This window comes from Nesoenas mayeri (genome assembly GCF_963082525.1).
Source record: "Nesoenas mayeri genome assembly, chromosome: 5".
Lineage (NCBI taxonomy): Eukaryota > Metazoa > Chordata > Aves > Columbiformes > Columbidae > Nesoenas > Nesoenas mayeri.
This window is the reverse complement of record NC_137548.1, coordinates 4,165,814-4,237,432: the sequence shown is the minus strand read 5'-3', so window position 1 is coordinate 4,237,432 and position 71,619 is coordinate 4,165,814. Positions and strand designations below refer to the sequence as shown.

General features: G+C 43.8%; 4 protein-coding genes across 6 annotated transcripts in view; 2 read left to right on the top strand and 2 right to left on the bottom strand.

Moving 5' to 3' along the window:
* The window catches only part of GCH1 (GTP cyclohydrolase 1), a gene marked incomplete at both ends in the record, with an annotated part of 19,068 nt that extends 12,840 nt beyond the window's left edge, over positions 1–6,228 (bottom strand). Inside the window, one exon of the mRNA XM_080344894.1 lies at positions 5,928–6,228. Within this exon, the coding sequence (XP_080201020.1) occupies positions 5,928–6,228 (301 nt within the window). The remainder of the gene's footprint in view (positions 1–5,927) is intronic.
* Positions 6,229–14,217: 7,989 nt separating this feature from the next.
* On the bottom strand, positions 14,218–43,770 carry WDHD1 (WD repeat and HMG-box DNA binding protein 1; the record flags this gene model as incomplete). Its single annotated transcript, XM_080346016.1, has 25 exons — positions 14,218–14,418; positions 14,981–15,116; positions 16,275–16,408; positions 16,790–16,948; positions 17,083–17,126; positions 17,988–18,044; positions 18,545–18,669; positions 20,796–21,013; positions 21,345–21,476; positions 22,800–22,914; positions 24,535–24,691; positions 25,356–25,493; positions 25,982–26,223; positions 28,368–28,552; positions 29,132–29,319; positions 29,505–29,700; positions 29,864–29,999; positions 31,118–31,224; positions 32,109–32,201; positions 33,461–33,556; positions 34,854–34,904; positions 35,428–35,539; positions 38,882–39,033; positions 41,746–41,857; positions 43,694–43,770. The coding sequence occupies 25 exons, from the start codon at positions 43,768–43,770 to the stop codon at positions 14,218–14,220; spliced, it is 3,363 nt and encodes a 1,120-aa protein (XP_080202142.1).
* An 829-nt stretch (positions 43,771–44,599) lies between these two features.
* Positions 44,600–52,383, top strand: SOCS4 (suppressor of cytokine signaling 4). The gene is made up of 2 exons (XM_080345930.1): positions 44,600–44,867; positions 50,700–52,383. The coding sequence occupies exon 2, from the start codon at positions 50,787–50,789 to the stop codon at positions 52,095–52,097; it is 1,311 nt and encodes a 436-aa protein (XP_080202056.1). The 5' UTR covers positions 44,600–44,867; positions 50,700–50,786; the 3' UTR covers positions 52,098–52,383.
* A 17,036-nt stretch (positions 52,384–69,419) lies between these two features.
* The window catches only part of MAPK1IP1L (mitogen-activated protein kinase 1 interacting protein 1 like), an 11,963-nt gene continuing 9,763 nt past the window's right edge, over positions 69,420–71,619 (top strand). For all 3 annotated transcript variants that reach the window (XR_013922188.1, XR_013922189.1, XM_080345484.1), the window contains exon 1: positions 69,420–69,500. The gene's annotated coding sequence lies outside the window, so the exon portion shown is untranslated. The remainder of the gene's footprint in view (positions 69,501–71,619) is intronic.

Sequence of the window (71,619 nt, the reverse complement as noted above, 5' to 3'; positions counted from 1 at the left end):
ATTTCATAGAAGCAAAGACTGAGAAAAGCATCATCGCTATTCAACTAATTCTGGCCATCATTTGTAGATATTTGTTTATTTTCCTATAATACACTTTAACTCTCGCTGCAACATGGAAAGTCTATTCATAAGGATCAGTTATTGCAGACTCTCAGACAAAACTAAGATTAGGTCCTAGAAGTTGTCCTCTGCCAGGAAATTTATTAACATGAGGGAAAGCGGAGTTAGAGATGCTCATTAAACTGTATTGGGATTTCAATAACCATTTCAATGTCTCATGTCACAGAAGGTGCTGAAAGTCTCCCCCCATCCACACCTCTTTCTGAAAGGGAAACAAAGGAAATATCAAAGACAAAACACTTTGGGAAAACAACTCAGAGAGATCAGAGGCCTTTACTAGTTAAGATGCAAGAGGACTCCATAAATTGCAACAAAACCCCAGACAAGCTTGGTGTTCCTTATGCATTAATGAGCAGGGGAGATCATCCTGCAAAACCCTGCAGTCCTGGTTCCCAGCAGAAGTCTCACTGTGCCGAGTACTTGTTTCAGCAGCACAGGTTTTACTCATGTGGCAACAGAGGTTAAGGAAAAAACACCAAGAACCTTACTCTGAACAATCCCACCTCTCCCAGCCTCTGGTTTATTATACAAGAAACTAGTCACATCCACACCACAATAATGCTGGTGTTTAAGTTATTAATAGGTTAGACTGTGGCACTCTCTACAACTACCTGAAAGGTTGAAGCATAGAAGGTGTTGGTCTCTTCTCACAAGTAAGAAGTGACAGGACAAGAGGAAACAGCCTCAAGTTGCACCAGGGGAGGTTTAGATTGGATATGAGGTAACATTTCTTCCCAGAAAGGGCTGTTGGGCATTGGAACAGGCTGCCCAGGGCAGTGCTGGAGTCACCATCCCTGGAGGGGTTGAACAGATACAAATGAGGTTCTCAGGGACACGGGGCAGTGCCAGGATTGGGTTAATGGTTGGACTCAATCTTGAGGGTCTTTTCCAACCAAAATGATGCTATGAGAAGCAAGAGAACTAGTGGTAACTTGTTTCCAGGAAAGAATGAAGCAACTCACCAGCTCTTAGCAAAGGGCAGCACTGCTGATCAAACAGCTTTGTTTGTTTAAGGCACTGACTGTCTATTTTTATGTAGCAACGCTTAACACCTCATCTGCAGCAAACCAAGTGGGCTTGGAAAAATTTATGAGCTTACACCACTGTCATCTGTCAAAATACAAAATCCACACAGACAAGAAGATGAAGGAAAGAGTATTAAGGTTGCATTTTTTCACCCTTCACCATAGGAAAAGCACGCAAACCAGTGAGAGAGCAAAAGCAACATTTATATAGTTCAACAGGCACATAAAGCTTGAAAGCAGCCTTTCAAACCACGGAGGTTCAGAACAAAGTTATCCTCTCCCAGTATTTCTGATCTTTATTTCCCAATTAAAACTCACTGAAGGGACAGCTGAACCTGCCAACAGGCTTGAAAGCTAACTTACCTACCAGCAAAGTCTTCCAGTTTTTATTTATGTAACAATTATCACCATTACCAGCAGCTATACTGTCTAATGAACATGGCATTTTGCTTAGAGGGCTCACAGATTATGAAAACAAGTTAAATTTTGTGCTGCAGATGTAGGCAGCTTGTTCAGCCCTGTGCCTGGTGTTTCCTACAGGATTACACAATCAGAACCAACCCCTTTACGATTTTGCTTTTGAAACTACCATCCACACTCACCTTTCCTGTAACTTACCGGTTAACTCTGCTTAGCAAGATTGATTCTGAAGTCCTCAGCTTTAATTACAAGTTGATACTGTCTGCAATCTTTTATTTCCATGTATTTACTCATTTGCACACACCTGTGTTTTGTAGCATTTATATAGTCTCACAGCCAGTATTAAGAGTGTGACATTAAACCCTTACTAAAGGAGGGAGAGCTCTCTCAAGGTTTAACATTTGGGTGGCAGGCGATCACCTGAACCAACCACAAGAAAGTTAGAGGCAACCAGGTATCAACAGCCCAGTTCACCTTTATTAACCAAGAACAGGTTACTATTTTGCAATATAATTTACACCCATAAATATGAAGCTGATAGACCTGACTCTGGAAAAGAAACCACGCTCTTGGATGCTCATGCAGAAGCACTGCATTAGATTGAAAATTAAAACTGTTGAAACCCTCTCTGCTCTGTCATCCTTCCCAACACAAAGTGGTTTCTGGTGTAGTGGCTGTTAGTCTACACGATGCCCAAGTGTAAACTGCTATGGATCTTATTTGAAATAGCCAGAGGTATTCTCGCTCCTCCAATGAAATCTTGTTGACTGGTACTACAGAAGTGAGATCAATGCATTTGAATACGTTGTCAAAGAAAAGAGGCTGAGGCCTTTAGTAAAACCAGGATTAATAAGAGAAAAGACACTCTAGAAATAATAGGAGACAGATTCAGACATTTAGCAAGTAAACTCTACTAATGGCTCTGAAATACAATACTGGCCAGCTGCAGAACACAGATAGCAAAGATGAATAAGGGGTAAAGCAGGAACACTCTCTGCACTAGCAAAACCAAGCTGGGAAATACACACATAGTGGAAGCTGGAAAGCAGAATCAGCTTCAGTGCTACTCACCAAAACCTAAATGGAGATAAGAGCCAGTATTTAGATAAAAATCGTCCATACAACACTACAAATTTAAGCTGTGAGGAGCGTGAAAATACAATCAGGTGTCATGGAAGCAAAGTGACAACACCAAGGAAGGGAGATTAAATGTCCAGCATGTTCAAACATGTCCCAATGTATTTGTGTTCTCAGACACATAAACCAAGAAGATTAAAAAAAATTTGTTCTTAAAGATTGAATTGTCAAGATTCAAAAACAATACTCATTTGCTGATCCTGTTGAAACCACACTATCAGCTCAGCAGCTTCCAAAAGCATTCCCTGAAATCAATGCCACCAGGGTTCCTGAAACCAAACTCCCCACTTGCACCACTTGGTCTTCTCCCCCAAGGCCACCAGAGGACCAGCTGCTGTGGGGCAGGCAGGGCCAGCATCCTTCTCCATACCCAAAAGCTTTCAGCAACCTGACTGCACTCCAAAAGTGTTCGGTGACAAAAGTCACTGACCTCAGAGCACAGGGCAGCAGTCAGGTAGCTCAGTTTTGTGAGCAACCATATAAGCCCCCTGTTCGCACAAGTGAGGCTTGAGTCAAGCACATCAAACACCGAGGACCTTCTGCAGTGTACTTGCAACTTTATACTCTCCAGCGTTCGCTGTATTTCATCATGTGCGAGTATATCTATTACATCACTCTTGTGTACCTGTATGGAAAATTAAAATGCCATCAGAAATGCATTTTCTCCTGCCCATCCAAGGCAGCTGCTCAAGCAGACAAGCTCAGAAAGTTGATTTTAAAGCCTGTAGCTGTACTGACATTCGCTATCTTGGTTTGTCTTCATCCCTCTTTCCTGGCTGCATGGTCCAGCAGTATATCCACACGCTGACAAGGGTTATGAGCTCAGCTGGGACCAGCCAAAGACAGGTACCTATTGCAATGCACCTTGCTTCTAGCTCTGTTTGTACAGTCACCACCTCTGATGAAAAGATGGTACTTACAGCTATTCCAACTGTTTTCTTCTGCCTGTTGCATGGTAAGCCTGAACACACTCCTCACCACACATCCCACAAATCACCACTTTAACCTCTGCCTATCCAGAGAGTTCCACACAAAAAGCTGAACAAGCTGCAAAGTAAACCTGAGAAAACAAGAGGTCAGGGCTGCTTTATGCTGGGGGTTGGTTTTTTGTTTGTTTTATTAACTCTTCCAAGCCAGTTCCTGGTCCAGTTCACAGCCTGGCTAGGCAGGCAGTTGTATCAGTATAACCAAGTGACCAGCACATCAGGATGCTGCAGCAGAGACAGCTGCAGACCCACAGCAAGCCCTGCTCCCAAAGGCTTTGTATTTGTTAGCTCCAAGGCTTCTCAACACGTTTAAAACCCTCCCAAGGGGAAGTTACTCCCAAATAAACTCTCCCAGGCAACTCATCCACCAGTCACTTTGCTAGCTGCTGTGGACTCATCCTTCAGCTACAGCTCTTTCTTCTGTTCCACTAGTAAGAGTGGGAAGACTGGAGCTGGGCATTGTGCAAGAGATGAGTAGCTGGGAAGCAAAGAAATTCCCTACCTGACAAGAAGGAATGTTAAGACCGCAGCTTCATTTTATTTCCTAGAAAGAAAAAAAAAAGCATTCCAGGAGTACAGCACTTAGCAGTGACACTTTCTACTCTCAGATGTAATACAGCTCTCCCAGGTATGAATTTTCAGGGAAGGAGACTATCCAGAACAACTCTGCTTAATGAAAAGTATGTGAGAGATTAGGACACAGTGAGTCGCAGAGAATCCATACCAGAGCAGAGAAAAGCTATTTAAAAAACCTTAGAAAAACATGTAGCTCTGCACACAAAACTGGCAGCAAGAGGATTTAAGATGAGTAGCAATCTCATCCAGGTTCAGTACAGAAATACATGCTCAGAAACTATCACAAAAAAAGAAAATCCTTCTGCTGGAGACTGGCAGGATGACAGAGACCTCCTGTGCTTTATAACAGTAGTAACATGCAGTACCCAAATGAGGAAAGTTACTCCTAGTAGATGAAGAATTATTCTGTGAGACCCTAAGAAATCTCATTTCACACTATGCAGCAGGACTAAAGGAAGATATGAACGAGGACGGCCACTGCAGCCCAGAGCCTATTTCCAGATGTGAACATGAAAACCTGGTTTGGGCAGAAAGGCAAAACAAAGATCAAAGTAGAAACGCTGTTCCTGGGGAAAGCCAGGGCATAACACTGGCGCATAAGCCAGCCATGAGTAAATTAGTGCTGGAAGTTACACGCCCTGTGATCTCAGAAGAGACAGTAGCTGAGAAGTGAAAAAGAAACTAAAGATGAAAGCCGAGCTTTATGCTGAAGCACAGTGTGCTTATAAAAAGGGCTCTGAGGTGTTCGCAGGAAGCTCCCTGTCACCAGACATCCGCTCGGTCCAGCCTTTTCATTCAGCTGCAACACCCCAGCGCTGTGCTCCAGAGAGCAGAACACGCTCAGCTCCTTTCCCATTCAAAGGTCCTCGCTGACAGCGTCTGCATCCCCTACGCACAACAGGAACTTGCCTTTTACTGTAAGAGGAATCAGGGGAAATCCCCAGCTTCCCAAGCCCTTTGTACTGCGTACAGTCCTCAATAAAAGGGCTAAGAGACAAAGTGATGTAATAAACCTAAATTTTCAAGCAGGATTTGCCCTGCACTGAACCCAAGAGGCAACTTTGGAGTTGCTGTTGATGAGGTCCACAAATCCCACCCAAGTTCCTCTCCTCCTGCCAGCAAGAGGCCAGGACCCAAGGGGCAGGGATGTGGGGCTGGGGTACACCTCCATACCTGCATCCACAGCTGGGACACTGAGATGGGGCTGGGATCTCCCCCACCTCATGTTTCATCCTCACCTGATAACAGAACCAGCAGAAAGGGACCTTTTCTAAGAAAATTCAAGCCACTTCCACCTGCTAACAGAAGTGAGTGTTCCTGCCCCTTCCAAACACAGCGCGGCTGGGATGGATGGTACAGTCAACAAGTTCCTATGCCAGAGCTCGACAAAGTTTATACCAGGAAAGCAAAAGCACTTGCTCAGTTCACCCAAACCAGAAGCACAGAAGTTTACGACAGAATGTGAACTTCACCAGAGTGGAGCTTAAAACAAATAAATAGAGGAAAGGGAGGGGACAGAGAGGGGTTTCTGTAATAACACGTACTGTTGGTGACTCAGAAGGGGCACCAGACAGACGGTACAGCAGCAAAGCCCATTTCAAGACATAAACCGGGAAAGCCAGCCCATGGCTGGTGTCAAAGCACCCACCCGTCCCGTCCCTACCCGAGATGGTCTCTTGGTAGCCCTTGGTGAAGAACTGCATGGCGGTGGCCGCTCTCCAGGGTGTCTTCAGCAGCCCCTGGCGCTCGGGGTCCTCGCCCAGCGAGCGCAGGATGGTGGTGTACGCCGCCGCCAGGCTGGGCAGGCTCAGCTCGTTGTCCTCCTCGCTGCGGGGCCGCTCGCCTCGCCACCCGTCCCCGCTGCCCCCGCCGTGGGGGACGCGCGGCTTCTCGGTTCCCGCCGACGCGGAGGGCGGCGGTTTCTCCTGCCGCGCGTACCCGTTGCAGCTCCGCGCCGCCTCCATGGGCCCGGGCAGGGGCGGCCGTCCCGCGGGCAGCGCGCTGTGGAGGAGCCCGGCGCCCTCAGCCGCCCTTCCCGCCCTCGCTTCACCCGCCGCTGCTGCCGCCTCAGTCGCTCCGCCGCCCGCTTTATACCGCCCGCGCCGCCGCCATTGGCCAACGCCCCGTGACGTCACCGTGTGTGTCGTGAGCCGGCCGGTCTCAGGCCGGCGGGAAGAGGGGGATCCCGGGTGAGGGGTTCGGGACCCGGTCCCTGTAGGGGAACTCCTTCCATCGCTCCCTGGGGAGCCCCGGGCGAGCGGCGAGGCTGCGCTGGCAAAGCATGGATGGGGAGGGTCCCTCTGGGCTATGGGTCCGTGCTCCGTGCAGCAGGTCCTGCCATCGTTCCACGTTTTCATCCTCTAAACTTCAGGGGCTGGTCATTCTCCCACCAGGGTGATGCTGGCACATCCTGCCCGGTGGGTCCCGGGTGCTGAGGGAATTCTGTCACAGAATCATAGAATGATTTTGACTGAGAGAGACCCTCAAGATGATCAAGTCAAACCGCTAACCCAACACTGGTACTAACCCCTGGCCCTGAGAACATCATCTCCATGTCTCCTCAACCCCTCCAGGGATGGTGACTCCAGCACTGCCCTGGGCAGCCTGTTCCAATGCCCCACAGCCCTTTGGGGAAGAAACCGTTCCCAAGATCCAACCTCAACCTCCCCTGGTGCAACTTGAGGCCATTTCCTCTGGTCCTGGGCTTGTTCCTGGGGAGCAGAGCCCGACCCCCCTGGCTCCAAGCTCCTTTCAGGCAGTTCAGAGATCAGAAGGTCTCCCCTCAGCTCCTGTTCTCCAGCTGAACCCCCCAGGTCCCTCAGCCGCTCCCATCACACTTGTGCTCCAGCCCCTCACCAGCTCCGTTCCCTCCTCTCAACTCTCACTGTTCTGGGAAGCTTTGAGTCACCAGCGGCAAGATGCATCCACCAGAGAGATCCCAGTGTGAATTTATCCTCCGTCATGACCGTCCCTTCATCAAGGCTGGCTTTCTGTCCCTGCAAACCCATGAGCTCTGCAGACACCTCCCTGCTGCTCAGGTGTCCTGACGTTTTCATATTCCCACCTGTGGCTCTGGAAATGTGCCACCTCTGATGACTGAGATCAAATACTTTAGGATCTCCCTGGAGATCTGGCTGGGATGTCACCCCTGCCAGTGGTTTGAGCATCCTTCATCCCCCAAGCACTTTTGGGGTAAATGTGGGAGACAGAGCGCAGCTTGTCTTTGCCAACAGCAGCTGTCAGAGCTTTCTGCCCCAGCCTTACATAGGGTTCAAAGGTTATTGAACAAATAAATGCTGGAGTGTGTTGTTTAGAAGGGAGTCATCTCAGGCCAAAGCTATTCTGGGATTTGATGAGACAGAAACGGAGTCTCAAGCTTCAGCTGAGCGCAGGGTGTGCGCTCCATCGCCCATCGCTGCAAGCGGTGTAACTAATATTTTCTGAATTGCCAGCAAAATAAATGTCCCAGGTGCTAAGGGACACAGCAAAGCTCTCTCTTTCCACACATGACCTGTCCCAAAGGCAGCAGGGACAAATTCTCCCCTCCTTGTGCCTGCAAAATGGTAAATTGCCGGGGAGATAAGGAGGAGAATGAGCTGGCGGAGGGATGGGGCTCGGAACATGACTCACTGGCTTTCGTCCACCTCCTCCTGGCACAAGAACTACATTTATCCAAGAAAAGCAGAAAAAAAATTTAATAAAAAAAAAAAAAAGGAAAAAAACCCCGCAACCCAGCAACAGTAACATGCTCCACATTATCATTCGGTTTCCGATCACAGGTTTTATCAGAAGAGAGTCAGGATGACTCAGGTGAAATCAAGTGGCCAGCGCTGGCTTCCAACTAGGCTTTACTGCGGTTTTATTGCCCTGGGCTCTGATTGGGATCAGAAACTGCTGTACCAGAGGATTTGAAGCCCTGAACGCCATCCCTGCTCCGCCCCAGACGCCCACCCGGCATCACTTCACAGCCCTCGGAGGATGTCCAAACTCTCCGTGTAACCTAAATGGGTTCCCTTGCCACGAAACTGTATAAAATGTTCACAGGACTCGGCAGAACAACCATCACTTTCCTTTGGATCCGGACCAAGGGTTGGGAACCATTCTTTGGAACTACAAACCACTGTGACCTCTAATCATACGTATGAAAAAGGGGTTGGTAAGGTGTTCCAAGTATCTTGGCACTCCCTGACCTCTGCTACCTTTATTTTCTTATAAAAGAAGAAAAGTAACCTCTGGAATCACCCAGACTTTATAGCAGTCTGAACTCAACAGCTGTGCGAGTTGGTTGTCATTTTTCTCTAATTTATGGGAAAAGAAGGGCAGTCGCCAACTTATTTGCTAGTGTGCGCACTGTGGATTCGTAGAGAACCACTTTTTCTAGGTGTGTTTGAGCTGAGGTTGTGTGTGCAGGAGCCAGTGCCGGCAGTTCTGCTCGCAGCATTTGCAAATGCAGAATTATTAGATGCATGTAGTTCAGTTACGCAGCAGAATGTGTTACAACACAGCGCGATTTCCAGCCATGGAGAAGTCCTCTCGCTCCAAAACACAAACCCACATTGGCTGGGTAAGCAGAAGCACTGACGCTCGGCTGGTTTTTTTTAATGTATCTTACGATTGTTCCTTATTAATTACAACCCATGTTCTCATGTAGCCTTCCCAAGAAGTTTTCTTTGCTATTTCTGATTATATCCAAACAAAATGAATCGCAGGCTATAAAACAGAAGAGCGGCAGACGGTGCCATGCAACGGTGCTAAAAGATACACTGACTTTCCTAAAGGGAATCTGCCCTTTTTTGCTTTCCTGTGCTTGCTCAGAGCCTGAGAGTTATGTTTGCTGTTCAAAGATGGAAGAGAAATTCGTTAAAAAGCAACAAAATAGGGAGTGCAAAAAGCCCTGAGGCTGTAACTTGAATTATTTACAAATGTAGAACAATGTTTAGAGGAGGTAAAAACCCAGCGCATCCTCCAGAGGGTACCTGGGGGTACCAAGGTGGGTGCACGTGGGTGCTCAATCCATGGTAACACCCATCAGAGTCCTCTCTTGTCTTTGAAAGCAGGAAAAATACAAAATACAGACAGGATGGAGTAAGTTTATATTCAGGGTCCTTGAGCTGTTTTAGTCGAACTTCCTTGTGGTTTCAGTAGCATTAAATAGGACCTGGTGGGGAAGGGCTGGAGCATCCTTCCCTGTGTGCCCAAGATGCTCCTCAGGGTCTGAAGAACTTGGTCCTGAAAGAAACCTCCCCACGCCAAGCTGGCCAAGGATGAAGAAACCCCAGGCAGTCCTCACCAGGTCAAATGAAGCCATCTAAAAGGGATTTCAGGGGTAATTTCTACGCTGACAGCTGCTCAAAGGCTGAGATAAATCACGCACAAAAGACACCTATTTTTCCTCTGTTGGCTATAAAGTGAGAGCGTTCAGGACTAGGCTCAGAGCTTAAAATTCGAGATGATGAATTCCACCTTCTCAAACCATCCACGTCGGCCCAGCGTATCATTAACAGCTCGAACAGGAAAAGAGCAGCGTGGATCAATTCTGCTATTAACATCAAGCCAGAATGTGACCCAAACGTGATCCTTAAATAATAGCTGTGTCCACAGCGGCGATGGGTGGCAAATCCTTCCCATGCCCTGGAAAAACAGAAATATCAGCCCCTGGAATCACAGTGCGTCACTTTAAAGAGTGAATCACAAGAAATTTCATTCTGTTACTCACGATAACAAGCAAAATTGATTACAGGCTCCTAAAATACTACTCTATTATGGGGGGATTTGTTGCTGGGTAAGGACAGAAGATCCCTAAAGACTGAGGGGGTTTTCTGCGGGTGCGATCTGCATTTTAACTTCCCTGGTGAGGTCTCACATTTTAGAGCTCACACTGGAAGCAAAGGCAGCGGGTTTTCTGCCCCAGCTTTCCCTTCGTGCCTTCACAGAGCGAGACACGGGACCTCACACCAATAAACTCCTCCAGCCTTTGCTCCCTGAGATATGGAAAACTTCAGAGGAGTGGTCTGGGCAGGACGTAGGAGGTAAATTCATGTTTATGCTTTTCAGAATGTGAAAAGAGCTGTATAACGCAAGTCTCCAAGGGCTTTGATCTATGCGCGGGGCACAGACGTGTCCCCGCATTGTTCCCCTCGTTTGCTTCTCACCGTCATTTCTCTGAGATCGATAACGCAATTTGTAGACTGGTCTGTTCCCTGGCAACACGTGGCTTGAAACAATTCCTGCAAATTTCCTCTGCCATTCACCTCCAGTTGAGCCCAGCATCAAGTGGCTCTTTTCTCAGCCCTGGTAGGCGTTTGTGTTTCGCCTGCCTGTAAGTTAATTAATTACTGTTGCATTTATATGTTGAAGAGCAGTGTAGAGGAAAGAGACCTAGGCGGGGTCCTGGGGGACAGCAGGATGAGCATGAGCCATCTTTCATATCGGCCCCTTTTAAGCACAGAAAGGCTGCACTAAGGTCTCCCTGGAGCTTCTGTTCTCCAGCTGAACACCCCAACTCTCTCAGCCTGTCAAGTAGCTCAGGTAGAAAACAAAATTCTGTGGGAAGGCACTTTCCTCCCCGCTGTCCCTGTTTACCCTCCTCCTGCACTCCTGCCTGATACAGCAACACGATGCTCGCAAGGCAAACAAGGCTTTTACGCTGGTTTTATTGGCTGGGCTGTGTTGCAGCATTGTTTTCTTTCATAGTAAAGTTATATTATGGAGCAAGTGCTAGAAAAGCCATAGAAAGTGTTCTTTAGGAGGTGGGTGGGTATTTTATTCATTTATAGTACAAATGTTCTTTCTCTGAATAAACTCTCAGTTTACCAGACAGTTTACCAACACCCCAGCACACCTAGGAGGTAATTTACAGATCTTTTTATAAGATAAAGGGATTGAAACACTCTGTCAACTACAGAATTAGGGAGGTGAGTATTTGCTACTTTGGATTATATCCCCTCTGAGAAGCTGACAGATGTTACCCATCATTTTGGGTCTATTTTGTTGCTGCATCTTTCCAGCAAGTAGCATCTTTGTGTTAAGTGTGGAGTACCGGCAGCAACAGAGGTAACGGAACAGGATTGAAGAGGAATGGCAATAATAGGCTTTTTGGCACCGCAACACGAGGAGCACGGTCACAGCAGAGCGGGTCAGTGGATGGAGCCTTTCTGCTGGGGAAGGGAATGAGTTATAGAACATTAGACATTCAATTCAGCAGTGCCATCTTCCCTCTCTGCTTTTCTGAGCACTGTAGGAACAAACACCACCAGGCAGGTCCCTTGACACAGTTTCCAGGTTGGCTTTTCTAAAGTACCTGGGTTTCCAGCAGAAAGACAACAAACTCAGGACAAACAAGCACTTCTGAAGAATTCAGTGAAATTCTGTAAAATTATTCGGGGATCATTTTTAAAGAAAAACAGCCAGTTGAGATTTAAACTGTTTTCACTCAAAAACCCGTTCCATGCTTTCTGTTCATTTCATTTCCCGGTGGCTGTGGGTGATGGAGGGGAACTCGCAGCTCTGCCCTGAGTGTGTAACAGAGCAAACCCCGTGTTCCATGGAAGAAACATAACAGCATCATGCAACGTGATTCTCCCAGCAAAAAATCAACCAGTTACTTCCTTCCATGATCGCAATAGCTTCTATTTTATTGCTGTGGACGGAGCAACTGTCATCATTAAAAAAATCTCCGCTGCAGACACCATCATGGTCACACAGCTCCGATACAAAGCTTTAAATCGGATGTTAGAAAGTTTTGGCACGTCAGCTGTAGGGGAGCAGTGAGATCAACTGTCACCCCAAGGCTGCGGACACCGGGTCTCATGAAACCCACAAGCACTACCCAGCAAAAATTAAACCAGGAGAAAAGTGAATGGGACCTGTGGACATGCAGGATGGTGCCTGACGTCCCCAGGGATCTCCAGCAAACCACCCACTAAATTCAGGAGCCTCCCCTTTAACAGACCTTTGGTGTGTTTGTTCAGAAGAGCTACAGATTGCAAACGTCCAGCCATTGGGAAACTCTCGTGGAAGTTTATTTTGGATGTTTCCTCCCTCCTCCAGGAGCCAAAAGGACTTCGGATGCTTCATGGAAGCAGCTGTAGAATAGGACCCGGAGCAGATTTGTGCCTGTGGGTGGAAGCAAAGTGAGGACAGGGGACAGACACGGTCCCAATATCAGGAAGCAAAACTGGCTCTGATGACCCCAGCCCAAGGTATAAATATCTTGCTTGGGTAATTTTACACGGCCTTTACATAGACGCCCTGAGCAGTCACCACCAGGGAACCCAACAGAAAATGGATTATATGTAGACAAATGAAAACAAAAGGCATCTATTTGCACCCAGCCCATCTCCCTGAACCTCGGTCGAGATGCTCAACTCATCATCCAAACAACCCAGGCTTGCAGGAAAAAAACAAACTGCAAATAAACCATTACACAGTTCACCAAGCTCAGAGTGATTTTTCTATCCAGATGTTTTTCTTACCAATGCAATTCCATTCTCCTCCAATACACCCAAGTGTGGAAATACGCTTTACTGCCTAAAAAGAAATTCCAGTCTCTGATACAATTTCTTTCCAAAGAATGTAGAAAAATCACTGAGTTTCCTCCACTATGTCAACATAGAAAATGAATTCTTATTTACATTAATCATTACTTGCTGTCTACTAACAGTATTAAACCAATAAAATGTGTAACAATAGATGAGAACTATGGGTGACAAAAAGCATTTAAATGTACAGGTCTTTAGGTTTTCCTCTCCTTGTATTTACCATCCCTGGTTGACATTATGACTCCTTTTCTCTACATCCAGTGGAAAAAGGAGCTATTCTCCAAAATGACATGTAACTATTGCTAAAAATGTCTAGCAAAAAGCGTCCCACACTAAGATCTAGTGGCTTTTACAGAAGTCCTACCGAATCTTCGATCTGTAGCTTTCAACATTACAAATGTCTTCTAAACAGTCTTCTCCCTAATAACATGAAGAGAAATGAAGAATGAAAAAAAGGAGACAGTGAAAGGATGTGTAAACCCAGGGAAAAAAAAGCCATAAATTATCATAGAACTTTTCAGTCTTGGTTATTATGCTAAAAGAGTTGAATTATTTTACCTTATCTAAAAAAAAAACAAGTTTCAAAATTTGATTTGGCTTCCAATACATTTATTAGACATACCGCCTCTTCTCCACAGAAGGTAAATACGCCTTACGATTTGTAGGAAGAAGTTTGTTTCCCTTCATTACAAAAATGACGAAGGAGCCCACCACCTTATACAAAGCAACGTTTGCATTTTATTTAAAAAACCTCGGACATTACATAAAACAATCCAGACATTTTCAAGTTGTGAGCACTTTCTGCTGAGCGCAGACCGGGGAAGCGCATTCGCGCAGGATGGAACGGCTTGTTTTTGCATATTTGACCTTCCGAATTCAGCTGCCGGCCCTGGTTTTCCTGATCAGGCCGCCCTCTGCCACTGTCACAGCCGCACATGTTGAAAATGCAGCTGAAATCCTTCAATGCAGCACCGTGTTAAACTACGTTCCCTCTTCTTGAGTGTCCTTCTCCCACCCGTGTTTGCAGTGGGCAAAAGCAACGGCGCAGAAGCCATAACGTCGCATCTCTAAACCACATGAGAGTTTCTGTACCCACTTTATCCTCCCCAGAGGGACTAATCCAGGTTTAGCGTCAAATCTTCACAGCATGGGGCCCACAGCTCCGCACAGAGTGGGACTGAGCTGCCAGGTAACAGATCCGCAAATTAGTTTCATAATCAAGCTTTGTGCTCATAACTTGCAAAAGATGGAGAGAGCAGATTCAACATTTCCCTCCATAAATGATAATAAAATACTTTCTAAAAGACTATTTGGAGTGAGACATCCCTTTTGCTAGTGCTCCTTGAGCAAGTTTTTCAATCTAGGGCTATTTAATGTTTTCAGAAAACAGAGGCTGAGAAGGTACCACGCGGCTTAGCTTTGCTTGAATGCAAACGCTGACAATCTGACATTTGCGGATTGATCTAAAGGCTTTGGCTTTTTGGATAAATTTGAGTCCTCTGAGTTTTGCTCCTGGTTCTTTTTCGCTTCGTCTTCATCGGCTGTGGGACGCTTGCGCTTTTTATCGTCTGTTAAATCATTCAGTGCTCCTCCTTTGGCTTTCTCAGTCCACGCCTTTAAAGAAAGTACATCGTTAAGCAGAAAATTGCTAATTAGGCCACAAAACTCACCACTTTATTTCATGCACTTGCCTTCTCAGATTATAAGGAAACACTGAAATGATTCCTGTTTAAGAATTAATAAGGATCAAGTTGGGAGCAATTTCCTCACTTCCCTTTTTTCTAACAACATTCTCCTTCGAAACTACACTTCATTTGAGCCTCTATATGAAATTGAAGCTCTTAATTATCTTTCTGGACAAACAAGAACCCCAAAAGGCTTTAGAATAAACTTAAGCCCTGATGAATTAAGTCTGGCTATGTCACTTTCAGCCCCTTCCCTTCTCTGTTATTTCTTCATCAACTACATTTCTCTCACATGCCCCATTTTGGAACAGCTGCTTTCTGCTATTACTAATTACTCAGACAGTTCATATTTTCATTAAGTATAGGTCGTATATTGTGGCACAATTCAACGCCATGAAGATGGAGAACCGTGGAATTTAAAGAAAAGATCCTAAATAATCAAGTGGGGAGAAAAATTCTCAATAAAACAGCATTAGAGAATGTTTTCTTACCATCCTTTCTTCCGACGACAGCATTCTGAATCGACTCATGCCTTCTTTTATGATCTCTGCTTCATTCAGATCAGGATTATCTGTCAAAATGTTTGCTCTGTTCTCTTCTAGCCACATCTGGAATCCTGTCTTTGGTCTAAAAGAAGCAGACAAAAAAAAAAAACCATTTAAGGTTATAGGAAAACCATATCCCTCAAAACAACATCTCTAAATCACACCTAACTGGAGTTTTTGTGTTCTTGAAATAAAAGACATATATATAGTCAGCAGTGTGCTTATAGAACATGCTGACGAGGCAAGACTAAGTCAAGCATTTTTATTAAAACTGTGATATATATGGAGATTAACGTTTCAGTTTCGAAATGACAAAGCATAATGGTTCTTTTCCTTTCTGACAGGATCCCATCAACCTAAAAATAGAGCACATACATTAGCAGGTTTCAGCTAATCCTTTTCACAATTCTCCTTGCCGCTTGTTTCAGAACATTATCTGTAAAGGTTAATGAAAAGAATGCTAGTCCAAATGAATAATAATTACCTTCATCTTCCTCAGTTAAATGAAGTCTAAATGAAACCTGATTATAATAATACAAGTTTCATGAGGACTGGGATTGTTAGAAGATACAGCTGCTCCAGGGGAACAGGCAGATTAGTCTCAGCAAGGAAGAGATGTGTGCTCCTTAGGTGATATACGTTTTTTGTTTGTTTTCTTCAAAAAAACAAGCTAAACTAAAGCTTTTACACTTTGACATAAATCTTTAGCTTTTAGGCGTCCTTTGAGATCTGCTAGAGATGTTTAAACTTCAAGTATTTCCTAGACTTGCAACTGGCACAGCAGCACAGTTTCATTTATTATATCATTCAAAGGTCATTATCAGACGTATAAGCAGCACCAAGGCAAAATTGTTGCTCAGAGCCCTAAAACTACATTTTCCATTGTTCATTTATTATTTACTCACACATATATTTGCGAAACTTCTACACTGAATACCACTGAGAAAGACTGAACAAACAGAATGTTTTTCCCTGTTCTTTCAGTGGAATCATAATGTGGCAATTTGGAAATCCAACCAACGTGTTTTAAGCGGGCTTGTTTGATAATACACGCAGCGCACGCAGCAGTTTCACTACATTTCTGAAGTGAGTTCACAAACGTGACAACTTGTGAGCTACAACTTCAGTCCTGAGGTTATGCTGCTTCGTACAGTTCCACGTCTTCACAAACTAAGTAGTTTTTGGACTTGCTATTCTGTCAAAATTGGTACACAGCATTGAGGCACAATTGTCCGTTCACCTTCTGTTTTCAGTGTTCTCCTGCGCAGCAACTTTGACTTCACGGGGCTCGTTTTCTGCTTTTTCTTCTCTTTCTTCTGCTGTTTTTTCATTAGAGTTCGGTGTACGAGTCTGGAAGAAGGAGGCTGCTGAAGCCTAAAGACATTGACGTTAAAACAGAAGACAAAAGTAAGGTGAGAACACCTCACACTCAGACAATGATACAGCCCAAGAAAAAACACACCTTTCCTAAAACCACAATAAATACTTGCATTAATGTAGCATCTAATCCATCCCATTTCAGCACAGATGATGTTTAGTTAACACTTCAAAATAAAAGCACAAGATTCCGTGCAGAATGTGATTTCTACAACTGATTTTTTCTTTCCTGTTTCATGTGCTTTTAGATTATTTAAGCATCCTGCAGAAACCATAGGATGCCTTAATCAACAGGGCTTCATACTTGATCAAAGCTGGTAAAATTCAATTTACCGTTCTTTGCCCACGGAAACAATATACAAAGACTAGAAACGTTACCTGCTTGGACTTGGGTTTGGGAGTCAGAGGCTTTATAACGAGATGGTTCTGCTTGTTTACAGCTCGACTGCCAGACAGAGAAGTTTTCTTTGAGTATTTGCTCATAGTGTCTAGAACATTTGCTGTGGGGACCACTGGGTCCTTTTTGTTAGATGTCACCTAGCAAAACAAATATTTAATTCATTTTCTGTCATGTTCGCCCCCTCTGTCCCTCCCAGCTACTTATACTGTAAATATAATAATTTGTTGTGATTTTCAGAACGCCACAATCAAACCATCTACAAAATTCCTACCTTAAAGGGATTCACGCGTCCTTGGCTGCTTGATGCAATTACAACTATTGGATAGCAAAGAAAATGGAATGTTAAAATGTGTGTGTACATGCACCTATATATATATACATAAATCTATGAAACAACATGCACATTTTAGATGAGCAGATGAACCAACATTAGCCCCCTTTCCAAAGAATGAGGATAACACTCATTGAGTGTTTCAGCCCTGTACAATGAAAATCAAAGAGGAAAACTAAATCCAAGGCATCAACTACTCCACACCAAAGAAGTTTCCACCAGGCTTGAAAGTGGTCGGATAAAGAGAATTACATTTTAATAACCCCGGGAAGGTTATACATGTGGTCAGCTACTATCAGCCATCAGAAATGCCACACTGAACCAACAGCTTACAATACAAATCCACAGGAAGACCCAGGATTTCCTCCACTCCCAAATCCGTTTCTACTCCTATTATTCCTGCGAGGGAGTGGGCAGGAGGGAAGAAGCAGCGGGAGGTCACGTTCTGCTCCTGCCTGCTCAGCTTTGGTTGTATGGCAGAGCTACCAACTCTGCAACCAATAAATGTGCCTCATTAGTAAAATAAATCACTTGATCATTGTTCTCATTTTTCCCCTGTCCCAAAGAACGTCTTCATGACACAGCCAGGCAGAAAATGGACTCTGCAATTGGCACAGCTGAGGCGATCAGAAGAGTGTTGTGGAACATCAGCAGGTGACGAAGGCATCGACGGGAACAGGGAACCTCTTAGAAATGGGACAGCAACAATCACTGCAAGTTCCCACTTGACAACGCTGTTATACATTGAATTTTAGCGGTAATGGGAGAATGGAGGATAAAACCAGGAGGAGGTGTAGTGAAGCATGTCAAAATTCTCATCCTGGAATAAACAGAGATTTACTCACCAGATTTCGGAGTTGTCGCCTCTGCTGAAGTGACACCTTTGGAGAAAGGATTTGGCCCTTCAGAAAAAAGAAAGAGAAACGTATTGAAGCACAATAAAACGTAATAGCATGATTTATTAATAACGAAACCTCCAACAGACAAATAAGTTAGAGGAAAGCAATCTATATTTCAAAGCATGACTTCTCATTTTCAAATTGTACATACACTTTTACAAAAATGTGTTATTTTGTTCCTGAAACCCAAAACTTATTCTATTCCCTGCTGCACCTGCAGTTTCAAAACTCAGCGAAACAAATGGGATTATTTTCTAGCTGTGTAAGTGGCTTCTACATCCAACCTCCTGTACTTCACTTGTGACAGGTGCTGTGTCTGTCTTTCCTAAATTTTATGTCAAAAGAACACAACAACAGACAGAAAATCAAGTTGTTTGCATAGTCCTACAGACTGAGTTATCCAAACTACAAATTATCTGGGAATTTTCCAGAAACCCTTATTAAGCCTGTGAAAGACACATGTAGGTAACTTCCAGCCTAGTTAGAGAATATATTTTTCTTACTCTGTTTAGGTACTTCGGGTGTTTCTTCTGCTTCCTCACAACCATCAGTTTCCTCAGCATCTTCCATTTCTTGGTCCTGCTGAACATTTCTGATGGGCGGCCGACTCCACTCCCTGGCAGAGCTGCTGTAACCAAAGGCAAGGAATTCATCAGACAGGATGTGCTCACCACATTCAGAAGGAAAACTGGAACAATGAAAGGATAACTAACTTACCTCATTTAGGAAATAACAACAATAACCTTTGGCACTTACTTGCATTATACCTCTGATAAAATCGTGATGATTACTAAAAATATAACACAGATTCCTTCACCACATGAGTTCACCCTGAAACAGCCTGAAGTGGTACCCATGTAGTTTTAAAAAAGACCACACACAGCTATCAATCTGCCCCAAATTCACACTTAATTAAAACAAAAGTACACGTGCTGGCATTCAAACAGCTCCGCAAGTAAAAGGAAGCGCCCGAACAGAAACAGTGACTCTTGGCCACCTTCTTTGGAGCGCCTGACAACATCACGACTGTTGCCAGAACGCTTTGCCACAAATACAAATGCAAATGTAAAACACCTTCCATAATCTCCATTTAAACACATTCACCTCCGATAGCATAAATAACACGTCAATTTTCTACACGCATGAACAAATACACAGGTGGTAACGGGGATGCACATTTTCAGTCTGAAGTTTAGGAGGTGAGTTCACGTTTTTAATCTGATTATTTTCTAAATTCCCTATAGTAGTATGTACTTTCCTTGCATTTGCCTCCTAATCTTTGCTGGTTGTTAAAATCCATGTACACATAAACTAAAGGTACGTTTATCTCAACCAGAATGCCAGTGATTAATCTGGCACTAAGAATAATATAGTGTTTGTGATGAATTTTAACCCTGATAGTGGCTGAAGTCGCAGACACGGGATTACAGCTTCCATTCACCACCCAGAAGAACAAGGCAGAGCATTTAGAAACCAGTTCTAAATGTGCACTTTCACACAGCAGAATAAGGAAAAGGCCACAGATAAGTCCAGGGACTCACCACTTCCTCTTGCTCAAAAAAGTCCCGAACCTCATACCTAAAATTGCTTCTGACTAAATGCCATGTCATTTTTCCCGCACTATCAGACGGGTGGTTCGCAACAACTTTCCTTATTGCTGCACCATCCAGAGGCCAAGCAAGAACACAGCTCTTCTGCACCATCTGTATTTCTTAGAAAAAAAACACACACATCTTTTTGCCTCATCATGCTTTACAAAGCAGATGCAGGTAGGAGAGGAAAGTGCAAATATAGAGGGGAAAAAAATGCAAAGCCAACCCATAAGTATTTCCACAGCTTAGAAGAGCTGGGATTAATTATCACAGAATCCTAGAATGTCAGGGGTTAGAAGGGACCTGGAAAGCTCATCCAGTGCAATCCCCCCATGGAGCAGGAACACCCAGATGAGGTTACATAGGAAGGTGTCCAGGCGGGTTGGAATGTCTGCACAGAAGGAGACTCCACAACCTCCCTGGGCAGCCTGGGCCAGGCTCTGCCACCCTCACCAGGAACAAGTTTCTTCTCAAATGTAAGTGGAACCTTTTGTGTTCCAGTTTGTACCCATTACCCCTTGTCCTACCATTGGTTGTCACCGAGAAGAGCCTGGCTCCATCCTCCTGACACTCACCCTTTATATATCTGTAAACATTAATGAGGTCACCCCTCAGTCTCCTCTTCTCCAAGCTAAAGAGCCCCAGCTCCCTCAGCCTTTCCTCACACAGGAGATGCTCCACTCCATCATTATGGTGGCAAAAAGACTAAATAGGATGCACTGGGGTGGGATACTGAAAGGGGGCAGGGCTGGAGAAAGGTAGAGGGATTTTAAGATAGGTGTGGAATAAAGTGAGATAGAGAGACTGAGACAAAGAGAAAGAAGAGTCAAATAACCAAACCACCACGAGCTACAAATAGGGAAAAAAATAAAGAAGAAAAAATTCTAATCAGAGCAACTTGGTATTGAGTCTGCTTTGCCTCTGAAGCTGTTGTACATGGACATACAGTAAACAAGGAGTGGAGATACATCAATTTGTGTTCGTGTCCCGTTACTAATGAGCCCTCACAATATATCAACAGGAACATACTGCTTTATATGTACAATTTAAGAGTAGTAACAAACACATTGCTCCAGAAGAGCAAAAGCACATCAGCTGGACCAAAATGTTAACAGATCAGTAGAAATGTTCCCAGGATTTTAATCACAAAAATGTGTGTTACCCAGCATTCAAGTGCTTTCGGAAATCCTCTTCCTCCTCTTCATCTTCCGGTGCTGTTGCCAATTCACTTGCTTTCTCCACAGCCATCTCACTGAGCTGCTGAGCTAAATTCAGCTTCCGAGAGCGAGACGCGTACTTGATGGCCAAATTCACAACGTTCTGCGTCATGAGGTCAGCAAGTTCCACACAACGGAATTCCCGCTCCAGTTTACAAGAAAGCTGAAAGAAAAGAAGCCTGGAGAGTTACAAACTTCACAGCTCCCTCAAGACTCTCAGACCAGAATATTATGGGTTTTGGTGGAGTGAATGAATAAAGATGAACCACCAACAATCATGAACCACATGGCAAAGAAAAAGATTATTCCTCCCACCCTTCATGCTGTTAAGCAACAAAAATATTCTGCAGTTCACCTCTTATCATTGTCTGTGAAACATCTGGATTGCCCATCACTAGCCAGATTCGTTACTAATAAGAGGAATCACATCAAAATTTACATTAAATGCTATCAACTCAAAGTCTCAGGGATTCTTTTTATTTATTTGTACTTACGGCAAATAGTTTCATTAAAAGCTCTTGCTGTTCTTTCACTGCCTGATTTTTAGTATTTTCATCAAATTCGTAGCCATTTTTTGATAAGTAATCCACGTGGTTGTGAAATACAACAGAACGCCAGTATTGTTCCTGGAAAAGGGACAAAGATGATTCTGGAAGTCAGAGGGGGGGAAAAAAAGCCCACGATTCAATGTCTAACAATTTAAATCTTATTTTACCTATTCATTCTTAAACTTTCCTTTCATCTTATGAGTGTGAAGGGTAGACAATTCTCTTTAAAAGTTAATGCCTACTGGGGAAAAAACTAGCCCGCACTAACTACCATCTCTATACAAACTGATCCAAACAGTCACCATATATGTTAAATTCCATTTATATTACAGGCTTTCAGTAGGATGAGATCTACATGTTCACCATGACAGAGGAGTCTAGAAGTTGATTATTTTATCTTCTAACCTCTGTCCCACAGCAAATTAGAAATATTCCAGAATAACTCAGTAATGCAAATAGAAAATGTAACTCTTGTCATTCAGGGAAATATTAGCATGGATTTTAGACCAGGCTAGCTCTCTTACAAAATAATTACGAACTTACTTATTGGAATAACCTGTTTCTTTACCCACACACAAGTACATATTCCCTCAAGCTAAATTAACAGGTCCTGGTGTTTCCCCTTTATTATTTTAGGGGGGTCTGTGGAAGACATACCCCATCAAATAAAGAACCAGATGAAGGAGAATTCATTAAAACTGACAGTGTGTTTATTATTGAAACTTTTCTTAACTACACTTCTAACAAAGAGAATAAATTTCAAATAGCATTAAACTGTGTCTAAGGCTGAGGTTAGAATTTTATTATTTTATTGTTTCTATTTTATTATTTTCTACAGCTGAACCCCACAACATCGAAATATTTAAACCTATAAAAACCTGAAAAATAAAACCAGATATTTTTCTGCTTTATCAGCCTCTACCTTGAGCCAATAAGTCAAGCCAGAAGGCCTATGTTTTCAGAGTGATTATGTGAATTTGAGAACTTAGTACATCTTTCAAAAAAACACCTTCCAGAAATTTCGTTAGGTCTACAATATTAAAAACCAGGCACGTTCTAGAGCGTCTTGATTTGGAGACCAAAATGTGGTGCTTCCTAGAACACTAAACACTATCGACTTAAACAATTTTTAAAAGAGAGAGGGATACAAAGACTTCCCTCGTCAGAAATCAATTATGTATCAATATAAAGCCACTAGAGCTGATGCAAGGTTATCTTGTATTCTTCTACACCAAACGAGCTACACAAGACGCTGAACCCAAATAACCTCCTCAGCCACTCGTCTTACTCAGCGTTCATACCACTCTCTTTCATAGGAGAGATGATTAATAGGAATCTTGTATAATCCCTCCTATGGGGACAGCAGAGACTGTCGGCTGGGGACTCGCCACCATTCCATACCTCCATTTGTCCCTTTTCTGTCGTCACTTGACAGTAAGGAAGTTTAAAAGTTAATATTGCTACGGCGGGTCGCGGGAGCGTAGGAGGGAACCGGGCTCCTTTGCAAGGAATACACCTGTGCGAGGGAAACAAAACACAATCCCCATCACCGACAGTCACAATGTGCCGCATCTAAGTCACGTCTCCTAAGAAGCAAGATACTTTAAGAGGATTTGTTCTTTAAAAAGTAGTAATTAAATGACTGACGTAAATGTAGCAATTATAATATTGCATTATAAAGGGTTATTTTGACATTGCGACCTATAAAAGCAAAGCACATGCTGCTCTTGTTCACAGCAAACGTGGCACGTAACAGGCACAGATCCTCGGCTCACACAACACGCGATTTAACGGCTACTGCAAAATGGAAATGTAATTTATTATCACCAGAAAACACTGAACAACTGAAGGCCCCTGGAACAAGAGCAGGAACATCTACTCTTTATTTTGATGAGGGGAAATTAAAAAGAGAGAGAGGGAGGTGAACCAGATAAGCACGTACTAAAAGCGTAGCTTTATTGTTTCATTATATTCAAACTAGTCCTTACTGGTACCAATCACTTAAACAAAATATTGATTGGGGACGAGCTGTATTTCCAACAGCACCAATGATGCAGCATTGACAAAAATGTCGGGTTTTATAAGCTAGCGTTTCAGACACTAGGAAAAAAATAAAGAACAGGAAGCATTAGTGTTCTGGTTATCTGTGTCAATTAAGGCATCTGGTGTTTCTACAACAACCCTCCCCCCCCTCTTATCTTTAATATGCTGGTGGCTTTGAATAAAGTGTTCTTTGTAACTCCGAGAGTAGCACTTTTCTTGGAGCAGAAGGAAAAAAGTCATGAGGACAGACTGACAGTTGACTGGCCCATCAATGTGATGTGTCCTGCACATTTTTGGTGAATTTTCTGAAGGCCAAAATTACTTAATGATTTGGACAAGGAAACGACATTTACCAGCGAGAGCAAGCTCTTTCCCTTCACTAATAAACAAATGATCCCAAAGAATGTCACGTAAATTGAAATAAAATGCAGCCTCCCACCAAACTCTACAATTATGCATGACTAGCAAAGTAAAAGGGCCTAAATTTTGGTAATCTATTGAGCTGATGGATTCTGTCCTGGTAGGAAAAGGACACAGATCACTGAATAAAGAGGACTAGAAACAAGGCTAAGCAGCTAAATGTCCAGGATACACGTTACAATAAAGAGAAATAGAATTATTTAGGCATCGCATGTAGGTATCACCTTTTATAAAGTAATGGCTAACTCTCAGCTAAATATTTGAGTAATTTTACATACAAAATTGTTCTTCAAGGTCACAGTTTAAATATTAATAGAATAACAGTTCTGATTTATCTATGCCTAATGATGTAGATTAGCAGGTTTCTCTAGGAAAACAGTCTTATGAATGTGCCTGCATCAGAGGTGTGTGATTTCTCCACAAAGTGCACACAGCTGTTAGACAAAGCAAAAAGCCACAGTCAGTTACAAGTTATAAAACCCTACTGAGTTTATTCAAAACCCATTTAGTAATGAAATATCCACGCGGAATTCAATTTGTGAACCTGATCATTTACTGTGTGTATTTACTGGCCACCTGTTTTAGTAAATGTTGTTCCCAGTTTCTCATCTCAAGAATTGCTTTGTAAATTAAAAGCAAGACAAACAAAGCATTTCCTCGTGCAATATCTGACCTGAGCTGCTGAGGGTTTTCATGGATGCCAACTACCCAATAATGATCCGATTTTCCTTTGCAATGCTCTCTCGTGTTGCACACCGGAATCCAAGTGTTCCCAAACCCCCGGTTCAACATCCGCACTGTTCCCTCAGAATCCACGTAACAAGGGGTACCTGTTTGGCACAAATGAAGACAATTATTCTGACAGGCAACTAATTACTAATTAAGTTGGAACTGGTGGATACTGCTGGGAAATGATGGTTTGCTGATCTCAAGCACCACGTCCTCTCACCCAAACTGTACAACCCAGCTGGGAAAGAATAGTTTCCTTAGAAAGATGCGCCACCTTCTGACAGACAACACTACTGCTCATCAACAGAGAAGTTCAAATTTAAAACATTTTAAGAAGAAATATAATTCAACCTACTTGGGTAGATTCCCAAAGAAAATCAGCTGCTTTACAATTGCTTTTTCTGGTTATCATAAAAACTCCTCCCAAGCTACCAACTTTTTGAGGGGGAGTTTTGCCCAGATAGTCAAACGTCCCTGTAACAGTGTATTAACGCAGTTTGTTTCTTTTTGCTGAGCGGGGCAACCAATCGGGAAAACAAGTTCTGATAACATTCAAGTGTATTTGATTCATAGTGGAAACATATTAAAGATTTCTGATAAACATATCGAAACAATCAAAAACCAGAATTTTGTTTAGCATTGAGGAGATTGATAAAAGTCCAAGTCCCGAGACTAACAAAAGGGCATTAATTAGCCAAACTCTCCTCCAAAATTCCCCTAATAGTGTCAAGATTTCGCAACATCGCTCACGCGGGTATTTCATACCTTCTGCAGAGAATCCGACCCACACCAAGTAGGATTTCTTTGTAAGAGAAAGGGGGTCTCCATGCAAAATTTGCTTTTTCTTTTTTCCCAGCTCCATCAGCTGTACCCCAAGACATTGGTCTCCATCAAAGCCAGTGCCTAGGAAGAAGTTTTCAATGATTGTGTTAGAAAACAAAACAAATTGTCTTGTCTCTTGGCTAAATTTAAGTTTTGAATCAAGAACTAATTCTAATGCAGGGTTATCCATGAATACCACTGTCAGACAAGCAACTATTTGGCATTTTGGACATACAAAGCACGCATAACAACTGCTTCCTTAATTTCCTATAGTCATTCATTCTGGCATATCTGAAACCCAAGTTTAATCTATTAATGTCACTGGTATAAAATTCTCCCTTTCCCCATCTAGGCATCTCAATATATAACGTAGGCTTTGCTGTCGGATGTCAAAGATCATGGGTTGTGACAATAAAAGCATCATCAAGAAGAAAAGAAGGATAAAGCATTGTGAAAAAGAGAAGAAAAATTACATGATTATGTACAAATTAACCAGTGTTTGAAGCCAGTAACAGATGAAGACTGAAAATATAACCCCAGTTTGAAAAAAGCAAGAGGGAGAAAACTACCTCTGTGATAAATAACAATCAACTGCTCTCCGTGTCCTGCCATAGACACTACTGGACCCGGGAGGCTGAAGATCTCTTTCTGAACTCCCCCAACTGTGAAGACACGAACCAGCAAGGCACTGGTGGCACAAGCAGCCCAGCCTTGGCCCAGACAAATGGCCTCAATGTCCTCGTCCTTCGGCATGTCTACTGTCCACTCCTTGTTTGCATCCCAGGAGCTGAAGTGAATGCACTGGAGCTTGCTAAAGCAGAGACGAAGAACAAGAGTCAAATATCTCAACACGAAGAAAAAGGAAAAATCTGAAAATAGACTAATACATAAAATTTGTATCAGAGACCTGGAATCTGTGATGGTCAGAGAAAGGAACTACAAATTACAAGCGGTCGTTTGCAAAGGTGTTACTCTTATTTTTCAAAACCCGAGAAACCGGTTCTATCTCCAGCACTGTAGATTTGGACCCTCTAAAGCGTGGAAAAGAGACAGTTCTGAGTTCTGAGGGGACATTTTTTTAGATGGAAACAGGTTAAGTGTTAGTTATCATTAATAAAACCAGCAGGTGCTTGGTACCCCTGAATATCAGCCCTCATTACAAGTCTGTCACGCTATGCTGTCTTTCAAAGGGAAAAACAAAATAAGAACTTCATTTCTGCCACTTTAATAATTGGAAACTGCCCATGACCAATTCACAGACACTGCAGCTTTTGGTAGATTACCCACTTCCATTGAGAAAAAAAATAAATGGAAATTTTCAGAGTCAGACAACCAATACACACTAATAATATTTTTAAAGGTAAAGAGTGATTTTCAGCTTATCGAAATGCTCTGTGTGTGAAGAGAAGAAGAACGTTATTTCTTCAAGATATTTCCACAGAAAGTAGCAATAAAATATTGTTAGTATTGTTCTTAAATGTAAGAACAGAGTCTGGCTGGCCCAGCTGCCTAATCTTTCTATGGTTTTCATAAACTTGTTTTCTTCACACCTATTATTCTTTTGGTATCTCCAAGAAAGCCTCCTTAGCAACAGCGTGAAAGGAAACAGCACAGCCCTTAAGATTTATCTTTGATCTGAGCAGACTGAAAAACTATTGTCCATGTTTACAATTTCCTTTGAGCCAGCAATGCATGACGTTTCCAGGATATATTTGAAAAAGGGACTAAAAAAATCCTCAGGAAACAAAATCTATCTTTCAGTATTCTTGAAGTCTTCAAGTGGGTGGGTGTGAAAATCCTCCTCGAAAGTGGCCCCATAAATAAAAAGCACAATCAAAAGCCCAAAATCTCCCAAAAAAAAAGTGATAGAAGCTGAATTTAAAATTTGAAACAAGCCAAGAGTAATTCACAGAATCAGAGAATCACAAAACGTCAGGGATTGGAAGGAACCTCGAATGCTCATCCAGTGCAATCCCCCCACCGGAGCAGGAACACCCAGATGAGGTTACACAGGAAGGTGAGCAGGCGGGTTTTCAGTGTCTCAAGGAGACTCCACAACCTCCCTGGGCAGCCTGGGCCAGGCTCTGCCACCCTCACCGGGAAGAAGTTTCTTCTCATATTTCAGTGGAACCTCTTGTGTTCCAGTTTGTACACATTGCCCCTTGCCCTATTGTTGGTTGTCACCGAGAAGAGCCTGGCTCCATCCTCCTGACACTCACTCTTTCCATATTTATAAACACTAATGAGTCACCCCTCAGTCTCCTCTTGTCCAGCTCCAGAGCCCCAGCTCCCTCAGCCTTTCCTCACACGGGAGATGCTCCACTCCCTTCAGCATCTTGGTGGCTGCGCTGGACTCTCTCCAGCAGTTCCCTGTCCTGCTGGAACTGAAGGGCCACAACTGGACACAAGATTCCAGGTGTGGTCTCCCCAGGGCAGAGCAGAGGGGCAGGAGAACCTCTCTGACCTACTGACCACCCCCTTCTAATCCACCCCAGGTACCATTGGCCTTCCTGGCCACAAGGGCCCAGTGCTGGCTCATGGTCATCCTGATGTCCACCAGGACCCCTAGGTCACTTTCCCCTACACTGCTCTCCAACAGGTCATTCCTCAACTTATACTGGAACCTGGGGTTGTTCCTGCCCAGATACAATACTCTACACTTGCCCTTGTTACATTTCATTAAATTTTTCCCCGCTCAAATCTCCAGCCTGCCCAGGTCTCTGATGGCAGCACAGCCTCTGGTGTGTCAGCCACTCCTCCCAGCTTGGTGCCATCAGCAGAGTTGCTGATAGTACACTCTATTCCCTCATCCAAATAATTGACAAATATATTGAATAATACCAGCTTCAGTACTGATCCTTGAGGCGCTCCACTAGGTACAGGCCTCCAACTGGACTCTGCCCCATTGACCACAATTCCATCCTCCAGGTTTTGCACGGCAAGGCCATGACGTACCTGGCGAGCTCCTCTGTGCTCTCACAGGCCAGTAAAACAGCTTCAGTGGAGAGATCAGCCATCGTGTGGTTCAGAGAGTTCGGCAGGTGCGTTGCATGATGCACGGAGCTGTCGTGAAATTCGATATCTATAGCATTGTCTTGCTCATCGTTGTAACAGCGAATGATGCCGACGGAATTCCAGACCTATTGAAAAGAACGTGTGTTCCCCAAAAAAACCAAGTCAAGGATACTGCCCTAAAGCAGCCTGCTAGATATTTGTCATCTGAAACAACAGTAGGAGGCCACAGGAAGACTGAAGACTTGTGTAGTCAGGACTTAGTTTCTAAAATAGCTGAATTAGGCAGAAACTAGTGTGATGCTCATTGCTCAGCCGGCTTTCTCCTTACAAAATTATGAAGAACTTGCATTTCGAATGAAACAGTGGGTGACTAACATAAAAGTCTTAATCGCACAAAAATACTCAAGAGTTCTGGCTAAAAAAGGATTTTTAAAGATGTGCTAGAATTCCAGGGCACAGGTACAAACTGTATCGCTTTGACTTCAAGTCAAGTAGTTATTTCTACATCAAAAGCAACTGAAATGCACATGCAGCCTTCACATTAACACAAAGCTGGTTTCCACTATTAAGCTTCACACTGTGAAGTATTTAAAAAAAAAGTCAAAAATCTTGGAAAATATTAGATTAAGACACAGCAAGAACTGGGTGATATTGAACATTAACAGAGCAACTAGATCTACGTAACCACACAGAGTGAGATTTACCATGAACCGATGCATGAGATGCGCCGGAGTGGAGCCCGACTGGAACGGCTTTTGCTTGGGGGTTGGCATTGGCCCATCATAGAACGGCTGTTGTGTAGATGACAGTGGCAAAGCTGGAAAGCCACCGGTCTGGTCATCATCACCGTCTTCTTTTTCAAGATTCAGATTAGCTTTTATCATCCCAATATCTGGAAGTTTAAAAAAAAAATAAATTACATCTTACAATATTATTATGACAGAATATACGTAATAAAATTTAAAACAGTCAAGATTTCTCTGGGAAACTAAAGCAGAATATAACTGAGTAGAGGATGCCAAGAGATCATCCCAATAACAGCACAAAAGAGCTCTGGGAAATGAGTTCATTCTGTACCTAGTGAGTTGTCATCATCATCAATTACTGCCCGTCTCAGATGGCCCGAAGTTGGCCTAAGGTCATCATCATCACCATCATCTTCGTCAGCTCCAGCCTTTGGGGAAGACTGTGGTTCAACCATATCTCCATTTAAATAGTCATCGTCGTCTCCATCAAAGAGATCATTGTAATCTTTTGTCACTGTACTGGCCACCTAAAACCAGGTTAACAATTAACATAAACCTTCTTTTGAACATGGAATTCAAGGGGTGAATCAACACGCAAGAGGGAACTTTCAACACTAAATACGGAACATCCAGTATCATTTGGTAACATGAATAAATATGTTAATTTAAGAAATAATTGCTACTCATCACCTTGTCATTTGGTTTCTTTCCGTCACCGACGTTTTCCAATAAGCCCAGATTTCCTTCAGTGTCTGTATAAGCGATTTGTCTGTGTTTGGGGTGCCATGCCAGGCCACAAACGGTGTAATTTTTCTCATGTTTCATTCTAAAAAGAATATAAAAATAATGGATTTTTAGTAAGCTTCTCAGTGCAGAAATTTCCACAAGAGTTATTGTAAAAAGTAGTAACATTTACTACCGTTAGAAAGTGACGTTACACATAATAATTAATAGGTTACCTTTAGCATAAACAGTTACCATAAAAAATACAGCAGGTCTTCCTTTTCTATGGAGGAAATCATTTAAGCTTAAAAAGTCAAATACAGTCATATTCTTAAAACAACAGCTTCCTGATACATGTAGAAAAGACAAAGCAATTCCCCAGCAGTCATACATTCCAGAACCAGTTATTAAAAAACCATTCAGCTGTGTCTCTTGTACCAAACTGATGAGTTAATCCTCTACATTTCCCACCCTTTATTCTCACAAAAAATCCTCCCAATAATTATTTACATAATCTGTCTTTAATTCTTAACACAGGCACTACAGTAACAATCATGTTTCTTACTCCAAATATTCAGACAGATAAATCACCTTTTCTACCTCACTTAATCATATCTTTTCCCCTTTTTTTTAAAAGAAAGATGCTTTATCTAACCAAGAGAAGTTGCAATTTGTCAGTTTGTCCTTTCTTGCCTACAAGTGAGGATGGTTGACTGATTTATGTGTGTTTCCCTCTCCCTTTAGAAAATACATCTTACTGCCAATGATCCTGCAGCTTTGGATGCGAGGAGATTTGTTTCCATCACAACTATCCTTTAATCAACTATTAAAAATTAATACAAGATAGAATTGTTTTGGTTGGAAAAGACCCTCAAGGTCATGGAGTCCAATGTAGAAAACTAGACCATGGAATTTGAACAAAATCCACATACATTCCTAAAATTAGAATAGGGAAGGGACATGTAATGTTTCCAGGCCCTTCTAGCTGTGCAGAAATGTGAACAGCATAGCACAAGAATCGGGACGTATTTCTGTGGACACTGGACGTGGTGGGGGAAGGCAAAACAACGTCACATTTCTTCTACCTCCCGTGGAAGCTGCTTCCTTGTAGAACATGGAAATGACATGCAAACAATAAGTTTTAAAGAAAAGATAACAAAATTCTATTTCAGGGAAAAAAAACCCCACATACTTAGGAATTTATGGAACAACACTGAATACCTCTCTATGCACTCCTGGGTTTCCACATTCCACACCACGATATTCCCACCCACGCTTCCAGCTGCCAGGTACTGCCCACAAGGAGACCAGGCCACAATGTTCAATGGCTAAGGAAAAAAAGAAAAAATAGAAAAAAAATAAATATATTACCGATCCACAATTCTGGAGCTTAAAACAGATATTCTGGAATAAAAAATAATAAAAATAATGATCTTTAGCAAATCATATCCAGCCTCCTGTACTAGAGCTGGCTTCAAGTAGCTCCCTGCAAGACCTATTCTTTACACATAGCATACTTCTTTTGTTTTGTTTTGTTCCAAGAATATCCATCTTCTGTCATTAAATGTTGCCATGAGGTCAAAGCAGACCTGGTTCTAGACATGGAGACAGAAGCATAGTCTATTTTGCAAATTCAGCGCTAATCAGACCTTTATTTATTTTGAACTTAATGCTGTTCCATAAATTAAAATACAAGCCGGTGTGTTCTGTATCTTAACAACAACAGGAAAATGATCCTCTTTGACCCAAAGGCTTCCAATATATAATGAGGTTAAAAGAAAGAAGACGGCACAGTTAGGGCCACTGTGTAGCTAAATTTCAGCTTAATAAAATATAAAATGCACAACTGATATCTCTGTTCTGTACAGAAATAATGCACTCGACATTTTCCCTAAAAAGCTCTGTGTTTAGAGCTATTTGTGAAAACAGATGTTGTTCAGCTGCATTTCGTGACTCACCACAAGACCTTACAGATCTAGTGGGTCACTACAAATGAAACAGGGAAACCAGAGCCACAGAAAGACGTTTGATGCTCATCTAGTATCTCTTGCCTTGTTTTCCAACATAAAGGAACAGGATCAGAAATCAAATAGAAAATGTGAGCAATCATTACGAAGAAGGGAAGGAAAAAAAGACTGTTCAGAAGATAATTTCTAGCAGAATAATATTTAAATTATGGAAGATTTAGCAAGCCCCTGGCTTATGTACCTACCTGTGTGATGAATGGGTCTGATAGATCCAGTTTGCTGTCCCAGGTTTCTCTTCTGTACAGTTTAACAACTTTGTCTACGGGAATCGCCAGCAACTGTTCCAAGGCAACAAGAATCAGACCATTTAGACCAAGTTACCTCTCAAACAGAACATTCAAATAGCACATCTCTATCGTTCCCAAGTATTCCGGTTCTGACTGTCCTGGTAATTAACAGTTCTCTAGCACCTCAGCAATGCCAACAGAGTAAAGAAAGCTGAAATAACCAGAATTACAGGGTTCTTTAATGCTTTCCACATGCAACACAGCAAAGCATGCCTGGTTTTATTTTAATCTTCATTTCTTTCTGGTAGAAAACTGAAGATGATGACAGCTGTACCATAAGGTTAAAAGTTCTTATTTATAAAACAGCTAACACATATAAATAGTTCTCAATGCTCCGAGCACAAAGCTTACGTTCTCCTTTTCCCTCCTTCCCCAAATATTTTTGGATCCGATTACAATTTCTCAATAAATCTTATTTGAATAGCTGATTCCTGAAATACCTCATTTCATCTTTCACAAAACTACATGAATGTTACAGCCTGTGGGGTTTTTTTTAGGATTTGGCTTTTTAAAAGACTTCTAATAATTTGCTCTGTAAGAGAAGCAAGACAACTACTTACGTTTCAAATATGTGTGGGAATGATTAGTCTAAAAATTAGAAGTATTTGTTTTTATGCAATATGGATATTGAAATTATTTGTACTGAAGCTGACATTTGCTCCAGAGACCTCCACGCAGCTCCCCAACCCATTCTGATCGCTAATCCATAGGTACTATGCAGTGCATGCACAACACACTACACCTGTAGTATGTGGCAGCACCACCTCGAGTCACAACAGAAGCAGCTTCATTCTTCAGGTGAAAAGAAACAGCAAAAAGATGGAAATATTTACAGAACAAGGAGGAAATATTTACAGAAGAAGGAAATATTTACAGTATAAGAAGGAAACATTTACAGAATAAGAACACTGAATACTGACAGAGCAAAATATACTTGAAGTGGAGAAAGACTGAACTCGTTTGGTGCCTTTTTGTGAGCAATTTGATTATTTCCCTCATGACCTATGTTCCTTCCTATTCAGGACTGTTCACCATGGGTTTGGGCTGATGGCTGCGCTACTGCCAGGCACAGGCTGGAGCTTCAACAAGTCACCACTGCCAGCTCTTTTTTCTTCCTAAAAGTGAACTTCACCCCTAATATTTTCCTTAGTCCCAAGAGGGGCCATTTGGGCTTGCCCAGATTGAATTCTACTGTTGGAATCCCAAAGAGAAAAGAACAATGAAGATGTTGCTCAAATAACGTCACTTACCTTCCCGCTGCCAGGTTGCCAGCCAAGCCTACAGATTGATTTCGCATTTATCACGTCGTTACATTTCTGCAGCAGCGGCCAGCTCGTCGTGCACGTCTGAAAACAAAACATTAAAAAATGAGTTTTCTAGCTCTGTGAACAATCTACTGTGTAGTACAAATTCTTAAAGGAAAAGTGTGGAAAAAAATGAAAAGGAAAAAAAGAGATGCCATTTTTGGCAATGAAATACTCTCTTTCATTCAAATACAATGGTACATACTACCTTAAAAGAAAAAAATAATCTTGCCAATATAGACCTGAAAATATTTTCATGACAATACAACTACTCGTAACAGAAATAAGATCACAGAAGTGTTTTTAATCAAGCACAGAACAAACGAGCTCACATATTTTTAGATTACAGAGAAATGCCACCAAATGCACTTACGCATTTGTCAAACTCAGCAGTGAGGTGACAAACAGCAGCTTGAATCTCATCACAGCAGTTTAAAGAATGAATGGCTGTATTTTAAATTACAGCACAGATACATAAATTACACTGCCACAGTCCCAGGACACTGTTACTCTAATTGCCCCAAAAGGCACCCACTGTCAGTTTGGAACGTGAGATTTCACATTAGAAATACACTTTTGTTTTAAAACGTAGCAATCGACAAGTGTGGGTGTACATTTTCAACTGTGCTTACAGGAATAATTCCACGTGGGTTCTTATTCCAGTCAACAGCATTTAATAAAAATAATCCCACATCCATACATAGAATTGCCTTGTGAAAGGGTTCAGCTGAACCGCCTTGTCAAGGTCCTCAGAGTGTAAGGCTAGAGACAACTGGCTCATTAAATCCGATTTCTTTAATGCCCTGATCTGTTGCAGCCAAATATTGCCAAGCTGAGCCTAATGGTTGTATTTTTAATAAATGGTACTCTTCAAACTGTGATTTACATCTTCCTCCTGAGAAATTGTTGTGAAGTTTGTTTAAAAAAAAGTGGACTAGCAAGCCCTTTGTCAATAGCTTTAAACTCCCTACAATGTGGGCTCATCTCTACAAATAAAAAGGTTGAAATGCACTGAACTGGGCACAGAGCACTTACAAAAGAAATACTGTGTAGAGTTTGAAAGCATCATTCCACCTTCACCAGCCAGCCTGCAGTCCTGAAAATTATTCATTACTTCATAGGAAGCTTGGTAAAAATAAATAGAAACAAAATATACCTAGATAGCAGTTTATTAGAATAAAAATCCTTCCTTAACCCTGAAAGCAATGAGCTCAAATCCTGAAATAAGGAACCTGATGCCATTTGCTATTTTACTTGGAAGTGTTATTTCTGAATGTGCTGAGTATAAAACACACAATGCTGGCCAGTGAGGAGAGACAAATGGACGAAGGTCTTTTACCTGATCTGCGATTTTCCACACTCTGACAGAACCATCACAGCTCGCCGATGCCTATGGAAGAGATTTTTGTAAACAGATTAATAATTAAAGACAGAGAGAAATTAATGCTACAAAATTGAAAAAATTCCTATAACTGATGCTAGACATATAACACATACACAGTTTTAAAAAGAAAGCCCCCTCGCTTAAACCATTTTAATACTTAAAACTTTCTGTCATCTTGATAATTGTACCCGAATCCAAGCTACTGTAATTACAAACCCTCAAACTGCTTATTCGCAAAAGAGGCTCAAAATTAATATTAAGTTTCTCTAGTGAGCCATCTTTTCCCCTCGAAAATCAAATCACCATTAGATTCTAGAAGAACATAGACAATAATTGAGTAGTAAAGCAAAGACTGAGTTCTCCTGGGAGTCAACAAGTTGTCACACACTCCATTGTCAGTAAGGTCAGCTGAAATGAAACACGTCCACATGCCCAGTTACTGTGGTTTTTTTGTAAAATGTATATATTTATTTTCTTTCACAGGGAAAAGGAGATTCAAATCAGACAATGAAGAAGAAAGTGTTTTTACCAGGTAAACATCCCTGGGGTCAAAAGACAGGCTTAAAACCGGAGCATCGTGTCCTCGGAATGTTTTCTGCTTGCTGCTATCAGCCACCTCCACAACTTTGACCATAAAGTCACTGTAGATCACAAGAACAGACAGAAGAATATTAACATTGGTATTAACAATGACAAATTATGTGGTTTTGGCAATAAAAATTAGGCATTAATTATCTTTTGGGTAAGTATGGATCTCAACACCATATGTTCTAAGGGACAATTAGAATCTTGAGGCTTACTACAATAGTAGCAAGGCTGCATTATCTTTATCAGAAAAAAGCTTTTGTTCCTCTCAAAATATGTAAAATACGGTTGCTCTTTGAAGAGGACATTATGTACACACAGACCATATTGCTGTTCAATATAATATTCTATATGACCTAATGAAAACCTCTGCTTAGACACCAGACAACTGACTTAACAAGAACTATCTGTTGAATGGGACCAATATTCACTACTGTAATTATTTGGTCACATGGTTTTTAAAAATGGACAGAGCATGCAGTTTATTTTTTGACATTTTTAACAGGATTTTTAAGACCAGTTAATGTACAGAATCACAGAATCCCAGAATGTCATGGGTTGGAAGGGACCTGGAAAGCTCATCCAGTGCAATCCCGCCATGGAGCAGGAACACCCTGATGAGGTTACACAGGAAGGTGTCCAGGTGGGTTGGAATGTCTGCAGAGAAGGAGACTCCACAGCCTCCCTGGGCAGCCTGGGCCAGGCTCTGCCACCCTCACCAGGAACAAGTTTCTTCTCAAATATAAGTGGAATCTTTTGTGTCCCAGTTTGAACCTATTACCCCTTGTCCTGTCATTGGTTGTCACCGAGAAGAGCCTGGCTCCATCCTCCTGACACTCACCCTTTAGATATCTGTAAACATTAATGAGGTCACCCCTCAGTCTCCTCTTCTCCAAGCTAAAGAGCCCCAGCTCCCTCAGCCTTTCCTCATAAGGGAGATACTCCACTCCCTTAATCATCTTTGTTGCCCCATGCTGGACTCTCAATATACATGAACAGATCTTTTTTACAAGTTTATTCCCTCCTCCAAAATTACAGGTATTACTGCAGTTTAAATAAAAATATTAACACTAACTTCTAAGCCAAAGAGCTCCTGTGATAATCTTTCAATCCCACTCCCTCTCATACTTCGTTGCAACAATCTCAAAGAGAAATTTAATTTTAGGACCTAATTCTATAGGGTTGACTATTACTTTAACTATATTCCAAAACCACCACACCTCAGTTTTGCCAACCATCTAATGCTAAGCAAACACTCATAAAAGGAAGTCTATAAGCTATATCGAGACAACTCAAATGATGTTAGCCCTCTCAAACAACGCAAAACAACTTTAAAGAAAAAAAAACAACGAGCAATAGGGCATTTTTTGCTTATTTGCGAAGCCACACAGTTGTTTTTCTAACAGTTCATGTGAACTTGGGCAGCCAGGTGGGTGTTAAACTTCTACAAAATTGAAACGTACAGGCATCATGTAAAAAATGGAGAAATCTGGGACAATTAAAAGCAATTCTTCTTAACTGCATTCCTTCATTTTTGGGCTGTCACCTTCTCCTTCAGTATGTTCCAGAAGGCTCCACCAATGGGTGGCCTCACACTCTTACGAACTCTTTTTCCTAATGTGAAGGCTCCGGTCAGGCTGCAGAAACACTGCGGTTTTGCAAAAGTTTTGGAAACAGAAAAGCCTTTGCTGTCTGCCTAATCTCTCTAATCAAAGTCAGATCCCGGGGCAGAGCTGTTCCCTCACAAACAAGCACTGGCCAAGGGCCCGAACTCCCGATCACTGTCAGATTTAGCGATTAGAGCGGTTGTTGTCCCCAGCTGTCCAGCCTCCCAGTTTTGGTGGAACTGGTGCATCTGCTCCACAGCTGCCGGAGTTCACAGTCCAGTGTATCCATCACAATTGTTTGCTAGTTCAGAGGAGCCAGGGAGCAGACGCAAAGCTCTGCCATGGCTGCTGCAGAGAGAGGGAAGCCAACAGCCTGGGTTCGCTACAGCTGCCCAATTAAAATCCAATTAAAAATCACCTGAGCCTTAAATAAATGAAAAAAAAGAAATCGCCTGCTGGCTATTTTGCCATCTCTGTTAATGGAATAAAGTATATTATGTAAAAGCAAACATGATGCTCTGCAAAATTAACTGAACTACGTATTTAATTCCCCTCAGGTGAGCCTTGTCACTGTCATCTGTTACCATTTCACAGAATCCCAGAATGTCAGGGATTGGAAGGGACCTGGAAAGCTCCTCCAGTCCAATCCCCCCACCGGAGCAGGAACACCCAGATGAGGTTACACAGGAAGGTGTCCAGGCGGGTTGGAATGTCTGCACAGAAGGAGACTCCACAACCTCCCTGGGCAGCCTGGGCCAGTGTTCTCGCACCCTCACCAGGAACAAGTTTCTTCTCACATTTAACTGGAACCTCCTGTGTTCCAGTTTGTACCCATTGCCCCTTGTCCTATCATTGGTTGTCACCGAGAAGAGCCTGGCTCCATCCTCCTGACACTCACTCTTTCCATATTTATAAACACTAATGAGTCACCCCTCAGTCTCCTCTTGTCCAGCTCCAGAGCCCCAGCTCCCTCAGCCTTTCCTCACACGGGAGATGCTCCACTCCCTTCAGCATCTTGGTGGCTGCGCTGGACTCTCTCCAGCAGTTCCCTGTCCTGCTGGAACTGAGGGGCCACAACTGGACACAAGATTCCAGGTGTGGTCTCCCCAGGGCAGAGCAGAGGGGCAGGAGAACCTCTCTGACCTACTGACCACCCCCTTCTAACCCACCCCAGGTACCATTGGCCTTCCTGGCCACAAGGGCCCAGTGCTGGCTCATGCTCATCCTGCTGTCTCCCAGGACCCCCAGGCCCCTTTCCCCTACACTGCTCTCCAACAGGTTGTTCCCCAACTTATACCGGAACCTGGGGTTGTTCCTGCCCAGATGTAAGACTCTATACTTGCCATTTGGCAGAACGGTGACGATATTTATGCCAGAGAATGACTCAAAGCTCTTGCGCAAGCCAGAACCCGTCTCACTTTTGCACGTGTATTTACATCTGCAGTACCAGGAACAATCTTCAGCACACAGGAACAAAATCCTTGATGCTGCAATGCCATCCACATGTGCAAACACACTTATACATTATAGGACTAAAAGCTGAAAACACTCAGGTCTCCTAAAGAAAAGGAATTATTTCACAATACCAGATTTCCATTCAAAATTGTTTGGTGGATCAAGTATCTCTCAAGTATCTCTCCTAAAGTCTTTTTCATTCCTTTCTTCCCCTCCACCCCCCAAAGGCATTTTGCAAAACTTTAAACCCTCAGACGTGCGTGTATTCAGGATCTCGTTGGTAAAAATCAGCATGAGACAAAGATTTTGGACGACAGCAACATTTTTCCTAATTACCTGGATCCAGCAGCAATTTTGGTACCATCGCTGTTGAAGATGACGTGGTTTGCATTCGTGGTGAAACGGGTCAGGATGCCATCTGGAGCTCCTTCAGGGAACGTGTGTATCTGCACAGTGTTGTTCGATACTGCTGTGATCAGTTTTCCGTTCTAGAAACAAAATCCATCATGAAATTTGTTAGTTAAAACACATTGATATCCATGGAATAAAAAACATTGCTTTGATGTGCCTAATTTCAGGGCAGATTAACTTTAGTAGTTCCAAAAGAGGTCTGACAGTAGGAGCAGCAGGGGAAATATTCCTTAAAACAAATACAGAAAAGTAGAGTAATTTTAATGCTTTATCATTTTAACTAAACTATTAAAAACTAGAAAAAATATTCTCTTACTTCCAGTCCTGTAGAAACACACTGCTGGATTTAATACCAAAACTCCAGTTGCTTCAATTGACTTAAAATTCATTGCGCCAACTATATGGCAATTTACCGCACCAAGACCTTCCCGACTGGTATCTTTACTAAAATAATGAGTACTCAAAGTCCTACTGAAGTTCAAAGAGAACTATCCAACCTTCTTCTACACAAACGAGAAAGCTCTTAGAGCAGGAAGAACCTTGCATTCTATTTCGATTAATTTGCTGCAGGATCAGGAGAGGGCACCCTCAGCCCAAACTTCTCTCTTAAATGCCATGATGGAAAGATGAGAAGTTCATGAACTGCAGCTTAGTTTTCAGAAAACAAGAGGCAGATGTTTAATAACAATGAATCCAGATTAAAAGAAGTGCAAAACAAAAGAAATAATTACCCTGTGCTTGAAAAAGGAATATCTCTTGTTCAAGTGACAACACTATTCCTCAGTTGTACACAGCAATAAGGTTTTGAAATATATAAATAAATGCTTTATTTCCTTGAGGGTTTTTTCATTTGTGTTTGGAGAGGTGTCGCTTTTTCTTTTAAGTTGCCTAAAGTTATACTAAAAATTCTGAAGATAAACAAAGCAGCAGCCAGTACTAAATAACCCAACTAAATAAGAGAGGAGATTTATTACCTAGATTAAATCAAGGTCTCTGAGCAGTTCCTCACGGCTTTTCATTAATAAAGACTAATTTTTGAAATAAGATTTCCTGAAGTAATGTCTCACCAAGGGTTCTTAATCTCACTGCTTAAAAATAAAAAATCCCTCTAAACCAAAAGCACTTTATAATACACTTCAGAGCGGAGGATTTTTCCTAATAGTGTCTTAAATTAAACCCGGGATTCTCCCTCCTCTGTTCATTAATAGTTTTAAAGATTTCTGGCTCTGCCACTCATTTGGTAAGAGAACTCGTTCAAGTCCCCTCACTTGGTCTGTGAAAAGATAAGTAACGTGATGAAAATCAACAGCAAAACACTCTAAAAATCAATGATGAAAATAGGTTATACAGGTATTGAGGAATAGGTACATGAGGTATGTTAAAAGGGATATAAGAAAAAGGTTTCACGTAACGCAGTAGTTCTGAATAAGGTTTCAAATGATTATTTTTAAATATAATACATATATGTTAATTCTTGTTTCCTCTTTCATACTCCTCTCCAAAGTCACAAGTAGTTGAAAACTGAATTTAAAAATTTTCCTTTATCACTCCAAAGTTAACAACACAATATCTGAAGAGCTGATGTAGACTTGTAGAATTCCTCTTCTACAGTTGCCACAAAACCTACATTTTAGACCTTCTATTACTAACGTAATATAGCAATAATTGCACATAAAGGAAGCAGCATGAGAATTTCCAAATACATGAACATGCACAGCAAAAAGAATTACTTTCAGTTATAGAAATTTGTATGGGTAATTTATTTCCCGTGTTATTTACAAATAACAACTCCTGCAAGATATAGAAAGAGGAACTGCCTTAATATTCAAAGAAAGAGATCAGTTTATGCTTCAAATGCCAGTCAGAGCACAGAACTGCCCATAACCAGCGTTCTCACAAATTCCCACAATATATGACAGTAAGAATTCTGTTCCCTTCTGACTTTGAGGCACCTTTGGGCTAAACATCACTTTTGAGAGCGAAATATCAAACTAGTTATAAAAAAGTATTAGCAGAGCACTAGCAGACACTGACTCTGTGAAAGTACTTTTTGATTAATACAGATTATAATTCCTTGGACCTTAAAATAGGCCCACATAAAACAACCTCTTGACTCTTTTTCCCAATACTTGACGATCACATCTTAGGCTGGGAAACACTGTAACTCATAGTGTGAGAAAACACTGAAACGGCCTAAAAGGTTCACTGCATAATTAGCTTAATCTGCTGGGTTTGTTTCTCAGGAAGATCAAAGTCAGAAATGAGTGTTAGTGAATGTGAAGGAAGAGGAGGAAAAACACAGAAGGTATAAGGATACATAAGGAAATATGTATACAAATACATAGGGAATAATCTACAAGCCTTTATGGGGTAAAATGAGTTGTCAGAAGAATTCTTGGTTTATATAAAATACCGAATTTAGTTAAAATATTCAAAAAGTCTGTCAGAACGTATAATCAAGTAAACATCTGTGTATTTCAGAAAATCATGTTTTCAACACTGCTGTAATATTTTCACTCAGATACGTCCACATGCTCAAATTTAAATACCTGCTGCTCATTACACAATATTCAATTTATTTCTTCCATACATTGATCTGAAGACAAATATCTACTTGTTCAACATACAGTAGACTGAAATGCGCTACATACAATATTATTCTCCCCTTTTTCTGTATATTGCCCCAGTATATGTTTAATGTCACCCACACAAGCAGCATCCCCGAGCTTGAAAATCCAACATCAACAGCAGCACGACACAAGCTGGAGAAGCCCTGTTAACCACAATACCTTTAGCGCACAGGAATAGGCCTTTTCTCCCACGTTAATGGACTTTGGATCATCGTCATCCAGGTTTTCCCAAATCCTGACATCTCCATCACTGCCGCATGTTACGATGCAGCTGCAGAACAACGCTAGACTTGTTAATGCTCAGGAAAGGGAAGGACACCCACAGCAGCTTTCAATCCCAAAATGAAAATGTTACTGAAGTGTTAGGGTTTTTCTTTTTAAATGAAACACAATACATACAATGTGATACCTACATTTATCATGTTTAGGTAACTTATTAAACATGGGGAAGGGGGAAAATCACACCTGGTAGCATAAACACAGTGTTTTGAGTCTCCAATAACTACCCAGGCCTGGCACTCATCTGAACTGACCCTTAGAAAATAACAGCCAACCAATTTTTTTCCAGGACCTAGAGCAAATTTTTCAAAGGATTTAATTAGCACTGATTTCTCTAAGAACTGTGCATTTAATTGCTTCTTAAGCCTTTGAAAACTTACCTTACAGCTGATTACAAAGTTGAGGGCAAAACTCGGTGTTAGTGCACACTTGACTGAAGTTTAACAAGCTTAAAGTGTTCCAGGCCTACAGAACCCTTAACAATAGTTAAGATGGAATTCATATTTACAGGAGTTAACTTTCACTATTTTAATGCAGTAAACAATAGCCTGAAGTCACAGAGCAAATATACAGAAGTTTGCATGGCATTTTTCATTAAAGATATCATTAATCTATAATCAAGCCTCACATTCCTTTTTTTCCAAAGCTGCCTGCAGTTCCAAAAAAAATCTAATTAAACAGCAAAATGTTATCATGCCAGTGGTGAAGCTGTGATGTTGCTTTTAGTTCTGTAAGGTCTGTATTTTAACAACAACACAACACTATATTGATACTGAATATATTGCTGGGGGTCCAGCAGTAGTGGACCAGTGGTATTTGGCAGAGCTGTTTGCATCCTTCTTTAAATATTTGCGTTGTAATGGCAAGGAAGGCTTTTTGTGGTTTTGAGGGATTGTTATTAGACTAACTTAAGAGTAGCCTTTGCATCAAGGCTAATGGACTGCAGAAAATAATAAGAGAATATGGACTTAAACCATATTCAACATATAAGACTTACCACTTGAGTTCATTTTGAGAGGGCATGTTTTCTGGTTTACCATTTATTTTGAATCAAAAAAGGTAAGAGCAAATATCTAGTTTATATTGATACATTCAAGAATCAGTGCAAGAATAACAAGATAGCAAGTCCATTATTGTATTTCTCCAACTATATTTTTAATTTCTTAGTGTATATGTGAACATATTTTCTCCCACACTACATCAATTTCTGCTAGATTCTATGAAGTCACTCTTATAAACAGTGCACAGAGAGTTTATTATTAGAGTCATAGAAAGGAATATCCTGAGTTGGAAGGGACCCACAAGGATCATCGAGTCCAACTCCTGTCCCTGCACAGAACACCCCACAGTTCACACTTTGTGACTGAGGGTGTTGTCCAGTCTCTTCTTGAACACCATCAGGCTTGGGGCCGTGACACCTCCCTGGGGAGCCTGTTCCAGTGTCCAGCACCTCTGGGTGAAGAACCTTTTCCTCGTGTCCAACCTAAACCTCCCCTGGCCCATCTTCCTGCCATTCTCTCGGGTTCTGTCACTGATCACCAGAGAGAAGAGATCAGCGCCTACTCTTCCTCTGGGGAAGAATACACACACCTATACTATACATAGGCTTACACTTAAGTTAGATGTCGATCACTTCAAAATTCAGAGCATCAAAACATTTATGTCCCAGCCAGTTCTCAACACAGGCAAAACCCAAATGATTTCCCAGACCAAGCCAGGCCACAAATCCATCCCGGTACCTCCCGGAGCAGTGGCTGGTACAGAAGGGAGCACAAGCCCATCCTGTCTCCACCACCCCTCACCCAGGCTCTGGGAATTAGACCATTACCTCCCGGTGCCATCGAAGCAGACGTCGGTGTGTCCCTCGGTGTGGCCGTATCGCATCGGCTTCTGTGCGGAGGGCATCTTCGCTCTCACCTAGTTAAGGATAAAAGGGGAGAAATCATAGAATCATTTCAGCAGAAGAGACCCTCAGGATCATCGAGTCCAACCATAACCCAACTCTAGAACTAACCCATGTCCCTGAGAACCTCATCTAAACACCTTTTAAACCCCTCCAGGGATGGTGACTCCACCACTCCCCTGGGCAGCCTGTTCCAATGCCCAACACCCTTTCTGCGAAGAAATTGTACCCAAGATACAATCTAAACCTCCCCTGGTGCAACTTGAGGCCATTTCCTCTCATTCTATTACTTGTTACTTGGGAGAAGAGACCAACCCCCTCCATGCTACAACCTCCTTTCAGATAGCTGTAAAATTAAATTTGAAGGAAAAGCTCCGGAATGAGCCTTAGTTGGCAGGGGAAGGCCTGAGCTGCTGGGACACCCACCCCCGGGGGCTGGGAACACGGGGCCAAGCGGGTGATGTGGGACACGGCGCCCGCACTTCAGAAGGGCCTGGCGGGGGAATTAAAACCGGGTTACCCGGGGTGGGAGGGCCCGTTCCTCAGCGCCCAGAGCAGGCCAAGCTGGGCCCCGCCGCCCGCCCGCCGGGACGAGGGGGAAGCCGGGGACCCCCCCAGAGCGGGGAACAGGCCCCGCGCCGCCCGCCGAGACGAGGGGGAGCCCGGGGACCGCGCCGCCTCCCCGCCCGCTCACCGCGCCGGCTCCGCCGCCCGCTTCGAGCCTTCCCGCGCTCGCCCCGCCGCGCCCTCCCCGCCGCCCAGCTCCGCCCCGGGGGCCGGGCCGGCCCCGTCACAGCCCGGGGCGGGGCGGTGGCGCAGGCGGGGCCGGGATCGGCCGGCCGGAGGGAGAGAGGATGGCGGCGGCAGGAGCGGCTGTGCAGGTTCCACAGCGGTTCCGCTCCGGCGGGTGAGGGGAGCCCGGGCTGCGCGCCGCCTGCGCGCTCCCCGCCGCCTGTGCGAGCCCGCGGAGGTGCCGCTGGCCTTTCCCGTTTCCCTCCTCCCGCCGTCCCCGCCGCGGGTCAGGCCGCCCTGTCCGGCTGAGGGAGCGACTTGGGCGGCGAGCAGCTTCCCCCGGGGAGGGCAGCGCCATCGGGCGATCGTAAGTTGGGGTCGGGAGGAGCCGGGTCGGGGTGGCGGCTGAGGCGGTGACACCCGGGGGCTGCGCGGACTTCGGTGCGTGTTCCCTTTCCCTGTGAAAAACTGTGTGTGGGTGCATGCCTGACACGCATACCTTAATGTATAGAGTGCATAGATATTTCTTGTATGTATATCTGTGTAATGGCAGGCACAGGAACGGCAGGAAAGCCCAAATGAGGGGCAGTGCCCTTCATCCCCCACGTATCCACAATCCCCATCGCAGCCAAGTCCTGCAGGAGGGGCTGGGGGATGCTGGATCAAACCCATCCGTTGTGGTAATTATGGAATTACTCTGTAATTACAGCCGTCCCGACGAGCACGCTGGGTGTAGGTGACAGCGGTTGTAGCTATTGCTTTGCAAAAAGAACCATTAAAGCTTTCATGTGCTGAAAAATAGGAGGAAAGCGGCGTGGTTTGTTTCCTGAAGGGCAAAAAATGTTAGAGCTCGACATGCCTGAAATAAGGAGGAGAAAAATCAGAGTTGTCTGTTTTCCCATTATGTAGCTGTAATGATCTGGCCCAGTTTATTCCTGCTTGTGAGAAAAATTGCTTCCAGGCAAAACCCTTTTTATCCTCAGTTTTGCTCTGCAGCGGAGTTATCGGTGGTTGGCTTGAGCAGAGTGATTTATTTATATTGGAAATGTGGTCGGGCTCTCTGTAACAGTCACATTGTTGGTACTTTCATGAATGAGTAAGTGACAGGATTACAAAGCAGGCACACTTCTTTAAAAAAAATAAATATATATATATGTGCCCAGATTTCATTGTTAAACCTCATGGATGCTGCGTAGAGACATGATTTCCATGGGTGTATCCTGACTTATTTCAATAAATCGTGATTTCTGGTGAGGATAATGTGTTCCAGGAAAATGATTGAGCTGAACTGCTTATCAGATGAGTGGGAAGACCAGGCTATTCTTACAGCAGCCTCACTGCAAGCTGCTGCCTGGCATGGAGACAAACACGTGTCAGCTCTATTTATTTTTTTGTTCTTCATTATTTTAATTTGCAGAAACTCTCATACAAACTGCACCTAAAATATTAAAAAAATAAATAAAGGCGTTTTTAAGTTCGGTTCTATGTAACAACTAAATTCATCGTCCGGAGGTGCTGCCCTGCTGGGATAACTCTTTGAATGAGAAATGAATGAGAAAACTCAGGGGGAGGTTTTTCGGAGGGTGGGGGAATCCCGTGGTCACTTGGCCAAGGGACTGCAAGGCTTTGTCACACCCGGAGTGGCACGGCATTGAACGCAAAGTCATTCTTTGGATCCGGTCGGGAGCTCAACCTGCTGCTGGCTTGAATTAATAGGTGTTGAGCAGCCGCCGGGCGTGAGCTGGGAACCGCGCTGCTCTCCCCGTCGGTTTCTGGGTGGAGCACCAAGCGTTGGTCATAGACCATAAAGCTTCGGCTGGTTTAGCGCCGCCGCGGTTCCGCCAACGTCTCTGCCCCGGCACATGAGCAGAGTTGTGTTAAAGCAGTAGATACGCGAAAAGGCTGAGGGAGCTGGGTCTCTTTAGCTTGGAGAAGAGGAGACTGAGGGGTGACCTCATTAATGTTTACAGATATATAAAGGAGGATGGAGCCAGGCTCTTCTCGGTGACAACCAATGATAGGACAAGGGGTATTGGGTTCAAACTGGAACACAAGAGGTTCCACTTAAATATGAGAATAAACTTCTTCACGGTGAGGGTGGCAGAGCCTGGCCCAGGCTGCCCAGGGGGGTTGTGGAGTCTCCTACTCTGCAGACATTCCAACCCGCCTGGACACCTTCCTGTGTAACTTCATCTGGGTGTTCCTGCTCCATGGGGGGATTGCACTGGATGAGCTTTCCAGGTCCCTTCCAACCCCTGACATTCTGGGATTCTGTGATATGAGCAGCTCTCACCTCTACACCCGTGTCCACATCATTTCTACCACCTGGGTGTGAGTAAAATAGCTCCGGTGTTGGTAAGAAGCACAGTAGTTTACTATTGATATCTTTAAGCAGTCACTTTATTTTTTGTGGGTGTGCTTATTGCTTTAATTTGCTGGAAGGGCCTCTGGAGTCAAGCTTAGGTATTTTTGGACGGTATCGTAAATTAAAATAAACATAGTCAAAACTGAAGGAAAACGAGTTAAGACAGAGGAATTGAGACTTAATGTTATCCTTAATAGGTTGGGCTTTTTTCCAAAATAAGTCAGTAACAGCTTAACTTCAGAGGAAGGTCAGGTTTTAAAATGCAGTCTTGTGGCCAAAATCTAATTGGGCAAAATTAATGAAAACAGCATGTGACCAGTGGGATTTTTTTAACATAACTTTTATGTAAGTTGAAAGAAAAAAGAAAAAGTACCCCAATTCATTACAGCTTGCTCTTCTTTTATCAGCTCTAGAAGAACATCAGCTGCTTTAACAATTCCTAAACTGTTCTGTTATTCTTCATGTGAGTCACCTTTCTTGTTTAATTAGAGGCGTAATCCAAGCGGCGCTTTGGCTTTTGTGTACTCGGACAGAAAAGTTGCAAAGTACTTCCTTCCCTAGAAGGGTCATGCAGTGTGGGAGCACCAAAGAGGTGGTGGCACCTCCATCCTCGCAGGTTTCAGGAGGTGACCAGACCACAGTGACAGCGGGGGGTGGCCTGGGGACCCCCCACCACCTTCTTCTTCATTATACTGAAAGGGACGCAGCTTGATGAAGAGGACTTGGGCTAGAAGCAAGGATCCAGCAGCTCAGGAGATAAATATCTCATTAAAACAATTCATTATTGATTGAATAAATTTTAAAAAAGGTCTGTCTATACTTATGGTTTAGATTCACCTATTGGAGTTATTGGGTATTCACTGCTGATTTAATTAGACATATGGCGAGGCTGTAACTGCCTTATCAGAGTTGTTGCTTGCAGCCTACCTCTGCCTAGGAGGTAATATTGTTATTGCCTCCAAATAGCTACTAGATATTGCTTTTAGTTCGGGCTTGAAGGTTTAATGTTGAGGCATCAGCGCTTGAAAGAAAAAGCATCTCATGCAGCCTGGTGAGGGACGTGCATCTGGAGGAGGGAGCTGCGCAGGGTGTAGAAACACCAACAAAACCCTCCCAGCCCTATGCTTGTCCTCAGGGACTGGAAGCGGTGACGGTGACAGGGAACCTTGAACCACGAGCATGATCGCGTGGCCCGAAGTGAACTCAGCTCATCCCCGCGCGTTGTTTTATCTTTGCCGTGTGCTGAGAAGAGGTTCAAGCGTAAGGGTTATGTCAGATCTGCTTCTGAGATGCCCCAGGTATCTCCACATCGAAGGTGGCTTTTGTAGGCAGGAGACTAATTATATCCACCGAAAGGATCTCGGAACTGATGCGTGAGCCGCACAGTGCTGGCCTCCCCCATTTAACCTTGCCCTGTAGGTAAAAGTGCTCTCCGTGTTCCCTCTCTTTTATCCTTGCCCTGCTCTCCGGCTCTTTCCGACATTAATGGATGTACAGTCCGCGGCGTTTCCCTCGAATATTTGCAGTGAAAGAAGTCTCTGCGTTCGGCAAGAAACCCGAAACGGTCATACAGCACCGAGTGCCTTGATGCCTTTCTCTTTCTGACACGGGTATTATTTTTGCTCCCCAGTTTATTGGTGGTGCTGTGATTTATGGAGCGGGAAGGGTGTGAAGGTGCGACCCCTTATTGTAATGCCAAACAGCGGGATTTGGGCACCTAAATGTGCTGTGGCTGAGCAGCGTGAGCACGTGGATGTTTGTAACACCTTTGAAAAAGGAGATTTTTGTCTCCTAAGTCACAAGCTGACCACAGAACCATCCTTTTCCTTCGCAAGACCCGGCTCAAACCTGGCTTTGGGAGGATGACATCCCTTTTTCTTCATTTATTCCATATTCTTTTCACAGGTCTAGTGTGATGTCTGATTAGCAATTACTGCTCTGACGTGGCAGAATTGGCGCCCGGGTTCCAGCCGCCGCCAGACCCCAGGGAACCCGCTCTCCGTGTTGCTGGCTAATGGTGTGTGTCTCCCAGCATCACGTGCTGCCTCTCCCATTAAAGATTCAGGGTTCAGGTGCCACAAATGCTTCGTGACAGAAGAAAAATACAAAGGAGAAGATGGCTTTACAGTTAAATCCAACGACAACGACCTGGAAATGACATAAAACGCTGAAATTATTTCAGTTGCGAGGCTCAAGTTAGGAGATAACAGGCCTTTTTTCAGCACTTCTGGGTTTCATGTGTTTTGCAGTTTTTAATTAAAAGTCCGTATTCTGTGTATTCTCGTTCCTTATATGGGCTGGATGTGCAGAATGAGATAATGGAAGGTTTCAAAAGCAATTACAAACCGTCATATCCTAATTTTTAGGTACTTGACTTTGCAACCTCAATGATATTACTCTGTCCAATTAAAAATCCCACATATAGAGCATTACCACAGGATTAATCTAGAATAGCATTTTGTCTTCAGTAGTTACTCCGGGTTATCATCAGGATAAATGAAATTGCTTTTTTCCCCCTCTTTTTTAATTCAGTTTGTTTCGGGATGAAAAATAGAAACGTTACAGAAGCAATCAATGAGTTTTCATCTAAAAAAGGTGTTTGGGGTCTCATATACAACCGTTGCCTTTCTCCTATTTGAATTGCATCCTGCAACGTTTTCAGTGCGGAGTGGTTTGCAAAATCCCGAGAGACAGCTCTCAGGTCTGTGGGTTGTAAATAAGGGGCGCAATGGCAAAAATTCCTGGGTGGAGGTTCCATCTGGGGTGTGTTTGGCCCACGGGAAGGTTTGGGCACGGCCGCCTGGTTCTGTGAGTGAGAACAGAGGCCAGAGCAGCCCCGGGGGACACGGAGAGCTCATGTCACGCTGGCTGATCCCCATGATGAGAATGGATTGAATGGGGAGAGGAAGACGATGCCCTTTGCTTTTTCTGCTTAGTATTTACCATGTCAATTAGTTAAAACCCCAAAAAACCCCATGGAACAGAGGAGCTGAACATCATTTTGGTGCAAAAGCATCACGATTATGTGACGGGAAGTATTTCTACATTCTGCCACAGCACATTGCTATCTATGTACCTTGAAAAAAACGCTGTTCTATTTTCAACTGAGGAATCAAAAGGATATTTCTTTTCTTTTTCAAAGCGCAACATTCAAAAGGAAACCTCTTATCATTTCAGAATTCAGTATGCTTTTGGAAACAAAAGAGAATGAAATCTCAGAGCAACGCTGATTTTAATAATGTAAACTTTCTTCTCTAATGAGTAATAAGCAGTTCCATCTTTCATGGCCTTTTAAAATTGCTTTTAGTAAGGGACTGGATTTGTTTTAATCCTTTTCAGTATGCAAAGCCCCAGATATTTCAATCCCTTAGGGGCTCGGTATTTTCTAGCTCCGTTTGAAAAGGCAGAGTAAACCAGCTTTCAGACATTGACGGAATCTGTGACTGATATAGTTTAATTTTATTTATTCATTTTTTTTTTTAAATCGAGAAAATGACCCAAAAGTGTCAGTTAAGAATAAGATCCCTGGCATCCCACCCTGTGGATTAGTAGCAAACAGGCATATCACGTAGGTACAGTAGCTCTTTGTACTCTGACCTAGTTGTTTCTGCTCCCACTTGTTCCTTCTCTAAAGGTTCTTTGGAGGAGATGCAGAATTTGCTCAATAAACAGCTAGAGCGGTATCACCTTCCACGTGAAGTGCGTCCATATTATTTCTATACGTTTAGCAATTAATTCTCGCTGTTGTCCTGTATACACCTGCATTGTTCTTGTGTTGTGTGCATCCATAACTGCTCACTTAGTGTTCTTTTGTTTGGTTTTATTTTTCCTTAGATACTTCCAGAAAGTGCCTCAAAGCTTCCTTATGTAGAAAAACCCAGCGCACTTCTTCCTGGCAACTTGTGAAGCAAAACTGTCAAAATGGCAGAAAATAAGGACAGTAATATTAAAAACGCCGACGTGAGACCCAAAAGCAGCCGGAGCAGGAGCGCGGACAGAAAGGACGGTTATGTCTGGAGTGGAAAGAAGCTCTCCTGGTCTAAAAAGAGCGAGCATTGTTCTGACACCGAGACAGCAAGTGCTGCGGGAAGATCAGGGACTAATTTAAGGAGCCAAGAGAGAAAGTACAGCTGCTCATCCGTTGAGTTGGATCTAGACCGTTCGTGCGGCCACAGGTTTTTGGGCCGGTCTCTCAAACAGAAGCTGCAAGACGCCGTGGGTCAGTGCTTTCCTATAAAGAACTGCAGCAGTCGGCACGCCTCGGGACTGCCGCCGAAAAGGAAGATTCATATCAGTGAGTTAATGCTAGACAAGTGTCCTTTCCCTCCGCGCTCGGAGCTGGCTTTTCGGTGGCACCTGATCAAAAGACATACAGCCCCTATAAGTCCAAAAGCAGAAGACTGGATAATTGCTGACTTATCGCAGCACGAGGAAAGGGAGGATCAGCTGCGAGATGATGAGGTTGCCAGTGGGGGAACGGACTCTCCCTCCCAGTCCTGTGACTTTACCGACAGCGGTTCCTCCAGGAGCGATTCGAGGTCTGAGTTGGTTACCGGCAAGGTGGGAAGGAGCAATAAAGAGGAGAGCGATATGGACTCCGACGATGAAGTTATAACACTGTGCACAAGTTCTAGAAAAAGAAACAAGCCCAAGTGGGAAACGGATGACGAGCTGCTGCGGATGGAAACGCCTCCAAAGTACCATACGCAGATCGATTATGTCCACTGCTTGGTCCCAGACCTCCTCCAGATCAATAACAACCCCTGCTACTGGGGCGTCATGGATAAATACGCAGCTGAGGCGCTGCTAGAAGGAAAGCCAGAGGGAACGTTTTTGTTACGAGATTCTGCCCAAGAAGACTATTTGTTTTCCGTGAGCTTCAGGCGCTACAGTCGTTCCCTCCACGCGCGGATAGAGCAGTGGAATCACAACTTCAGCTTCGACGCCCACGATCCTTGCGTCTTCCACTCTCCCGACATCACGGGGCTCCTAGAGCACTACAAAGATCCGAGCTCCTGTATGTTCTTTGAGCCACTTTTATCCACTCCGCTAAACAGGACTTTCCCATTTTCTCTTCAACATATATGTAGAACGGTTATTTGCAACTGTACGACTTACGATGGTATCGATGCGCTTCCCATTCCTCCATCGGTGAAGCTGTATCTGAAGGAATATCATTATAAGTCAAAAGTTAGAGTACTCAGGATTGATGTACCAGAGCAGCAAACCTAGAAGATATTTTTATGAAAGAATGAAATTGTCTCTAAACAAATAGAATGTCCAGTCTTTCTTCCTTCTAGGTTTTTTTTTAATAGCAATTTGACTTGTCTGCAGATTATTTGCCTCCCAAACTAGCCTCAGTCTAAGGGTTTTTATTCAAATGTATTTGAGTCTTCCCAGCTCCTTTTTTAGAAATTATTTTCATTGTGGGCTTTTGGTACTGTTCCCCAACTAGAGTTTTATGGAATTTTGGGTAGGCTTTCTGGTATTTCTATAGATGGATAGTCTTTAGATCTAAACACCCTAAAAATCAGTTTTGAACTTGATCTGTCTTTTATATTGTAATTTACATATGTGGCTGACATGTTTGAGAAGATGCACTGTTAACTAAAGATTGACTCATCTGTATTTTCTGCCTTTCTTTAAAAATGAGTTCTCTACCTCTCGTGTGCGTGTATGTGTGTCCGTCCATATCTAATACAGTCAATTCATCAGTCTATTTCTAACATGACTATTCCCAGCAAAATGAAGTTTGAAAGAGGATATGATCTTTCTATAAATACATCAGGGGACTAAACGCCAGGGAGGGGAAAAACAATTCAAGTTAAGGACAACACTCAGGACGGGAACAAACGTGTATAAACTGGTCATGAAAGGATTTAGATTGGAAAAGAGGAGGACTTGTAATCGTCAGAGCAGCGGCGTTCTGGAACAGCTTTTCATTTAGTATAATAGCAGTAAAAAGCAAATTACTCATAAACTGGGATTTGATCAGTGTCTGGAAGGGATAATGATATAGTTCCTTGTGATAGATGGGGCTTGGACTGGGTAACTCTATTTCTATGTTACTGTTTCATTATATGAAATACCCAGTTTTCACTAGAGGAACTGCTGCTTAGGAAATGATAAGTGGGAGGGTGAGAAAGAAGATATTTCCTTAAAAATCTGCTTATTAAACTATCCAATCTTGCATGGTTGATCCTGAGCTGATAATGAATGACTTTCTCACTTTGTTAGTAGGAGGCTTATTTTTTTTTTTAATGAGTATAGATGAAAACAATTGTTTTGAAGTCTGCAGATTTTTCTTGCAATATGGAGCGTTTGGTCGAATGGCCTCCTGCCAAATTCCGTGTCCGGGAAAACTATGCATGGATAATGCTCCTAAAAGCATTGCTTACATTACAGGGATAGGCAGCTCTGCTGCTGAATTGTTGGTGGAATCCCAGTGAGACTCAGGCAAGAAACTCTGTTGTTTTGCAGAGCGGTGGGTGCAGAAGTGACCTGCAGTTCTGGTTCTGCGCCTGGGGGGGACTTGATCTCCTCTCCAAAAACCGGGCCCAGAACCACTCTGCCAAAAGTCCCTGAGAAGATATAATTGTGATTACAACCACCACGCAGTTTCCTCTCCTTTGGTCACAGGGAATGTTTTATATCCTCTCAAAATGCTTTTGAAACTGAAGAATTACAAAATGTGTTGAATTCATGTGTGCAAAAGACCTTATGAAAAATCAGCTGTTACCTGGGTGGGTGATATGAGCAGGTGGGAGCCATAGGGTACAGTGCTGTAGCATCTCGCTCCTGGATTATAGACTAAGACTAAGCAATATTTCTATTTGAATCTTTAATTTTGCCTTGTACAGAATTTGTGGACATCAAATCCATCCTGTACACTGGATACTCAGGAGTTACCAAGGAAGTTTTGCCATGCAGCTCCACTTGGGACCTGCCACCCTGTCCTTGTCCCCCCCAACAGAAAATCCCCTTTCCATTAAACTGCTGTCACTGGGATGATGCAAACAGATTTCCAGAGACATCTGCCCGTTTGTTTTCGCTGGGTTTTAAATAGGTTTCGACCCAAAGTCTCCAGGGAGGAAATGCTAACACATCGATCTGTCGCATCGCTCGTGGGTGAATACGCCACGGGACAAACTCTCAGCTGCTATAAGGCAGCGTGGCTTTATTGATACGCTTATAACGGCTTATACCAGCTGAGATTCTCCCTCCTCCAGACGCAAATGATAATTGTATGACTAATGCCAGAAAAAATACCCTTTTTTCCTGTCATCTTTTCCCTGTGCTGCTTCCATTCAACTGCCGCTGCCTTTTATATAAACTGTATTTTATCAAGGGCAGCTTCACACAGTAAATCTGTTTCTGCTTCTATCTGTCACTGCCGTTTGCCAAATAGAAAGTGAAGGAGCGGCAGGAATCGCCTTTGCTCAGCTCTTTGACGCTGTCCCTGTTGTGGTGGAACGATGGCTTGTACATTGAGAATAGCATCCGTTTCAAAATCCGACTTCACGGAGGGTCGTCAGAGGTATTTGTAGTCTGCTTGAAGAAAATTCTCTTTTAGAAGCTCTGAATTAGGGCAAAAAGCTCATCATTTTAGATAGCGATTGGCATAATTATTATAATTTTTATTACAAGACCACAAAAAATAGATTTAAACCAAAAGGCGCTATTGGTTTGGAAGTTTGCGAAGGCCACAATATCTTTCAAAATCAGCAAAGGTTTTGTCCCTTCGAAATGAAGGGCAACGGAAAACCTTTTTTGGGGTATAGTTCCCCAACGTGCCGTGTTTTCAGTGTCATTCTACATGCAGCCTACACTGTTTTGACTTTATTTGATGCATCGCTTACCCCAAAAATGTCTTGAGCACTCCAATTTGAGGAGATCTTTATAATATAGCAGTTGGGGGAAGAAGGTGCGGCACATAAAAATAGTGCTGTGGGCCAGATAATTGCATTTATTTAGAGAAATCCTGTGTAGAAAGTATCAATGAATGGGGTTTTGTGTAGGTTCACCCCATTGTTTGTCCAGATCATACCCGTGTGACATTTGTACCTGTTGACATTAAGTTGTGTATAATAATACATGTGCAGTCGGTGAAAGATCCATTTAATGATTTTATTTTAAATGAAACATGAGAACACAAAGTCTATTTTGCTTAAATCCATGTACCCATTTTTCTCTTTTTTCCTTTTTTTTCTTTTAATAATTAATTTTACAATGTGCCAAGAACTGTCATCCTAAAGTTTTCCTGTCACTAAGTCTTCCCAGTGCTGCTCACTCCAATGACACTCAATAACTCCTCACATCTGAAGTGTGATCCCAAGACAACCAAGTCTTGAAGTTCAATGTTGAGCTCTCTAAAAGAAAAATCACCTCAGAAACAGGATAAGAACTTCCATTTCCTAATCCCAAGCTCTTGCGAGACAAAGATCCCAAGTTCCTGGGGGTGAAGATGAAACGTGGAACAAGGGAAGGGTGGAGATGTGTGGAAAATACATGTGTTCAAGGCTACGTGGCCAAATGAGGATGTAATCCCAAGGTGACTGTGGCCACAACCCCATTTTGGGGCACCCTGGAGGTTTTGCGTCGCAAATCATCTCTCTGTGACATAGTTTGCGTTGTTTTGAAGGTGGTTCTGTAGGACAGTAGAAACGCGGCGTATTGAATCGGTGTAAACAGCTTCTGATAAGAAAAAAGAAGTTATTTTGATGTAAAGGGGAGGAAAATGGTCAGGCTCTTGATGCACGCTGGGCACAGAATCCCAGAATGTCAGGGGTTGAAGGGCCCTGGAAAGCTCATCCAGTGCAATCCCCCCATGGAGCAGGAACACTCAGATGAGGTTACACAGGAAGGTGTCCAGGCGGGTTGGAATGTCTGCAGAGAAGGAGACTCCACAACCTCCCTGGGCAGCCTGGGCCAGGCTCTGCCACCCTCACCAGGAACAAGTTTCTTCTCATATTTAAGTGGAACCTCCTTGTGTTCCAGTTTGAACCCATTACCCCTTGTCCTATCATTGGTTGTCACCGAGAAGAGCCTGGCTCCATCCTCCTGACACTCACCCTTTCCATATTGATCCCCATGAATGAATCACCCCTCAGTCTCCTCTTCTCCAAGCTAAAGAGCCCCAGCTCCCTCAGCCTTTCCTCATAAGGGAGATGCTCCACTCTCTTAATCATATATACAAGCTATTTTTACTAATCATGTTCTTTGGAGTTTGCTTTTGCCCGAAGTGACTTTTTGCAGCTCTGAGCAATGTCGGTTGTTGGCCCAGCGCTGTCAATACGGAGCAACCTCAACTCCATCAGACCCATTGATGGGACTGGGGTAGTTTGCGTGTCCGATAATTGGGAGTACACATTTCTTCTTGATTTTCCTGTTGTCAGCACTTGCCTTGATGAAATCGATGGTGCGTTTGGAGCACAAACTGTGTATCTATAGTGGCGTATCCAACTTAAACCAAAAGAAACCCCTAGTGATAATAATTTAAATACTTCCCTTTTAAAGATGCTGGTGTGCTTCCAATATAAAGAAATCCTCATATGATGCAGCCATACGTGGCCTTACTGTAAAATTGACATGCTCTTAAATAATTAAAAAGGGGGATACTTTAATTTGGAAAAAGGCTGCTGGAGGAAGGAGGTTAAAGGAAGCTTTTAGTCATCTCTAAGGTTAGATTTATTGATCTAGTGATCAATCCCTTTCTCTTTCCTGAATTTAAAGCTAATGGGAGACTGTGGTCAGAGATGAGTGGCTTTTAGTTAAGGTTTTTGACTCTTATAAATAATAAAACAAATGTCCTAGTAAGTAATAAGAAATAAGATACTCGCTCATTCTTTTTAAATAGAACAAATGTGGCAAACAAGACTCAGCTGTAATTTTTGAAGTCATTTATTAGACAAATGGCTCTTCTCTACTTCTTTTACAAGAGAGACATAAACCATTATATTATTTATTCATGAATCATAGCCATTAAGATGATAAATCAAATTATCAGCTTCCTGTCTCTCTCCAGTTTTAATCATTTTTTATAGTTCATGCAATATAAAGACAGCTTCCTTCCTATGAAACAAGAGACCTTCAGAGACCTTTTTATTGTAAACGTACATTTCCTTCCCATTTTTAAGTATATCCGAGTGATTTTCACTGTCAATTTTATCTGCAATAAAAATCCAATAAGGAACTTGTACATTGATCCAATATAGCAAAGTTGGCTATGAACTAAGTGATTTTGGTTAACCTCTGAAATAACGCAGCACTGGAAAACGCCGTTAAAGGGTATTTTTCTTCCCACCGCCCCTAAATGTCCACGGTAGTATCATACATTTAATAGAGAGAAATCTCGACACGAGCTCACACACCGATAGCAAGACCCTTCTCAAAAGGTTTAATATGAGCTCTGGTGCAGTGTGGCTTTTTAAATACTTTTTTTTTTGCTAGATTCACACAGCCAATGTGTCTTTTCCTCTTCCCACAAAGCAGGAAAGCTCCGGTTGCTCCATCAGAGTTTCTCGCCTCCTTTCCCTTCTTGTTTTCCATCCGCTTCAGCATCCAAACCAGGCGCAGGACGAGCGTGGTGTGGGTGGAGAATTTGTCCATTCAGAAAGAAACGCGCATCGATTTCCATTCCCGACAGCGGCAGCCAACTGGTTTTAAACCCGATGGTCCTTGTTAAATCCTCCTCTCAGGAAGCGCCGCTGAGGTCAGAGTTACCGGGGACGGACAAGGAGCCTCTGTCTGCATCCTTAGAAACACTCGTCTGCGCCACAGTGTAAAAATCAATACTTGTTTACTCAACTCTATGAATAATAGAGTTTTGAACGTAAATAGATCATTTATGCATCGCAAATCTATAGCGTGGGGGCTGACGGGAATTGCAATAACTTCCCCGTGTCCGCTTTTAAGATCCCCTGGGTGTCTGAGCGATGCGTTATCTGGCCAAAAGGCATCGTCATCCCAGCCTCCCCGCGGGCAGCTCCTTACGAACACTTTCCTGCGGGGATCCTCAGGGTCACAGGAGGCTGCGAGTGCTCCCTTTTATTTCTATTTGTTTATATTTTATCGCTGGAGAGCATCCCTTGACCAGCGTGTGTTTGGGACCGGTCAGCGGGATGTCTGGATCAGCAAGCAGAACTCCCGTGGTTGCCACAACACAGCCACAACATAATTAAAAGCCCTAGCAGGCTCGTTAGCCTGTTAAGGATGTCTGGAGCCAAAGCCAGGCTCATTTTGCCTAAGCTGGGCTTTGTTAATACCAGTCCCTCTTCCGCTGCGGAGACAGGAGGACGACAGCCTTGCGGGGCAGCGCATCTCTGCCTTCCCACCATGATTGTGCCACATTTTTGCAAAGAACATGCCCTGTAAAAGCCAAAAATGTTTGTCTCTCCGTCCTCTTCCTTATGCTTGTGGCTCTTGCACATCAAAATGCTGCAGTAGGAGAAATGCCAGGCTCCTGTTACTGTAACCCACTGGCACAAAGCTGGACCAATTTAAGAAATATTTGAATCAAGCTGGAAGGCAGGATGCTCTCTCTGTTGGCTATTTGGAAGCTCTTCCATCTTAATTTCCTTATATTTCTTTTTAATTCTTTAGGGGGAAAAAATAGATTAGCTTTTCTTAAGTCTCAAGTTCAGCCACAAGAGCATCTCTGAGTTTGTCTCAGTTGAACAGGTTAAGTGCCAGACCTCCTTGTCAATGGGAATAGACAACAACCCATCGCTTGTGCTAACACGGGGATTTTTGTTTAAGGAAAAGGCTGAGCTTGTCCTTCGTAGCGGTTGTGTGATTGTATTTCTAGGTCAGGTCTTTATGTGTAGTCACATGAAGCTTCAATTTGGACAAAACACTCAGTAAAGGTCTCGACGCTTGATGCTGTTATGATTAGAAAGTTGTCTAATCAAATTTTGTTTCCAATTAAAAAAAATTGGATTAGCTCTCAGACTGAGACCTTCGCTGTTATTTTTAGTGTACAACTAATGAACCCCTGAAAATAGAGTGTATAATGAAAATACGGTGATTGGTTCTGCTGGGATGGTTGAGAAAATACATTAGCAGATCAGAAAGGGTAATAAATCTTCTGTCACAACCTTCCTCATTAAACTAGATAATTTGAAATTGCCTCTAGTGTATTAAACAGTTCATTAGTTTGTAGGGGAGAAACACACAAGACAAAAGTGTAGTGTTCTTTTAATTGATATCCAAGGCTGAAAATCAAGTAAATTTAGTCAAGAAAAATCAATCATCTGAGCACTGGCTGTGTTGCTATAGAACTTGTTTGGAGCCATCAGAAACATCACGTCCTCTGACTTGGGGCAAGGAGGGAAGGTCTGTAGAAAATATTAAGGGGAGAGAGGGGCAGGGGGAAGGGAATAGTTCAACTGAATCTGAAATAGCGTCTTTCTCCACCAGCACAGCTGCAAAATTAAGTAATTTCAGGTTTGTAGATCTTTTTTTTTCTGATGGTTTTAGCACTTTAGTAATTAAAAGCCCCCGAAACTTAATTTCTTTATCAGCACCTTAATGTTATTCCAGTGGAATCTAATGCTTCAAACTGGCAAAGGTGCCGTCAGCCCACGGAAAAGGTGTCGACAGGAGCACAAAGCGTAACCAGAGTGGGAAATTGGAGCAAAAAAGGGGAATTTGGGGTGACAGCTGAACCGAGAACGGAACCCAGTGCTGGGGGGCAACAGAGCCTGCTGTTGTGTGCCTGGCTGTGCCCTCCCATCAGCAAGAATGGGAAATCTCCACCCTGTTGTTTCTGGCATGGAATATGTCTTGTGTGATCCTCAGCTTCCCCAGAAATTCCACATTTTCCAGGTCACCTGGCAAGCTGGAGGCTTTTCTTGTTCATCTCTTCAAAGCAAAAAGGTTGGCACGAGGCTGGAAGTCGCCGGAGATGTCGGTGCCGCCGAGGTAACGCGGGGTTGGTGACGGGAACGTCCTGTCATTTTTCTGCTCCTGTCATTTTTCTGCTCTCTGAGCCAAAATTATCCCTCGGTGCGATGCTGCTGGCGCTGGTATCGTCGTGCACAAGGAATCTTGGTGCCGTGCCCAATGAGAGGGCAAACGCGAAGGGGAAATAGGAAAACGTTTTGTTGGGGAAGATCTATTCAAAGAGTGGGAGGGTGTGAGTTTGAAGATGCCAACCCGATGAGGCACTTGCCCTTTGCCTCTCGATTCACGAAGAACACACGCGTTTATTGAGATAAGCCAAAAATTTTAACAAATGTTCCCTGTTCAAGCAAATTCCTCTTCCCGAGTCCTCATCTGCTCCAAGCAAGTAAAAAGAATCAGCTCTCACCCCTTTCTTCCCATCCAGCCTTTCTTATGCACAAGCAGCACTTGGTTTCTGCTGGATATTCCCTCCTGACAGGATCTTCTGCTACCACAGGTACGATCTCCTGGTACAAATTACCTGAGTGGGCGGTGGATTCTTGGCTAGACGAAAGACCAAAAGGATCCTTTCTTCCACATAAGCCAGGGGGATGCACTAAATACTTTGATATTGTGCTTCGTTTAATAGCAAAACTGCCAGTAAATAATCCCTTGCTTTATCTGATGTGCTCCTTTCTTGTGATTCCAGGCTTGGCAGGATTATGGAGGGTGAAGAGGAGGATGGAGAAGACCTAAAGGGAGGGAAGCGGGAGGCAGGAAAATTGGGGAACCGGAGTCGCCTGTTTCCAAGGGCGCCCCAAGCTGAACGTTGTGTCCCTGCTCTTTAATCTCCTGCCCTGCTTCCCCCAAATTGCACTTTTAATTGCTTTGGTACCTACACACTGTAATCAAATAGCACTCCCGAAAGCACATTTTGGAACCCTCTTTGTTAAATGTTTGGCCACGTTAGGGTAGAAATTATTCCAGATAAATTAGTTCAGTGCTTTAGGAGCTAAACATGGCACATTTGTTGTCGCATAAATAACATATGGCATAGCAAGTGAAATTCAGTGTTGTAGCAGCTGAAATCACAAGCGTAGCTTATCCACCTTAACCTGAAATGCACAGTGGTAGGAGGTAAAGCAAAAAGATTTACAGCTCACTTCACCTCACGTTGGCTGGAGAACCACCCTGAGCATCCAAAATTCTTTATCTTGCTGCCTCTGCCAGCTTTGGCTTCATCCCATTTGTGCTCTAACGCAGGACTTTTACACGGACTTATCTAGAGAAGCAGAACACATGAATGGCCACGCCAGGCTGGGCCAAAAGCCCATATGGCCAAGTGCCCCATCCTCAAGAGAAGAGCAGCACCCAGCCCAATTCAGCAACAGGCTTGTCTCAAAGTCAAAATAAGCATTGCTAGTAGTGGCAATGCTATGAATTTATTTTGAATGAGGCACTAAATGGCTGTATGCTGGTGTTTTTACACTCTAAATACAGCAGAGTGCCTTAATTTCTCACAGTCGGGAGATTCATTGCAAACAACTGACTGCAGATCAGCGAATGAATGAGAGATCTCCATAGAAATACGCTTAATTCATTTGCCAATTACAGTTCCTTTTTAATTATGGAACTACATTTTAGCAGGCCTGTAATATACATTTTGTCTAAAAGAAAAGTAATTTCTAGCAGCAATCAGACCTAACTACAGTGCTGGCTATTAAATCTTCGCTGAGAGGGAAAGGAAAGAGTCCATTAATTTTTTCCTGTGCTTCAGCATAATCATTTTTGTGTCTGATCCTGCAATCCTTGCTGCTACCTACTTGTTCTTTAGAAACAACCGGTGTGAATAGGAGCTATTCATAAGTTTAAAGAGCATTGCACTTGTTTTTACCTCCTGTTTCTTCATTAAACCTGCGGTTCAAAGAGTAGAGCTGGGGGAAGGCCTCCTGTTTGGGGAGTTGGTTCTTTCTGCTATTTTGGCAGCACATCGTGTTGTTTTTCCCAGAACGTGTTTAGCTGAAGTAACGCCGAGGGAGGAGTGTGACACGGTCCAGAATGAGACCGGTTTTCTCAGGTCACCAACCGGCCCGGACCCTGTGACGCTGGGCTGAAATATTACCGAGGAAGTGTTATTCCTGTTCGTTATTTGTATTGCAACACCAGCTTGACGCTGCTGATCTTGGAAGTAAAACAAGGAGGTGCTCCATTGCCCAAAGAATTTCAAGCCTAAGGATAAAATGGGAAATGATATATGAATGTAGGAGAGGGAGAGGGAGTGGGCTCAGCAGTGGTGGTATGAACTGAGTCCGGGGCAGCTGTTACAGAACCATAGAATCACAGAGTTGCTTGCATTGGAAGGGACATTGAAAGCTCCCCCAGTGCCCCCCCTGCCATGAGCAGGGACATCTGCACCAGCTCAGGTTGCTCAGAGCCCCGTCCAGCCTGGCCTGGGATGTCTCCAGGGATGGTTCAGCCACCACCTCTCTGGCCAACCTGGGCCAGGCTCTCACCACCCTCAGGGCAACAATTTCTTCCTGGTGTCCAGCCTGAATCTCCCTCCTTTAGTTTAAACCCATCACCCCTTGTCCTATCACAACGGGCCCTTGATGTGATGGGGAATCAAAGGAGGGGAATTTCGCAGGGGAGGAGGATGAGGACGAGCTCCTGCCCAGCCCAGCAAAGGTGAGGGGGGACCTGGGGAAGGGCCAGCGGCGAATGAGGTTGGCTGGAGGCAGATTTTATGTGCCCATTCTGCTAAACCGCCGCCAACCCAGCCCTGGGGAGCACGAAATCACACAGCAATTACGTCCTCAGCTCCCTGCGCTATCGTTAGAGCGGAGCCCAGCGCGTTTCACAATGTGTTTTATCACAATAGCCAGTTCATTTTCTTTCGAAATGGCTGTATGAGAGGAGCATTTCTGCTAACTACTTAGGATGCATCCTCTCCTGGGGGGGGAAAGAGCTTACAATGGGGATTTGAAATCTGTTTCTTCAGACAATATTATAACCATTTACAGGGAGAAGTGGCACTTACCCCAGGCAGGGAAAACTCAGATAATATATCATGCTCATTCCTACAGCCTGGAGTAGCTGGGAAGATTTGGGATGAAGTTTGGACTTTCATGAAAGAAATAGAGTGTTGAAAGAACATTTCTTTTGCCCTGTTTCCTTGGGGAGTCCCCAGGGTAAACCTGCAGAAAGACAAACCTGCCACCGAACTCAGCCGGGCTGAGATTTTCTCATCTCAACCCTTGTAGAAAAAGCCCCAAAATCAATGAGGAAGCTCTGAAATGAACTTTGGATCAGGCTCATTTCAAACCTTCCGTTATCTCACTTCCAATTTATCACTGGAATGTCTGTAATTCTCCCCAGGGAGACTTCCTACTGTTTAAACAGCTACTACCCTGCATAATTTCTTCCTGTTTTCGTAAGAGAGAAGAGGAACTGAGAACATCATTACACTAAATGCCTCCAGAGTCCAAGGAACAGAGGTTTTCATGGAATTTTCTGAATTTATTATCATTGCTAGAGATGTGGCTGGAAAGCACCCCAAGGTTAAAAAGTTCAGCTGTTTGTTTTCTTTCCTTTTTTAAATGACTCTTGCTTGAAATGATCTTGACTTCAGTTAATTCCAGCCACATTTGCACTTTAAAGCAGCTCTGCCAGACAGATACTGAAAATATTTAAGTCTCATTTATTTATATGAATCCTTCATACTTGGGTGACTATTGACTTGACAAATCCCTTTGACCTAAAATATGACGAAGAAGCATATTTGCACTATATTTATTAGTTCAGAAGAAGCCTTTCCCGGGCTAATCTGTTTTCCGGCTGTACTCTTGCAGCAGGCTGATGGAAAAATAAAACCCAAAGAAGGAAGCGGATTCTTAACAGTGGTCATGAAAACTGCTTTATTCTCAGGGCATTTTTGCATGGCATTAGCAAGTAAAAGGCACCGCTTCAGCTATTTGCTGAATCAGGGCCTGAGAGCTGAAAAGAAGGAGGAGGAATGACACGGGTTGTTATTCCCACAGATTTTTCTCCCGGCGTTAAATGACTATTAGCTGATGTGACAAGATTTTACTGTATTAAAGTTGAAGAGGATTAAATTTGTGTTATTTGGATGGGGTAGCGCAAAAGTGAGACGGCAACTGCAGCCATCGAGTCCCTGCCTGGAGCGGGGAGGGGAGAGATAAAGTACAAAACCTTAGTTCTGGAATACAGTAAAACTCCCTCAGCTACACCCGGTACCTGGGAAATGTCCGTCCTGGTTCAGTAAAGAAATGTTGGGGGGAAATACCCTCACTCTGAGAGACTACTAAAACTACTGAAGTTAAGAGGTGAACATCGACTTTGTCTTCATCTGCAGGATTTTGGGTCTGATGCCAGCTTCTGTTCAGCAGCTATGAATGTGAATGATACGTGAATAAAACAAAAGCCCCCAGAGCCAGGCTCTCCCCAAACCTCATGTGAGCAGAAAAGGCAGCTCAGCCCACACACCCCTGGGTTAGCTCTGGATGTAACGCCTTCCACGGGGTGTTTCATCCTGAATACTCACGTTAATAATTCATCACACACCCTTCAGCAGCACCTTTGTCGTATCAGTGACTTACAGATCCTTCAGGAGCTCAAAATGGTCCTTATGGGCTTCATTCCCTGAATTACTACAAGCCATTTGACTGTAAATGTGTTCTTTGGCACCAATCATGGATCATTGACCTTAGCAGTACGGCTATGCCATCAATAGACATCTGGAGCAGAGACATGAGCAACTTGCTATCGAACAATTAATTGCATGTATAGAAATGGAGATGTTAGTAGCTGTGCAAAACTGGAGGTCTCATAGGGTTTGCAGGGAGAAGTGTCCGAGCACAGACGCATCTCCCGATGAACAAACAGCGCTTGAAAGGATGATCCTTCAGAGAATGAAGGGCCAGAATTTCATATCATCATCTGCCTGATGGAGCCGTGGCTAGAAACCAAACAGCAAATGTCACAAAATTCACTGGGAGGCTGCCAGGATTGCAAAATCGCAGCGGGAACCACGGTTTGGGATCGGGTGTGCGGGGGAAAGGGGAGAAATGGGACTGAAAAAGGTTTGGATCCCTCAGGGCATTTGTGGTTCTCCGCTTGGGGATGAGGAGAAGGTGGGTGCTTTTCCAAGAGGACAGATGATTGAGTTTCATTGGTGTCACACAGAGAGGAATTTTCTGCTTCTTATTCACTAAAGAATAAGAAAAAGTGAAGAGACCTCTGTCTTCTGCTGCCAGACACAATCATTGCCTCCAGAATCTGAAAACAAACGCGTGCAGTAGCTTGACACACAATCAAGGCTCTACACGTCCACCGCCGCGGAAAGAAAATGTACCCAAAGAATTCACTCCTTGTCACAGAAAACCCGTGTGTCAGTGCCTGAGTGGCTGTCAAAGTGTCGTTAATGACAGCTCACCTGCTCAGGATTTCACAGCCAGCCAAGCTTCCCGTCCCAGTTCAACCCAGTCCATCCCATCCCCTCCACAGGGTGCATTTGCCACCCCAACGCACTTTGAACCAATTTTACGATTTTTCTCTTCGTGGCAAATTTAACAAGGCAAAGTGTAGAGTCCTGCATCTGGGCAGGAACAACCCCAGGTTCCAGTATAGGTTGGGAAATTACATATTAGAGAGCAGCGTAGGGGAAAGGGACCTGGGGGTCCTGGGGACAGCAGGGTGACCATGAGCCAGCACTGTGCCCTTGTGGCCAGGAAGGCCAATGGCATCCTGGGGTGTATTAAAAGGGAGGTGGTTAGTAGATCAAGAGAGGTTCTCCTTCCCCTCTGCTCTGCCCTGGTGAGACCCCATCTGGAATATTGTGTCCAGTTGTGGCCCCTCAGTTCCAGAAGGACAGGGAACTGATGGAGAGGGTCCAGCATGGGGCAACAAAGATGATGAAGGGAGTGGAGCACCTCCCTTATGAGGAAAGGCTGAGGGAGCTGGGGTTCTTTAGTTTGGAGAAGAGGAGACTGAGGGGTGACCTTATTAATGTTTATAAATATATAAAGGGTGAGTGCCATGAGGATGGAGCCAGGCTCTTCTCGTTGGCAAACAATGATAGGACAAGGGGTAATGGGATCAAGCTGGAACACAAGAGGTTCCACTTAAATTTGAGAAAAAACTTCTTCTCAGTAAGGGTGACAGAGCCTGGAACAGGCTGCCCAGGGAGGTTGTGGAGTCTCCTTCTCTGGAGACATTCAAGACCCACCTGGACATGTTCCTGTGCAACCTCACCTGGGTGTTCCTGCTCCAGCAGGGGGATTGGACTAGATGATCTTTTAAGGTCCCTTCCAATCCCAAACATACTGTGATACTGTGATACTGTGTGGCAACAAGCCTCTTGCCTTGAGAAAGAGCATTTATTAACTAGAGACAGCGTCGTTTTCGAAGTGATTTATTTTATGAGGGTTTTGAAATGAATGATCAGGCAGTCATTGGCCATAGGGGAAAAGCATATAAAAGCTCACCACATGCATTGAACTTACCATCTGGTATCCTTTAAATCTCGCTTCAGGGCGGCTCAGCTAATTCTTCAGAGCGCACGATGTTCACAGTGCACAGTGAAGCAGAAACATGAAAGCCGAGTGACGTAGCCCAGTAAGAATCAACACTGTAATTGAAGTGTAATATCTTCTATCGCACTGTTCTAGCTCATCAGCAGAGACTGGCATTTTCTTAATTAAAACTGACATTACAGTTCAGAATTTTAATCTCATTTTTTAAAAAAAAATAAGCGCTAATGCTTTTATTTTCTGGTTGGATGGAAAAGGGATGCCTCTGCTGTGTCTCAGATTTCCTCCTTCTGACTAGATGATGTAAAAGCAGGAGGTACAAAAAAAGATACTGTTCTTGTTGCTCTGAATTTATTGTTTGTGGCATGCACAGCCCTCCGGGTGCGATGAAACTGCCCTGGCTCTGATGCCTGTCACATTTCGAGATCTGTGTTATTGTCCCTGAAAAATACTACATGGGACAATTTAAGTATTGTCTGCTGGACTTTTACCCCCAAAATAAAGGCTAAGGCAAGGAATTATGCCCAGTTTTGCCACTGAAAGAGAGATGTTGACAAACTGGAGGGAGTTCGTCTTTGGAGACGCTCAAAACTCAGCCGGATGAGGTTGGAGGTGAGTCCTGTTTGGAGCTGGGGGTTAGACCAGAGCTTCTGTCCAGCCCAAATACTGACACGATGCTGAGGAAAACAGGGCCTGTGCTTCTAACACAGAGCAAGAGCACAGGCCCTGTGAGGCGGACATGAAACCAAGAACTGCCTTCACCTTATCACACCAAACAGCCTCGCTGAATAATTCAAATTATACCATTGTGGCTCCTACAAAGGCAGCATGGAAAATAAAGCCTCGTACTAATTGGGAGCGAAGTTTCAGCTTCCATTGTCCTCCTTAAGAGCTGCACACAAGGTCTAAATTTGCAATTTCATCCAAACATTTTTTTCTATTATATAATTTCGAGTGCAAAGTAATGTCTTCCAACAGAATGTGTCCAGGGCTCAGTGTTTAAGCCTCCCAAGTCCTATTCCAGGCAGTAAGACAGATCAATTGCACACAAATTATACGTCAAGTTACATCTCCAGCTCTTTTTACAACCTTCAGCATATATGTACACACAGATAAAGAGCTACATTTGCCTGAAGAGAGGGAAATATTTGTATTTGTACAAATAATTGTACAAAAATTCATCATCCCTTCTGCAGAAACTGGGGTTAATTACATATTGGGCGATTCTAACATCAAGGTTGGCTGGTGAGGTTACTGATTAAAAACGCTGTTGCAGTCCGGGTTTGCTATTTAAGGTGAGATATTGTCACTGTTGTCGGCCACATGTTTGCTCGTTAATTAGGGTTTCTAATGACCGGATTGCTCAGGAAGACACGTCCTGCCCTGGGGACTGCTGCTGTGGCCGCCGGCACTCGAGGACACGGCACCAACTGAGGCTTTTTGAGCGTGGAAAAGCAAAGGGGAGCTGGACCGCGGCGCCCGGGTGGCAGGGAGGTGGGTTTCCCTCGTATTTGCTCATTTCTCCCAAGGAGGCCACACCAGAAGGGCTGTTTGCACAATCCTGGGGTCTGCTCCTCCTGGCGAATGTTCCTGTTGTTTCAGAAATGGTCAAATAATGGCCTTGAAAAGTGCAAATGGATGTGTGAGGGGAAGGGCAGTGTCAGCATCGCCCGAGCCCGCCTTTCTGCCAAGTTTAATGGAATTATCTGTGCAAACAATCGCGGGATTTCTGTCATAGCTCAGAATCGCTATCATAGCTCGAGGGGCAGGGCAGGAACTTGGTGCCATGTTTTTATGATAGCTTATTTATTATAGTTCTCCGCACCAGAGGGGCTGAGGGCATGAGGGTCATTATGTCTTAGGAGCAAACTGGACAAGCTTCCAGGTGCACCAAGAGAAATGTGAACATTGGATGTTTTGGGCAACTCTGTAAGTAAAATATATAAGGTTTCATCCGAATTTGAGGAGAAACTTGTTTGCTGGGAGGTGCCAGAGCCTGGCCCAGGCTGCCCAGAGCGGGTGTGGAGTCTCCTGCTCTGAGACATTCAAACCCCCTGGACCCACCTGTGTGATCTGCTCTGTGACCCTGCGTGAGCAGGGGGGTTGGACTGGGGGATCTACAGAGGTCCCTTCAACCCAAAACACCCTGTGATTCTGTGAAAATCCAGTGGCATTTTGTGTTTGTGGGAAACCTGACAGCCAGGACGGCAAAGGGCTCTGGGTCACCCTCCTGCTGCTGCGAACGCCCTTGAGTGGGTGGTGGAACGTGTAGGGAAAAGGGATCTGGGGGTCCTGGGACAGCAGGGTGACCATGAGCCAGCACTGGGCCCTTGTGGCCAGGAAGCCAATGGTACGTGGGGTGGGTTAGAAGGGGGTGGTCAGTAGGTCAGAGAGGTTCTCCTGCCCCTCTGCTCTGCCCTGGGGAGACCACACCTGGAATCTTGTGTCCAGTTGTGGCCCCTCAGTTCCAGCAGGACAGGGAACTGCTGGAGAGAGTCCAGCGCAGCCACCAAGATGCTGAAGGGAGTGGAGCATCTCCCGTGTGAGGAAAGGCTGAGGGAGCTGGGGCTCTGGAGCTGGACAAGAGGACACTGAGGGGGGACTCATTCATGGGGATCAATATGGAAAGGGGCAGTGTCAGGAGGATGGAGCCAGGCTCTTCTCAGTGACAACCAGTGACAGGACAAGGGGCAATGGGTTCAAACTGGGACACAGGAGGTTCCACTTAAATATGAGAAGAAACTTGTTCCTGGTGAGGGTGGCAGAGCCTGGCCCAGGCTGCCCAGGGGGTTGTGGAGTCTCCTTCTGTGCAGACATTCCAACCCGCCTGGACACCTTCCTGTGTAACCTCATCTGGGTGTTCCTGCTCCATGGGGGGTTGCACTGGATGAGCTTCCCCGGTCCCTCCAGCCCTGACGCCCCGTCACTCTGCTCCCGCCCCTGCGCTCTGCGCTCCCGGGGGTCCCCGGGGGGTCCCGGGGAGCGGGCGGAGCCACGTGACCGCAGTGTCAGAGATTGCGGGTGGGGTGGCGGTCACATGGTCTGCAGCGCTGTGGGTGGGGAGGGGCGTGGCCAAGCGCGTGACCTTCCGGGCAGCGGGGTGGGAGGCGGGGCGTGTGACGTCAGTTCCGCTTCCGCCTGGGCGTTGGGGTGGCGGTGGTGCTGCGGGCCGCCTCTCCGGGCCTGCGCCGCGCTCCCCTCACAGGTACCGCGGCACCCCGACCCGCCCGGCCCCGCACCCGCGGCAGGGAGGGAGAGCCTCACCGGGGCTGCGGGAGGGAGTGGGGAAGGGGGTGGGCTCCATCCCACACCGCCCGCGGGGAGCGCCGGGCCGCAGCTGCTTCTTCAGCCCCCCAGGAGGGGTGGGCGGGAGGTGCCGCCACCCGGCGGGCCGCGTTGGGTGGGGGGTGCGGGGGATCGCGGGCCTCGAGGGGGTGGCAGCTGCCAGACCCCGCCGCCTGGGGAGGGCGGGTGGCTCCGGAGTGCCGGTGGCGGCCTAATGGCTGCGGGGACAGGCCCTGCCGGGTCTACACAGCGCGGGAGGCGCCTTCGGAGCCAATCCTGCGGTACTCTGTGACGGTGGTGGCTGCTGTGTCCTGTTCGGGTAAAATATTTGATCGGTTTGCGTTTGTGCTGTGTGGCCATCATCTCTAAATGACTTTATAAATGAGTGTGGATCATGTGTAAATGAATGTGGATCACGTGTAAGTGATGTTTAACTCAAAGGTTCTTCACTAAAGAGGGTCTTGGGCAAGTCACTTCATGAGAAGTTGATTCATTTTATCAAATGTTAATATACTGAAGGTAGCGGACTTGTTGGGAAAGGTAGCGCTGTGTGGTTACTTGGAGAGAGAAATACCCTTTTTCCCCGGAAATAAGACAGGGTAGGTATTTTTGCTCTAAAGATGCTTACTTTTTTACATATACAGCTGCTTGGACACTATTTAAATTGACTCTTAATGAACTGTAACTAGGGCTTATTTTTGGAGTAGGGCTTATATTTTGAGCAGGATTGTGTTTGAAAGATATATCCTCAAAAATCCTGAGAAGTCATGCTAGGGCTTATTTTTGAGGTAGGTCTTAATTTTGGGGAAACAGGGTACTTACTTGACAGGTTTCATCTCTGAGAAAGAGCTTGTATCCAGGTGAATTCTATGGAAAACAGCACTAATCTGATGCTGTTCAACCTTATTGTTGGTGGATGTGAGAGCAAATGTAGCTCTTTTTTTTTTAAAACAAAACCAACACACCCTGAAACTACCCTCCCCGTGACCTGTGGAGGCTCATTCTGCAACAACCAGTGGCTGATGCAAAAATGGGAGGTGAATATCAGAGTTAAAAAGTGCTTTAGATACTTTTGAAACTTGAGTTCATTGAGTACATTTTCACAGTGGCAGTTCAAGGTGTGAAAAGTGCAGGGAGGTTGTATCCTGAAAAGCAGTTATCCTGGAAAAGAGCCTTGGTAAAGGAGCAGAAAGGTGTGTGGTTTGGTTTGTCACTTTGAAGCTGGAACTGGAATATGAGACACAGTTTTGATGTTTTTGTTGATGGGAGGGAGCCAAAAAAACCTACAGTGAAGATATTTGATAGTTGATCACACTCAGGGTCACTATGTTTATTTCCTCCAAAACACATACAAATAATTAAGCCGATAATTCCTGAGTATATAGCTTTTGTAGCAGGAGAACACAAGTATTCTTTAAATAACTTTTACAGCTAGTTCAGGAAGGCTTCTGAAGAATCGATAATTGGAAACTAAAGCTATAAATGAGGATAACTAATGAGAATGTGTTCTGTAGCTCTCAAGGAAGTTTAAAGGTAGCTGTGGAAGATAAGTTTTAATTATTCTGAGCTGCTGAACTAATATATTTTATGTGAGGTTGGCGTGGACAGGAACAGTCTCTGGCAGTATAGACTCGCTATTCTCCCCTGGTTTTGGATCACTGCTGGCACACAAACAAGCTGCCTCAGAAGTTATATATGGTTGCAGGTTCTGGAACCATCTGCTGGTGATGTGGTGACCATCCAAAGTGGTTGGATCTGGTCTTGGTGGGGCTGCAGCTGTGAAACTGCATGGCCTGTCATGGCTGGGAAGCTAGAACAGGTTACAGTTCCTTATGGCTTGATATTTTACACGTCTTTGAATAGTTGTTTTTAACCTAGTAGTTGTTAATTTATAGCAAATGCACTAACACACATCATTGTGGTTGTCACTCTTCATTAAAATTGTCTGGAAAATATGAAGACTGAAAATCTGAAAACTAAAAATCTGATTTACCTCCTCTTTTTTTCAGACAAGACAGATGTGGGAAGAGGCAAAAAGA

Bases quoted from the DNA above. Each gene is read 5' to 3' on its own strand.
- SOCS4 (XM_080345930.1), top strand. From the start codon at position 50,787: ATGGCAGAAAATAAGGACAGTAATATTAAAAACGCCGACGTGAGACCC.